Source organism: Watersipora subatra, chromosome 7 (genome assembly GCF_963576615.1).
Source record: "Watersipora subatra chromosome 7, tzWatSuba1.1, whole genome shotgun sequence".
NCBI lineage: Eukaryota > Metazoa > Bryozoa > Gymnolaemata > Cheilostomatida > Watersiporidae > Watersipora > Watersipora subatra.
The window spans coordinates 23,999,503-24,071,591 of NC_088714.1; the positions used below are offsets into that span (position 1 = coordinate 23,999,503).

The 72,089-nt window shown below is 35.9% G+C and overlaps 1 protein-coding gene across 1 annotated transcript; it reads right to left on the reverse strand.

Moving 5' to 3' along the window:
- Positions 1 to 10,893: 10,893 nt before the first annotated feature.
- On the reverse strand, positions 10,894 to 48,235 carry LOC137399426 (ral GTPase-activating protein subunit beta-like). The gene is made up of 24 exons (XM_068085529.1): positions 48,035 to 48,235; positions 46,801 to 47,002; positions 46,115 to 46,279; positions 43,278 to 43,511; positions 42,007 to 42,191; positions 40,654 to 40,750; positions 36,058 to 36,276; positions 35,222 to 35,427; positions 34,691 to 34,937; positions 33,476 to 33,592; positions 32,327 to 32,566; positions 31,296 to 31,521; positions 29,894 to 30,038; positions 27,487 to 27,594; positions 26,094 to 26,238; positions 25,140 to 25,347; positions 23,716 to 23,938; positions 20,841 to 21,008; positions 19,748 to 19,889; positions 18,255 to 18,398; positions 15,716 to 15,883; positions 13,525 to 13,648; positions 12,040 to 12,156; positions 10,894 to 11,443 (listed from the first exon to the last, which is right to left on the reverse strand). Exons 1-24 carry the CDS (start codon positions 48,233 to 48,235, stop codon positions 11,320 to 11,322), a joined length of 4,155 nt encoding a protein of 1,384 aa, XP_067941630.1. The 3' UTR covers positions 10,894 to 11,319.
- Positions 48,236 to 72,089: the final 23,854 nt, after the last annotated feature.

Genomic DNA, 72,089 nt, shown 5'->3' on the forward strand with positions numbered 1-72,089 from the left:
CTCAAAGAGTTGAATTACTTGAGAATCAAATTTACATCAATAGCTATGTAATGCGTGCACTTTGTGCTGGTTCAGTTTGACTACTACATTACAGCTAGCAGTCAGATGTTGTGACTTTGGTATAGGCCTACTACTGACCCAAGAAAGCTAACGTTAAATAAGAATCAACTCTCAAAAATATGGCATAGCATTTATGTTAATTTAGCCTATATAAAGCTTCAAGAAGAAACATTAACTCCTTATGCGTAAATAATAATTTGTAACATTTCAGATTAATGCACCTCAGCATAAAACTGTTTAGTACTTGTTAGGTAATGCCGCATCTCATTTTCTTGAAAGAAGAAGAAAGCTGCCCTCATTTTCTTGAAAGAAGAAGAAAGCTGTCAAGATTTACGAGTTAGTGTTCATTGCATGTGTTAGAAATAGGAAACTTGTTGATAGCAAATTGACGAAGGCTCTGGGGTGACATACATTGTGGCAAGTCTTGTTCCCCAAATTTCTCACTATTTCGGAGCCAGGCGATATCGCAGTTGCATGACCAGACGTTACCTGAGAATATATGAGATGCAAGACAAAACATAAACAGAGATGCTTCACTTGAATTTTAGTGTTAAATGGAATCATTACAATAAAGTAAACTACCAGAATAATTGCCTATTCTCATACGTAAAGCTGCAGCAAACAAGCTGAGATTTGCTCAGAGTCTGCTAAAAACATCTTTAAGGAAAAAATTAATTAATGGCTGATGAAAAGCTGACCAAATAGTAAATTAAAAATTGATTTATTTACTCTTTATATTTATTAAACTATTCTGTTATGGTAGCCAATATGAATGAGGTTAATTGTCAAACCCTTATGGCTTTATGTAACGTGGCTAATTAAATCCATAAATTAAAAATATGCAAAGCTGAAAAGTTGAAATTCGTGCTGTCATTGCAGTTTTATAGCTCTGTTAAAAGAGCCGCTTATTTTATTATTGTTAAGCATTGATTGATAGCAGTTTTATTTAAAAATGATCGCTTTATTCTGACGATAACACAAAGATAAGCTAAAATTTAATTAGATTATTAAATTTAAAAAAATATATTTATTGAGTTAATAAGTTTTCAAATTAGAGGAACAAGACATCTACCTTCCAGCCTGAGCACCAGAGGTAGTGGGGTGAGATCAAGAGAGTGATCCAAAGTGCTGAGAAGGTTATTGCTGAGGTCTAATAGTAGCAATCTTGATAACGATTCAAGTTGATCTTTTTTCAAGCGAGAGATAGAATTGTGAGAGAGGTTGATGATTTCCAATCTGGGACTCAGTCTTACTAGTTTTACCAACTAACAAACAAGACATTAAAATTATTATAAACTCTAGTAAGGGATTTGCTCTTGCAAACAGACGCTAGACTTATAGGAAGTTCTATAACGGCCATGTTTATAGACTGCACTTTTAAAGCTGTTTTTGAAAAATTCAAAAGTTTTAAAACTTGGCTAGAGATGAAATTTTCACACAGCAAAAGATTTTATTCAACTGCTCAAGTGAAGTCACTATCCATTGCACATAGCTTCTTACAACAATGGATGTTGAATGCACAATGAATGCAGGGAAAAGCTAACTTGTGATTTATGTTACAGCAGTAGTTGCCATAGCAACAGTTGGTATAGCAACAACTAATACAGTAAGCACTGCTTCAGTGACATCTGCTTTAAAAACACATGCTATGAAAACAGTCGCTATAGAAACGGTTGCTATACAAACAACACCTATTCTATTGAATCTCTTCTATTGACTGCTTCAATGATAGCTATTTAAAATGATACACGGTGACTAACCGTCTGCAGAGATGCAATGTTATTATAGGACAAATCCAAAGTCTTTAATTGACTTTCTTTATTATCCTTCATTGTCAAAGATGTTATGGAATTGTGGGACAGGTCAAGGCTCAGCATTTTTGGGGCCACCAACACAATGTTTTCAATATCTGCATAAAGATATGAAACAAGAAACTCAATAAAAAGTTACGGTATTTTCTGTTCTGCATACCACACAGAAAACCTAAACAATTTATGACAATCAATTTGCTACAAACACCTTATTAAATTTCAAACGAAATACACAAACTTACCGAATGCACCAAATATCTGGTTGTCAGTCATTGACAGTTTGAGCAAAGAAGTAGGCATTGCTGGAAGCTTAGCTGGCGTAAGCCTATTATTGGAAATATCAAGTTCCTTGAGAGAAGGCTGAGCTGCAAGGTTGAGGGACAGATCTGTCCACCCCAAACCAACTAGGGATAATTTGTACAGTTGTAGCATTTGTGGCAACTCAGGCATCTCTGCAATTTTTGTGAAGAGTGCATAATTTATGGTAGTCAGCTAGAGATGTGATTGGCTGAAAACTGTAGATTTGTATGAATTTCTCATTACTTCACTCAACATATTTCAAGTGTAATACTTGTACAAACTAAAAAAACTGACAGCTTTTGCTTACTAATAGGTTTTAATAACTGGATGAAAGTGTTTATCAACTTGACTACTCAGAGAACATGACACCTCATTTTGCATACAATGTCCTGTGCACATGAACATTTTGCACATGAACTGTTCTCAGTAATTCGCATTGCAAACTTACCATAACTTACAAAGAAAAATAGGATTTTCATTTTTTATTTTTTTTCAAAACATTTGTGAATTTTATTGTATCATTTTCATTTGCCATCTCTGTTTCTTCAGTGGTGAGATATTACCACTAAAGAAGACATCACCATCAGAAGACATCAAATCCAAGCTAAACTTAATCTAATAATAGGCCTTATATAGTAACTTACCCTAGGACACTTACGTATTCGCCTCATCTAACTTTTGCTTTTTCGCGGAGTCATCCTCTTGTGAAAATTTCATGAGCGAAACTAAACTATCATAACGAACGAGCGAAAACGCGAAATTAAATAGCTTTGTTCATTGATAGTCCAAGAAATAAATAGCAGCAAGCGATCAAATTGCATCATCGATATCGCCCACACAATTCTACCTGCGGTTCACAATTACAAATTCGTCTCAAATTGAAAAAAATTTTCTTACCAGTGAACTGGACCTGAGTAATCTAATTATGTTTGTTCCACTGCATTTATTTTCACATCACTATAGTTTCGCACTCATCAGAGCTGCGAAATTAAGTTGCAGCGAAATTTTACTCTGTATGCCACTCACGGAACTAAATACTAGTAAAATATAAGTGTCCTAGGGTAAGCTTTTTGTGGTAAGGTATTACTAAAGACAACTATGGACAATCAAATGATCATAATAAACTGGAAGAGCATAGTTGATATATACCTGATGAAGTAAATCTAATTGCATATACATTAAGCATATGTATGTAAGCATAATTGCACATACACACCTACTCCAAAGCAGTTATTCAGAGCAAAGCTTTGGATGGACCGTCTCAGAACAGCGAGACCGTCTGCTGAGATGGTAAGGCTACACTTGGTAAGGTCAAGGTGCTTCACATTCTGTAGTCACACAGAGAATCACTAAAGAGCAACTAAAGGAATGTTTTTACTAGGCTACAGATGCGAACACTATGATAATATTAAGTGTAGTTGAGATACTCAACATGCCTCCTAAGTCTTAATTTCAAAAATGTTTCTAGGACAAGTAAATAAAAGTAAGTGGAAAATTTTGTCAGAAGTTTGTGAAAACCTTTAAATTTTATCTAATGAAGTGAACTCAATATATTTTCTTCAATATTTTCAGTCAATAGTAGGTTAATGCTATCAAGTGTTTGATTTCATTACTTTGTGCCTTTAGATAATAACAGATTTGAGACTTTTAATATCATTTCAGTAATAAGTGTTAAAGGTTGACTTGCAACAAAATTCACATTACAGTTATTTGGTATCAAAAGATTCACCATGTCTTACTCTGTTGTGTTGAAGGTGCAAAATATGTGGAAATGTGATTACGAGCTCTTAAAAGCTCAAAAAGGAAAAGCCGCCATAGATTGGAATCCGTTTATTTCTCTGACGTATTCAATACATTTGGTTATTGTCTTGTCACGTGATGTTCTCACGTGAATTAAAAGGCCAATAAAAAGCTCGATATAAAACTTATCGTAGCACTAGTTTATGACAAACACTTCGGGTTTTACCGTAGACCCCGTATCAAATATAGATGCTCACTACTATACAGTTTTGTTTCGGCTTGATCTAATCGTCAAGTCGTGATCTGATCATGTGACCCAATACTTCACAAATAATTTTTGCAGCACTTTTTTGATTATCACAGATGACCAACAAGCTCGTCATGATTATCAGATAATGATATGTACTCCTTCAAGCTAAGGTTAAAAAACTAAATGAATTTTTACGGTAAGTTACAGCATATCAGTGCTAAAAGTGACAGAATTACACTGGCGATAAAACAGATGCGTAAAAACAATAGACATGGTTTTATTGAATGCGTGAAGTATATTTGTGAAAATATTTCGACGAATGAGTTTGCATGAAAGTATAAACAGAAACCATCTTGTAACAACTACGTCCCATTTGAGCAGTTTTGGAACGAGAATCCAAACTACGGCAGTCTCGTGTGGCTGTGATTAACTGTTCGTTTTTTAGCTTTTAAGAGCTTGTAATCACATTCCTACATATTTCACACCTACAACACAACAGAGTAAGACATGATGAATCCTTTGATACCAAATAACTGTAATGCGATTTTTGTTGCAAGTCAACCTTTAAGCTAATCAGCAAGTTTAGGAATTATATTAAGATATATTACGGACTGTAAGTGGGTGCAAAGGTTTTGAGTTTGTATGCAATTTAACCCATTCAGGACTAATTAGTTATTGGTTGACTGCTCCCCCAGCCCAATTAATTTTTCACTCGCCTTACAATTAAAATAGAGCTACACAAAATTGAGTATAACTAGTGTTCTTTTAAAAATAATCTTGATTTGTTTTTTGCAGCTTAACAAAGACATTCCAGGCTACAATGTGATATAATTTTTTGTGCTCCTTTACAAATTCTACTGACCACAATTTCTAATAATTCTGTGAACTTTTTTTTATCAAAATTGTTTTTCATGTTTCGTAGCAGCTCACAAGCAGTTTTTTGATACTGACATTGTTGGACTTATGTTAGATTGATAGCAAACTTTATCAGCAGCAAATAAAAAAAAAGATTTCTCAATTCCGAGCTATAGAACAGGTGTTACTAGCTTCTAACCAACACTACGTCACTGACAGTTTTATCAATTATATAAACAACAATTTGTTAATTTATATTGAAATGCATTGCAGAGGTTATTATGAATATATTATGCATAAAAAATACTCAAGTTACCAGCTAACAGACAATCAATTACCAGCAAAAAAATAGGTGTAAAAATAAAGTAAAATATATTGTAAAAAATACAGTAAAAATGAATATGAATGAAAACGAAACAATATATACATGTATAATAAGGGTGTGTTCATTAAAAAATTATGACACGGTGAGAGTTATTTGATGCCAACTACACATGCATATTTGCTGCCATTATAAGTTAGTTGATGCAGTATTCATCAGATATTGGTGTTGAAGCCCTAGGCTCATCATCAACGGCATCATCACTCACAAGCCCTTGACTGTCTTCACCTTCATGTAGCAAATATGATACAGCCTAAAAAAATTGTGCTTTAGTAGCTTTTCAGGGTAAATACCTGATAACAAATTGAAAATAAGTAGTCTACTGCAGCTAACAATTGGTAATACAAATTGCAAATATTTTTGATACTGTGAATATAAACACAAAAAGTCATGAAGATGATTACTGTGGTAAGTGTCCCCTATCGACCAATATTAGAGCCTAGTGGTTGGAGCTAGTTTATAGTAGATGTTGAGGTTGAGAACTATATGCTTGACTAATTGTGGGTTGAACAATTGGATATAAATGAAATAAGAAATTTTTATTATCTTGTAGTTCTACAAGGAAATCATAAAACTATTGTTTATTATTGGGTAATAGAGTGATGAGTTCATGCTGCAAAAAGATCTAAATTTTATTGGATTGAAAATGTTATAATCATGTGTATCATGAAAAAATCCATATCTTACACTGTTAGAATAAAGTTTGTTAGAAATTCACAAGAAAAATTTCGGCTTTTTATCGTTTTTTTTTCGGTAAAATTCTATAAATAGCCACATAAAACTTACCTTCTTCCATCAGAAAATTCTCATTTTCTTCTTGAACATTACTTTTGTTGCTATTTTCTTCCCTTGAGCTGATTACCGCATCTAATTCACTTAAAAATTTTGCCATCGTTCGGATAAACCTTTTCCAAAATGGCGATCATCAAATTTCCAAAACAGTTGATATCTATCACATAATTTGTTGGTTAAAACTTTCTTGTCCAATCACATATTTGGTATCAAAATGATGCCCAGACTCTTAAACTTCGTTTGGTGAATGAATAAAACCGATGTACCTAAACAGCTAAGCAATAGAGCAAATCAAAGTTTAACCCGAGTACTTCGGGAATGGGCCCTGGAGAGCACAACTCTTCCCGAGGTATTCGGGAACAGTCCTGAGTGGGTTAATACTCATAGTTCCAAAATAAAAATATTATAGGGGGTAACAGGCATGATTACGTTTCAGCTTACACAAAAGTTTCTCTTCAAAGGAGGAAGCAGTATCAGTGAGAGACCTAAAGATTTCATTTGGGCCTTAAAACATGCTGAATGACAAATATGCACAATATTTCTGCAATATTGAGTTTATGCTCTGCCATTAATTAAGCTGCCTAACACTTAACAGTATATGAAACTAAAAGGCACCTAGTAAATTTTAGACATTGATTGCTTTGAGAAAAGTGTTCCTGGTAACAAGAAAATCGCGGTTACTAGATGTGTTTTTCTTTTTCTCACCATATTTTGGATGACTTTCCATTGGCCTTTTTAAATATTGGAAACTTATCCAAAGTATATTTTATGTTTTGTCGGGTTTACGTAACCTTGTCATACATGTAAGTATACCTGTACATAATTGACTATATAGACTTGCACTACTCTATATTCACCAATGGTGGTTGTGGTTGTACGGTTACAGATTTAATGAATAACATGGTGTTTTAAATTAAGGCTTACATCATATTGCACTTGACTAGCCCAAATCTGAATAAAGATATACGTATTTTTTAATATCATTTTTCTGCAGCATTTTATTACGCTTGTAAATACTTTCTCAATTGATAAGGAAAAATAATTCTGAAAAGCACTTGTAGTAAATCACTTTACCAGTTGTGGAATACAGAGGAGCCGACAGCTAAATCTGTGTGAAAAGACAACTCTGATTTTGGTGGTTGTGTTGTTCTATTAATTTTATCACCCTTTTACCATGAGGCTATATAAATAAAATAGTTTGTTAAACACAAGTAAGCATATCTGTTACAACGTAAGTTTAAGCAACAAGGACGAGTCATATAGGAGTTCAATAGCAACATCAGCCAATAATAGTTATGAACTTGGTACCAAGTACGCAGAGGTTGTTAATAAAGCCGAGTAGATGCCCTCCAGTATTTCATCCTGGTAAGTTGATGATAAAATGCAGGGAGATCAATACAATCTTCTTAATAAAGTTTGACCTCTTAGCGCACAGGTGCTGAATAACTTGACAACTACTCCGATCAAACTCGAAGGCAAGTGGAGGTCGAGTGAACTCAGTTGCCAGACTTACATGCTTCTGTCTCTTCTCTGCCGAAACTTTGCAGGTTATAAAGCCTCTTACCATCCAGATTAAGAGGCATTAAAAGCTCTGAAACCTTTTAGTAGTTTAGTGATTTACAAAACGTATAGCTGTAAATAGCTTATTTTAGTCCAATTTACTCATCTTTATGACAGCACACGCCTCAATCAATAGGTCAGTTTCTTAATAGTTGCTTCAATTCTAGTTTAAGCATTGGTCACCATCCTTAAAGAGGATCAATACAACCTTTTTTTAATATAGTTGGTTTAAAGAAAGCTGAGAGCCATTTGATTACACCTTCTTGATACAAAATAGCTCTGGTACCCGTTATAAACATTTATAGTTGAGAGTTATCCGACCGCAGTGTCATTCAACAGAATTACTTTATATTTCAAAGACATTCATTAACTGAAAGCTGTTCAACCACCATTTTGTGTTAGAGCGATATTTAAGAAAATGAGTGTGTGGCAGTTGAATTTTAACAGCATTGTTGTCAGTTCCATCTGGTCATTTTGCTACCCCAGAATAATTTCCTACAGCCTATCAATGCAGCCAGCTGTAGTTTTCAAATTTGACGTCATGGCTACCACTTTATACTTTGGCCTCCCACTCGTATGCCATTGCCATATGCCATTAATATAAGTTGACCTTAGTAAGCTTAAACACATGAAATTAACATCACAATTCTAGCAGCTAGTTAGCTAATAGAAAATTGAACAAATCTATGACGCATTAAATAACTCTATGTGCCGTTTCTTCATCTAAAAGACAACGTGTACAGTTAAAACTAAAACTCTCTAAAAGACCCTGATATAGACTTACCATAGCGACTAAGTGGTAAGCTATTCTAATATTGATAGGAGGGTCTATGGTACAATTTCTTATGTGTAGACTTTCTACTCTGGCATGTAACTGCAGGAGGTTGATTGAGTGCTCTCTGCATATTAACAAAACATCATGTGATCCTTCAAGCTGCAAAAAGTGTTATTAATGAAGAAGTCTGCCAAATAAGTTTATGATTGGCATACTGTTTTTTAACGCAAAACCTCTAGCCACTACAGACTACTTTTCTCACCTGAGATTTCAGAAACATGCACAGGTAAGTATGAATAGTATTTGAAGACAAGTTAAATACTTCCTTTATCTTCTTTCTTTCCAGAAAACATATGCCACTCACTCAACACACTGATTGCAAAATATTTCAGTTTTAAGATAGCCAAGTGTAACCGAGGCACTAACATCTTTGAAGAACCAGGAAGGTTCTTCCACAATTGATAGCATATAACCAGCCACAAGCCTATAACAACGGCTTCACAGCTTCACAATTAACTTCCAAACTTCTTTAGAGTACTGATGAATGAGCATCAGTGTGCTGATTAAATGCAAAACACCACATCTAAACCCTTATTTTACAGCTATAGACATTGTAAACTGTAGTTTATAGTCACTGATCATTACTTTAACCTAACAGGCATTCAGTCGTAAAGAATTATCGAACAGCAATTCTTGAGAAGAAAACAAAATGTAACCATAGTATCATTGGTTACTGAGCTAAGTTACCTGCTAAGTGTGACCATGAATACCTACCATGACACTCAAAAATTAGCTGCTAGAGCGTGTACATAATTTATACGTAAGAACTGTTTGCCTAAAAACACCAAAGCTGCATATCAATTATATAAATATAGTCGATAACTGCTACTCATAAATTCTTTTAACGCATTCCTTCGAGTTACTTTCTGTGCCAAAAAAATTAATTTTTATAGCCCTGAGAATATTGCGCATTCCCACTGAACATACAATAACTTTTCTATAATGAATAACATATACGTGATACACCTGTTAAATAAGCAAACAGATAACACAATGCCGAACTCACATCAGATGTTGCAGAGGAATATAATGAAATCTGAGAGTCCTTGAAGTAGCCAGACTTATCTACAGTGTAGATAGTATCAGTGCTGACATTAATAATGTGAAGGGCAAAAATACAAACAGCCCAGAATGTTTCCATTTTGACTAAAGGTTCAACAATCAGTTGGAAATGTCAACAATAGCTGCCAAGGACTGATGTTCTAAACCAGAATCCACATTGCTTACATGTTTACATCTTACATTTGAACCACATCTAATAACACACTTAATAGACAAACATCTGACTTGTCAGATAATCCCTGCAGAATTAGGATTTAAAAAGAGTGTACTAAACTCACACTGTGACATTCAATATGTACTTGACAAACAAAGATGAACATAAGTATGCGAAACGATGATTGATAAGGATTTATTACTTCTCTCAATTTATTCTTATCTGATAATATGATAACCTTGATAATGAATAACAAGATGATCTGCAACTTTTCTCAACCAATGTTATCTTAACCGAATCTATCGCTTCACATCACATGTCTGCTAAAAGTTGGTTCACACTATATCGCACTATGTCACAACACATTGGTGAGCATATGTAACAACGATGTACACACTATCGCAAACCCATGTGCATTTACATCACCGATAATATGCAACATTTTGTTCTTATTACACAATGTGGTGTCTGAAATGATGAAATGTTAGTCCCACAGCAAGTACCGTGAAGGGAAGTATAAGTTAACCAACCTGTGGTAGCCAATCACATTGCTGAAGCACATTGCACAGACTGAAGTGAACGCTCAATGAAATATCAGAAAAGTTTAACAGCTGCCATATTTTCCGACATGCCCGCATAGCTGCAGCGATTTCCTCAGTTGACAGTGTATATAGTCGATGAATAATCGGCGAGAAGACGACTCCGACGTTCTGGTGATAGTGTGAACCAGCCTTAAGTGGCTTATAGTGTATAGCCATCAACTTATTGCAGCGATCACGCAATATGTTTACTGGCTTGATACCTCAATGGTAAAAAGAATCAGTCATTAATATACAAATTACATATTTCTCAAAAACATAGCCTTTTGTTTAGTAATTTATGATATCAAATTGTGATAACTCTATGGAAGGCTTCAAATGAGCTGCACTATTAATGCTATTAGATAAATGCTATCAGATGAATGATAACGATGATGCTAAATTAATGATAATGCTATTAGATCGGATAAACTCTTCACTAATAGATTGAATTGTTTATTAAAATGGATTTCAATGACTCACATTTTCTACATAAGCAGTGAATAAAAACTAGTTAATATGTGAACAATATATTATCAACAGTACATGACAAAAAATACAATAAAAATGTGAATATTTATAACAAAACAAATAAATATATACTTCCTCTTCCAAAATCACAAGTTTAACATTGTGGAGATTATAGACTAGAAAAACCTCTGACCAACATCAAACAACAAGCATTGCATATGCATATACACACTTCATTTCAACAAACCAGGTTTGAAACTGGAAGTAGATTTGGAGACTGTACTTCGTAAACAGTTTGCTCGAGTACAGTCACAAGTTAATCAAAGAAATCAATTCGTTGTTCAATTTCCAAGCAGTATGATGCGGTGTCAAAGATATAATACACGGTTATAACCAGAGAATCGGATAATTCGATGCAGAGAATGATAAGCTGTCTAGTCATGCCGATGCTCTAAACTGGAATGTAGAACTACTTTTGATCGTAAGACTCCCTGAAAAGACTTTCATAAAACTCGGATTCTGTACAGTTCACTCTGTATTTTCCTATGAGCTCTTGCATCTTCTGCGCTCTCTTGTTATGAGGAATCAAACTTCTGAAAAATGAAACGCAGTATAAAAGTCAGCAAACTATGACAATTTGGAATACTTTTATTACGACTTACTAAGTATAGTATATAGGTTTCTGTTGCAATATAACAGCCAGAATGGTTGACAACGTCAATTTTTCATGCTTAGCATCAAATATAAATGTTTAATAATGTTACACTTTTTACTATAATAAGAAACGAGTCTGTTTGTCCGTCAGCAGCCAAGAGCATTAGGAAAAAATTGCACCGCACGCGAATCAAATCTGCATATTCGAATGACCAGTCAAGCGCTCTGTTATCTGCACGCTCGACCAACTTTCCACATCTAAGAATAGTTGTGCACATAGTTATTACAGATGATGATCTCTCGCAGCGCATGAGACTGCCAGGGTACTAGCCTTTACTATAATAAGAGCCGTCTCCCTCCATCAGACACCACGGTTGGAAGTTGGAAGAAAGATTGCATTGAAAGGGATTTGAACTCGCGCTTTATAGAATCACATAAGACTGACATTTACTCAAAACCAAGCTGGGAACACAACTAATCAGAATCGCAGTGAGAACAGCAAGTCATGGATTGATATTATATGAGTCATACTAACAGCTCATTCAGCAGCCGTCTTCTCGCCGCCATATTTATGGCAGTTTGTCTGATCATAACTCCCAGAGTTCTTTTCACACATACAGCACCGTCGACTAGCGGGAGAGGAGTTCCACATCTAAACAGATCAAATAGATCAATGGCTGAAATAGTTTAATGAATTGTTTATACACAGAGCCACAAGTGTCGATAATAGGAATATGTAGCAGGAATGGTTAGGAATGAGTTGGTAGTTCTTGTAGTATTCTTGGAATATGTAAGAAGGTTCGAAAATAGGAATATGTAACAGGAATGCTATGAGCAGGATGTAGTTCCTGTAGCATTGTTATAATGTAGAACTATGTAAGGAAATGGGTGAACAACTGGATGGTCGTTATAGTAGTACCTTTAGAACTTACAGGAAGATAAGAGATACGGTGGTTGTTGCAGTAATAACTGGTGATCAAAGTGAAAGTGATTGTCTATAATATGATATAATTCTGTTAGAGCATAATTGAAGCTCCAATAATATGGTATTTAAGAACACAAATTATTCTACAAATTGAGCTGCTGAGATGACAAGTTCTTCAAATATTTTTTAAAGTGGAGTACTCATACACTAGAAGTAAAAATGGAAACATAAAGCAAATCCAAATAACTAGCAACTCGTTTCTTCCTGTAGAAGAGCGCACTGCAAGCCATAGACAGCTAGAATAAAAATGCAAGGGGTACCCCATTATTAAGGTATGGCCAGCCCCAAGTAATGATTTTTTCATTGGTTCTGACTGAAATGACGAGATGAATGGAAAACAAAGAATTATTCGGTCAAAATTCACAAAATTATTAGAGCTGTGCATGTGCACCGAAATCATCGACGAAATGCTTTTAATTGGCTAAACAAATTATTAGCGAGCGCGATTCTAGCAACTTTCGCAATTTATATAGTCCGAGGCACATAATGCGGCACGCAAGAAAAATAATAACGAAATTCGCCATTGTAAATATGATGCAATTGACTTGATTGCGCTAAATATGGCAACTCTTTCTACAACAGAAATTTTGCTGCTAAATAAAAATGGTTATTATTAAAAAAGAAATAATTTGTAGCCATAGTATCCGAGCGATAAAAACCAACAATAGTGTAATCTAAGCAATTGCATCGTATGTACTATGCTGAATTGGAACTTTCATTGCGCGTCGTAATATGTTTCTTGGACTATGCCAATTGCGAAAGCTGCTAGAATCGTGCTCGCTAATAATTTGTTTAGCCAATTAAAAGCATTTCGTTGACAATTTTTGTTGTGCATGCACAGCTCTGGCAATTCTGTGAATTTCGACCGAATAATTCTGTGTTTTTCGTTCACTTCGCGATTTCGGTAAGAACCAACAAAAAATTGTTAGGTGTGGCCGCACCTTTACTACATTAACTGTCTAGTTGTGTAGATGGTGACACAGGGGTGAATATCTAATGATGAAATTCCTGGCAAATGATAGGCTGTTCACCAACCTTTCTGTCTGAGAGTGTATATGCACCCTAAACAGCCCACTCTGGAGTGCTGTGATATAGACTATCATATATTCGGGTGGACATCTGAAGTCATTCGGACCATTGGTGGTGTTGAGTAGTGACTCTGAAACGAACAAACATTTGTCCAATGCTTTTCTGTTTCATGTACCCCACTTTGATTAATTTTAGAATATAACTACTTCGTAATGTGTGTTCTCGTCTAACACAAACTTTTGCAATAGTAAATAATTACATAGGAGTACAGGGACTCTGACAAGAGTCACGCGCAAAGCTAGAGAAATAAACAAGCAAATTTAAACAAGAAACTAACAGAAAAACCGCTATGAACACCAACTTTGCAAACTGTAGAATGGCCATGTAAAACAAGTGTGATTGGCGAGGTCGTTGTCGCCGATTGCATTTGTTTTACATTTTACAGGCTTTTTATGTGCAATAGAACAGGAGTTACGAGTGTGGACCAATTGTAAGCTGAATTCAGATTACCGTAATCATGCTATCAAATAATATTTTACAAATCTGCAAATTCATATGTTTAAAAAAATCTATCTAATGCTACACATATATAATAATAAGTAACACAAACAAACCATAATTACAATACATGCAGCAACAAAAATTAACATTTTAAAAACAAAAATATTAGCATCGTTTGCTCGGCCAGTTTGTTCTGATTGTTGCTTTTGTTTGGAACGATTTCATATTCTTCTGGCTATTCAATACCTTCCAACATGTCTTCTGGCCTCAATCCCCCCCCCCCCCCCGTCAGCTTATACTAGCCTATAGTACTATACTAATATAAGATAGTCGATATGAGTGTCCAAACAATTTTTTAGCAGAGCAAAACCTTTACGCTATGCCATTTTGAACAGAAATTTCTAATGCCAATAAAGAGAAACAGCGTATAATCAAAATAGCCTCAAAATGTTAGCCTCAAAATACATAGTAGCACATTTTCCAGCATAAATGCGGAAACTTTCCCCATATACATCTGTCATCATATGTTAAAAAGACTACTATTAGCCTGATACAGTTACTGATTATTTCTTTTGTGTTGCAATCAAAGTTTGTAAAGAAAAAACCTAAAGACTTTGAGCTGAAAAACGCACTTTGATACGAACAGAAACAACGAACCAATTAATTATTATTGATGTAACCGAGTCATTGTGAGTACAGTTTTATGGACACTTCTCTTCTGATCATTTGCTATTATGGGTTCATAAAGATTAAAAATGTCAAATAGTATCGGGCAAATAGAAGTGGCGTTCAAATAGAAGTGGCGTTCAATTGAAGAGTGACGCTCTATTTTTCAACCCTTCTTCCATAGTGGCGCTTAAATAAAGATGGCGCTTAAATAGAGGTGGCGCTTAAATAGAGGGGGGTGCTTAAATAGAGGTGGCATTCAAATACCGGTTTTACGGTATGCAAGAGGGCGCTTTGCAAAACGGCATCGCTTGATTTTCTCCTTGAATCAGTTTGAAAAAAAAGTTTATAACATGTTGGCTACAAGTTATAGTGAAAGCATATAACCAGAAACATACTAAAAAATATGATGACAAAATTAAAGTAAGTTTAGGAAAAGCTTAGCTTCGAGTGTGTGTTTAGTAAGCTAAATTCATTGAAGTTAAATCCAGTTTCTATACCGTAAGATCACAAAAGTTTAGTGTACTGAATGTGTTGCTCTCAAGTCTCTTTTAGACTGCTGTTATCAACAACATCTGTTGCGAAGGTAAAAACTCTATTCAATAGTGTACATAGTAATGTTACATTTTATTGCAATCCATAACAGCTAAATGGCACTTGTTACTTGGTCAGTGTAGGCCCTGAATTATAACAATTAAAACACTTTTTCTACCGTAATATCCTCTTTAAGTGGTTGTTCATAATATGGCAATAGATTAATTTTTACTTAGTTCTTTTATATAGGAAATAATGCCTTGAGATGCGAGTAAATTGACATTCGAGCTCAGTCCCAGAATGTATTAAGCTCGTATGTCGAGGTGTGACTGTACCTCAAACTTTCAAAGGAACGTCATACTCAATAATTATTTGGCAGAAAAACCATAGTACATCATCATGATATTTTACAATTAGCTTGTTTTAGCAAAACATAGGTTGATACTCTGGCCTAATTCGCAAGAAGCCATCAACCCGGTTGTATGTTGTTACTTACCCCATGGAATGATATCCTTATCCTCCACCCTCTCACACCAGACCACTATCATCCTCACCTCCGCTGTTTTCTGATTCCTACCAGACTCCCTAGCGGAGTCACTTGAGCTCCGAAATGAACCACTAGCGGTAAACACACAGTCAGAACCGGTAGAAGTCTGCTTGACAACTATAATGTGAACAAATAATATTTCCCGAGACCAAGTTTACTTCAGCTCACTTCAAAAACTGCTAGTTGAACTGGTGCGCTACCTAAATTTCTGAATAAAAAAAACATAATACCACACACAGAAATATTATATATTGCCAAGTTGAATGTGGCTTTAACACATACAACCATAGACAAAAAGAATTCATTAATGACGACACATGCGGTAGAGTGTTATAATCACAGCAGAGTGGAGTTTTTGCAAAACATGCTAGTGGTAAAGATAAAGTTGTGCAATATAGAGCAATGAGTCAGAAACACACAGAGTCAAACGTGAATAGCGAAAGTGGCAGCAAAACGTGTTCGTAAATCATTGTAGTCCTCTAACCATAGACTTGTACAATACACCAATCATGGCTCAATTGATAGTTAATCCAGAGAGAATCGAAAGAAAGAACATCTTTAAATCATTGTGTAACGGAAGCTCCTGACTATTAACTAGCCAGGTTGACATCTTCAGAGCTGGCAATTACCATCAAGTCGTTTAGAAGTATCGCTAACGCTACGCCGGCGATGATAGGGTGGACGATCATCGATGACTTTATTCAGAAGTTTCTTCTTGAGGCCTTTTCCAAACCCCTTGGGTTTCTTAGCTGGTGCTAGCTGACCTTCATCAGAAGGTAACGATGCATTGGCTCTGCTGGAGTCCGATGAGTGCGGATCATAATAATCTGAAAAGAAAAGCGAGTAACTTACTGTATGTACTTTTACACTCTGAAGAAACTCAAGCAAATATAATATTTGTAGATGTCAATGGCCAATTAGATACATGTATTATTTTATTTTTTCTCATTTATGATATAATTTCATCTATATGACTATTATGAATTCAGAACAGTTTGTGGAATTAGCGATAAGGATAAAAAAGCAGACTTTTTATAAAGAAAACGAAAAAGAGAGAAGAGAAAACACTTACCAAATTTCGACCTGGTTTTCCTCCGCTTGGGCGATTTCAGCTTCCTTAGCTCGTTATTAGAAATGATGCTGGCATGATGCTCAGCAGATATAACACCCATTGCCATGTCATATGTAATTCGCCGATGTTTTTCTGCGCTGTTAGGTGATGTAGGAACAAAATGAGGCAATGCTACAGTAGTATCGCTAACAGGGCCATCTGACAGCATCCTGCGCGGACTATGTCTGAAACCTCCAGAACGACGCAATGGTGTGGCTTCAGAAATATTAGCGCCATAGGTACTTGCTTCTGATTTAGAATGATTCTCCAAATTGCCTGATTTGGGTGTAGACAAGCTTGATAACAACTCTGTTACTTGGATGGTGCCATTTCCTGATGCCATGTTATTCACCGTTGAATCTCCTTCAGCCTTTTCAGTAGAATCCATAAAAGACAAACCATTTTCCTCATTATGTTTGGGGAACTCTCCTGGAGCGTGATTGGAATTGTCGTTGTGTATGATATCCACTGCTGCCTCATCAAATCCATCTTCATGTATCGTTTGTTCGACAGACACAATCTTTCTCTGCTGATGAATGAAGAAAACCACCCTCTCGGTTCCCACATCCAAACTAGCTCTACGATGATTGATTCTCACAAATTCTTTCGTCTTGCTTCTTGAGTTGTCTTCACTTAGCTTCCTCTGCAGCACTACCGGTCGCTCACTCACCTTGTCTACTGGTGCAGTTAACAAGAAATATAGCCACAGAGAAATCATTCTGATACGAAAAACCACAATAAAAGACACAAACAGTAAACGGAGAACATGAGGTATTGACACAGCATAAAACCTCTGAACAGCGTACCTGACATACCAAGCATGATGATTAGGGAGTTTGTTTATACACCTTCACATAACACCCCTAATAATAGACTTCATGCTACAGTTCAGACCAAGCCTAGCCTTTCAGGTGTTTCATGCAAGAAAACTTATTGTAGAACATAAAATGGCTCATCACTAAGACAGTGATAAAACTTTAAAACAGCAAGGAAAACTTTCCAGAAGAAACGATTGATTTAATGCCAAAAAACCAACATAATCTTAATGCTTTTGATGAATCAAACTACACTTTTTCAGTTCCTCAGAATACTGTCATAGAAAAATTATGTGCAAGCAAAATACATTCAATTATATTATCTCTTGAGCAAGTGCTTCAACGATTCATAAAGATACTCGAATACGACTAAAACGTTGTTGTATCTAACGACAATATGAGAAATCATGTGAAAAGTTGCCATTATTTCAGCTCTATGTTCTAAGAAATAAGCTTTGCATTTATTACACGAAAGATTGTAACCAATTAATATTTAGTGTAGACAACATTACACTACTAGGAATTAATATATCTAAAGACAGTGATGATAAATGCAACCTACGTTGTTTTTTCCTTATAATCATTGCCAGCCTTTGCTCTGTCGGTACAATAAAGGCCACCTCTGTCCGACTGTCGCCCCAGTATAAAAGCCACTTGGTGCCATCATAAGCTGCAGGGCCACAAGCTAATGGTATCTGATCTACACCTGCAAATAGAGATGTGCATCATTTGACGGGAGTGTGGAAGTAGCGAGCTACAAACCATCTCATTCCTCTCAAGCACTGCAACAAGCTATATATATATTTAAAGCTACTTTCACACCAGGGTGAAAAATGCTCTAAATTTGACATGCCAGCACTATTGGAAATTCGGGTGTCATAAAACATCAGTGTAAACAGCAAACATCTTAGTATTAGCAGCCAAAGTGGAAGCCTAAAGCCTGGTTCCCATATACGTAGCAAAGCACCGGCATATCGCGCAGCAAAACACTTGCGGTGCTCGGCGCAGTTTAATGTTCACATAAAAGCCACATCGTTAATAATATCGTAAACATAACATGCCTTTCCTATAACGATGACCTTTACCCGTAAAGTGCATTGCAGGAAGGTTTTTCCTGCGGCCGTTTGCGAAATTTGAACATGTGCAAACTCTTGCGTTGACCGCCGGCATCCACCGGCGGTGCACTGCGATCCGCGGCGTGTAGGTTCCCATTTTACCACAATAGCCTGCGGTGCTGTCGCCGGTGCTGTCGCCGGTGCTGTCACCGGTGCTTTGCGGTGAATATGGGAACCAGGCTTTACGCAAGCAATGACACAGTGCCTCAGCATGAGGGTGTAAACGGAGCTTGGTGACCAATCAGAGCTCGTGTTGTCAATATATTGATAACGAATTGACAAGTATTGATATTGCTCCATTTCTCAATTGTTGTAGCTCACCTGTATATTTTAGTTCAAATATTACATTCTACAGTACAGTATTTGAGCGAGAGAACTCGTAACACTATTTATAGGGAAGTTGCTCAAAGGATAGTCATTATATTTGAGGAGAATCACATACTTAACAACCTTTGCTAAATTTATGGTAACAACTAAGTCTATCGACACCAAGTACACCTTCACAAATTCATCTTCTGAAGATTCCTAGTAGGCTAAAGCTTGAGCAACTGATTAACTATAGTGTATGAATGCTGCATACAGCAACATCTTGACTGCCGTAACAACTTTAACTGAAGCAGTACCAGACTGAATATCAACCCTCAGCTATTGGCTAATTTGCAAGCGATTAACTAAACGCTGATGCTAAGCGCTGATGCTAAACGCTTGTGTAAACTGGAACACCGAGCATCTACACTAGGCATGGATAACCACTCAGTGTCTTACCACAAAAACAGAAAATCTACCCCACCCGAGTGTACACGTATACATATCTTAAGGTTAGCTTGATACCAGGCCCTTGCGCTAGTTTACCAAGCAGATATATCAAATCCCCCTTCTCTTACCACAGTAATATTGTCCTGCGACAAAAAGTTTCTATTTGCGAGGTGTGAACACTCACTTGGCTGGTGAGGCCGCGGGTGACCAGGGTGACTTTCCTCCGTTATCAAGCCAGTCCAACCGGGGTGATGGTTGATATTGACCGGCCAACCGAGTGATAGTAGAATGTCCTTAAAATCTCCATTGAGGCTCCTGTAGCTTGTCTGCACCAGACAAGGAAGAATTAGAAATATATATATAGTCGGTATTAAAAACATCGTTTTCTCTTTTGCATCATTTTCTCTTGTGCTTGGGAGAGAGAACGATTTATTGGGTATCTCCATAATATATATGTACTAGTACCCTAAAAATCTAGTTCACCGGTAAAGATCGTCAGGTTTCCTGATAAAGCACAGAGACTAAGTAACTGAACGACTATTCAGAAATACTTATATGCAGATGTTAGAGTGCCGGTCTGCCAAGCTAAATGTCATTAGTTGAAATTTTGTTGAAAACAATCTTTCATCCTAACCTATAACACTTGCTTAGGACAAATGGACAGACAGACACCATCTGTCTGTCACCGAATATATTTTTTGTTTTACTTCACTTTAGACATGCACTTCTTTCTTTGCAGTATAGACCTTCCTTTGTAGAAAAAAATGAAACAAATTGATTTAAATAGACATGAAGGTCAATTTACACCCCTTAAGTTGCCGTAAAATTGCCACCATCTTAGACCAACTCTAAACCAAACGAAAAGGATAAAAATAAAAAAGTTGTCGATACAAACCAATAATACCACAGTCACTGTACAGTATCAAAATTAAATACTTAAATTGTTTTTCCTTTTTAAAGGGCCAAAGGGGTGAGTTTGGGATAATCTTGTAACAGATTAAGCAATTTACATGTAACTTTGCTACTGTTCATATAACATAAAATCCCTATAACGTAAACGTTCTGGGAATGATTTATTCATGTTGCAGGGGGTCTACTGATTATATATTATGCTACACTGTCTCATCACATGTGTCTATGGCCTCATCATACCATCTAGTGTGTCCCGATCTTGCCTCAATGCTGCTATTTAGTATGTCCATGGCTTACCTGACCATGTTATTTACTACACCCAAGACCAGACATAAGTTATCCGGTGTGTAAATGATCCCACTTACCATGTTATCGAGTATGTCAGACACCTTGCTCTGCCCAGCCTTGACATAGAACACATAGACTGAGTGTCTTGCACGATTAGAAGTATTGTCTAAGCTGTCTAGAGCAGTAAAAAACTCGTTGTCTTTTGTTTGAAGTCGAGAAAGTGATGGAGGCATACCTTGAAAGTCCTAAAAATCAATGAACAAGCTTAAAGGTTGACTTGCAACAAAATTCAAATTACAGTTATTTGGCATCATAAGATTCACCATGTCTTACTCTGTTGTGTTGGAGGTGCAAAATATGTGGAAATGTGATTACAAGCTCTTAAAAGCTCAAAAACGAACAGTTAATCGCAGCCACACGAGACCGCCGTAGTTTGGATTCTCTTTCCAAAATGGCTCAAATATGACGTAGCTGTGGTAAATGGTTTCTGTTTACACTTTCATGCAACCTTATTTGTCGAAATATTTTCACAAATATACTTCACGCATTCAATAAAACCATGTCTATTGTTCTTACGCGTCTGTTTTATCGTCTCATTGTAATTCTGTCACTTTTGGCAGTGATATCTTATAACTTACCGAAAAAATTCATTTAATGTTTTAGCCTTAGCTTGAAGGAGTACATATCATTGTCTGATAATCATGACGAGTCTGTTGGTCATTTGTGATAATTGAAAAGTGCTGCAGAAATTATTTGCGAAGTATTGGGTCACATGATCAGATTACGACTAGCCGATTAGAGCAAACCGAAACAAAACTGTAAAGTAGCGAGCATCTATATTTGATACGGGGTCTTCGGTAAAACCCGAAGTGTTTGTCATAAACTAGTACTACGATAAGTTTTATATTGAGCTTTTTATTGGCCTTTCAATTCACGGGAGAACATCACGTGACAAGACAATAAATAAATTTCATGACTACGTCAGAGAAATAAAGAGATTCCAATCTACGGCGGCTTTTCGTTTTTGAGCTTTTATGAGCTTGTAATCACATTTCCACATATGTGGCACCTACAACACAACAGAGTAAGACATGGTGAATCTTTTGATACCAAATAACTGTAATGTGAATTTTGTTGCAAGTCAACCTTTAAAGGAATTATAAATTTGTTGTATGAATTTCAATCTTTAGGGTGATAAACTTGCATGCTATTTGTATTCCGTCAGTTAATGGAAAACAAGATGAAAGTGTGTGCAAAGGTTTATCGCGGATGAAGTAAATCGAATGAGGCCGATGAACTAATTTACTGAATAAAAACTTTAATTGTTTGAAAGACAGTCAACTGAATAGACTTTAAACATGACTATGTGCTGTTTGGTGACCTTTGGTGACCTTTTTAGATATGCTTTCTGGTGCCATAGCAATTTACCTCTAGAAAACCTGAACTTAATAATCTTTGTGATTAGCAACGACTATATTATATCTGATACACACTACTCTCATTGATACACTAAAGGTTATTAAGTACGGATGTAAGACTTCCAGTGTTGAGTCAGTAAGCTACAGATGAGACCTTTTCAAGGAGTTCTCAAACTATTTAATAAAGTTAACAAATTATCTGAAATAATTTGATTATGAAACTATATTTCTATCACTAGGTTTAAATTTCAAATTGAAATCTGAGTGATGCAAAAAGCCTTCAGGCTACAAAAATAGATAATCTAATGTCCAGGGAAGCAGTATATACAACTTCTACACTGGCAAACATACTGAACATCCAGGGAAGATTCGGATACAATTTCAACGATGCCATACACACTGAACATCCAGGGTAGCATTGGATACAACTTCAACACTGCGATCCACACAGAACATCCAGGGTAGCATTGGATACAATTTCAACGATGCCACCCACACAGAACATCCAGAGTAGCATTGGATACAACTTCAACACTGCGATCCACACAGAACATCCAGGGTAGCATTGGATACAATTTCAACACTGCGATCCACACAGAACATCCAGAGTAGCATTGGATACAATTTCAACGATGCCACCCACACAGAACATCCAGAGTAGCATTGGATACAACTTCAACACTGCGATCCACACAGAACATCCAGGGTAGCATTGGATACAATTTCAACGATGCCACCCACACAGAACATCCAGAGTAGCATTGGATACAACTTCAACACTGCGATCCACACAGAACATCCAGGGTAGCATTGGATACAATTTCAACGATGCCACCCACACAGAACATCCAGAGTAGCATTGGATACAATTTCAACGATGCCACCCACACAGAACATCCAGAGTAGCATTGGATACAACTTCAACACTGCGATCCACACAGAACATCCAGGGTAGCATTGGATACAATTTCAACGATGCCACCCACACAGAACATCCAGAGTAGCATTGGATACAACTTCAACACTGCGATCCACACAGAACATCCAGGGTAGCATTGGATACAATTTCAACGATGCCATCCACACAGAACATCCAGGGTAGCATTGGATACAGCTTGAACACTGCGATACATACTGAACATGCAGGGTAGCATTGGATACAACTTCAACACTGCCATCCACACAGAACATCCAGGGTAATATTAGATGCAACTTGAACACTTGGACACATACTGAACATCCAGGGTAGCATTTTATACAACTTTAACACTGGCTCACATACATAAAAAATTAAAAAATTCACTAGATGTAGCGGATAGACACTAATATCCTGATAGACCACACTGTACGCTAAAGTGGTTTTCAGTAGAGCCACTGTTAATAATTAAATACGGCAAATGTTTTAAAAGCTTAGCATTAGCCGCTGATGTAACGTGGTGACTCCCATAGTTCCTACAACCAACACTTGTTAAAGAATTGTTATTGATATGCTACAAGATTTATTGTTGCTATGCATGGCCACAAAGAAACCCACCTGCAAAGACTGAGCACCAAGGAGGCCTAGTTGAGATAGAAGCGCTCGAGCAGCTTGTCTGTAGTCAGAACTCTTAGGCGGCTGAGCTTCATCCGGAGGTCCAGGACGACCTGGGGCAAGAGAAGGACCATTTTTTAATTCCTTCTCAATTTGCTCATTAATGACACCAGCGAGGACAGAGTCAAGGTCTTCAAGATCATCCAATTTTGGGAGAGAGTTGTCCCTAAAACAAAAGGTTTCCATGAAAAAATCCACAAAATGTATCAAATTTAAAAATCATACAAATCCAAGGTTAGAGAAACTCTAACCTGGAATTCACCAGCAGTATCCAGACTGTATACATCACAGAGACTATTCAATGCTTCACTTCAATTTATATCAGTTTTCACCTATATTTTATAACAAAAACTGCAATTTCATATTCTTATGCAAGTTTTTAGTATGTGACATTTATTGACATAATACGTTTCTAGTTTGATAGCAAGAATCAATTGTGAAGGCATTCTGGTACTTTACTGACCTTTAAAGGGTTTACTGAAAAAACAATATTTGACAATTTGGCAACAAACCTTCCACACTAAATCGACTGAACTTGACATTTGTCAGTTTGGAAATCGAAAAAGACCACAAACAGCTATTGGGTGCATGACTGTAATTAGCTATTGAGTGCATGACTGTAGTTAGCTATTGGGTGCATGACTGTAGTAAGCTATTGAGTGCATGACTGTAGTTAGCTATTGAGTGCATGACTGTAGTTAGCTATTGAGTGCATGACTGTAGTTAGCTATTGAGTGCATGATTGTAGTTAGCTATTGAGTGCATGACTGTAGTTAGCTATTGAGTGCATGACTGTAGTTAGCTAGTGGGTGCATGACTGTAGTTAGCTATTGAGTGCATGACTGTAGTTAGCTATTGGGTGCATGACTGTAGTTAGCTATTGCGTGCATGACTGTAGTTAGCTATTGGGTGCATGACTGTAGTTAGCTATTGGGTGCATGACTGTAGTTAGCTATTGGGTGCATGACTGTAGTTAGCTATTGGGTGCATGACTGTAGTTAGCTATTGAGTGCATGACTGTAGTTAGCTATTGGGTGCATGACTGTAGTTAGCTATTGAGTGCATGACTGTAGTTGGCTATTGAGTGCATGACTGTAGTTATCGCTAGCCAAACAGAGGCTGAGGGCTAAAAGCCCTATTGAGAAACAGCAAATATGTTAGCTTCTAAATATTTTGAGTCATTGACCTTTTTGATCGATATTTCAGGTCAACAAAATGACCTAAAGAGGCTTCGTAGATTTTACCGTTTACAAATGCAGAATTTAAGTCAACATTAAAACTAAATGAAATTGCTTATGAACTTACTCCTTCAGATGAATGTTGTTTATAAGGTTACTGCTTCAGATGAATGTTGTCTATGAACTTACGCCTTGACCAGTGGAATGTTTTCAACGCCAGATGGCCACCACCTTTGAGTAATTTTTGGCTTCTCCAGAGGCACATCAGAAGACTTGGGTCTGGGTACATGAAGTGGTTTGAGACTTCCCGCTGGTTCACTCTTTGGCTCAATCAACCAAATCTGCCTCCCGAATGGTCCACGGATGACTAGCTTTATCGCAGACGTTCCTCCACCAACTGGAAATCAATGAACAGAAACATAAACCATAGCTTATAATTAGTAAGGCACATGACCGAGCTCTTGATTGAACTGCTAGAATACTGAGGTTTCTTAGACTATGGACCAATCAACCTTCACACAAAGAAAGTCATTGTAACACAAAACTACTGGCAAAAATTAAAGCTTTCAACACAGTTGTAAACTCATGAATATATCTACTTGTATGTATGTACGTATACAGTGTACAATAAAAGGAGCCTTCATAGCATTACATTTATACACAGGATTCCTCCTACAGAAATCTATACAAAGACATGTGTACCATTGATCACAGTAGTACGCAAGTCTTAGAAAAGACTTGTTGAAGCATATTCCAACTTACCACACTTCCACCCATCAAATCACAAAATCTTTAGATATATTGCAATGCCCCAAACTTTCTCATTTCTGCACTTGTGTTATGGGTTTCAGAACCCTGCATAAACTATGCCCAGAGTATTTGTATTTATCCTTTCACACGTATGATAAACATCATTTTCTATTTTGTGACAGCAACATACTGCATCTACTATCGTATGTTTCAGTTTATGAACTTTCTCTTACTACAACCTTCAATTCACTATCCCGACTTCTCGTAGTACTATCAAATTATCAACTTTTAAAACAATTTTGTTCAACTCATTTATTAATTCCTGGTATATGTTTGTACAGTTTATTCTTTTTCGTTTTGTCATTAGAAGTTATACATTAATATGAGGCATACCTGGTTTTGAGTTGTCTTCCAGTATAGCGAGTAATGTATTGTTGTTGAGTGCAAAATATTTGAAGTTACTTGGATCCTCTGTAAGGTCACGCTCTGATAGGGTTGAATAGAGGCTCTCTGGACCACAAGGGGCTGGGAAGGAATCCTACACATGAACGTAATATACCGGCTATCGTAGACTGAGATAAACATATAGAGCATCATAAAATTAGGCTGTGAATAAAGAATGAGTTATCATCAATTTAGGGCTATGCATAGAGACAGTCACCATAAAATGAAGACTAGGTGTAAACATCATAAATCAAGAGCCATGTATTCCCATGAACTCACAATAACCCTGTGCCTAGAAGCACATAAATTATTGCAGTGACTGAGCTTTGCAGAGGGTATGTAGGCATATGTATCGTACATACATGTATGTATGTATGTCTGTATGTACGATACATGCACATCATACATACATACATGTATGTATCGTACATACATGTATGTATGATGTGCATGTATCATACATACGTACATGTATGTACGATACATACATGTATGTATCGTACATAGATGGGTGTATGTATGATGTAACGTAAGTATGACCAATACTGCTATTTGGATTATGTACATATGCAAACAGCTGCACTAAACATGCCAACAAAGATACATTACGCCCACCGGTATTTAGGAAGACACTAAGAAGAGAAGTTTAGACATGACACTAGGTGTCATAGATAAAAAATCATAACTGCAAATATACGAGACGATGTATAGAAGAATCTATAAAATTTCTACCAAATCTAAACACTTTTTATGGCAGTTTTAGATAGGCTACCTAACCACTCTTGGAGTTTGTGCTGAGAAACCATTGGGCCAACATATACCCACAAACTAGGAGTTGTCTTCCATCCACTGCTTTTCATGAGCTCTTATTACTATTTTAGTTGTCTTTAGAGCAAAGACAATTCTAATGATAAATCCACTAACAACAGTTTAGCATTCAATGAACAAGCCAGTTTTATGAGGAACTCAGGCTATGTTTTCAATGATGCTCCGTAGAGGCATACGCATATCAACCCGAACTCTATTATCTCTACAACTCAATACTAGCATGTCATTGAAAACAGCAAGCCTTCCACAACTTGAAAGGTACTCAATAGAATCCAAACATCCAAACATGCATCCCTCATGCTCACAGAGATCTGACAGAATTTTAACTAACCATAAACCTCTAAAGCACTGATCTCATACAATTAGTGATGTCACAGAACTGCTTTTAAAAGCAACCGAGTATAAATAATGCTTTTCGAAATTATATACAATGAGTATATGTTTGATAGGCTTCTGCAGCAATGTGACTTTTCACCTGAGAATAGTTTCAATAATTAAGGGAAGATCTACTAACCACATGGTCAATGATACACATTAGCAGAGCTTCAGCTGCATCCTTCACTCTGAGTGACATGGGCAGGTGCTCTTTGTCTCCTTTCATCAGGACTGTTGATGAGTTGGGCTACAAGGTTACAATACATGGGAGCACAAGACTTCATGACTATTTGAAGATGTTTGTCAGTTGCACCAAGACTCTGTGGTTCTACTGCCACTAAAAATCATGTTTTTATCTAGTTTCACCCCATGTTACTAACGTTTAACTCACCAACCGCCCAACTACATCAATGTTAGATGAGCTGCCCATTCTACTCCCACTATCTTACGCATAAATCATGTGATAAAATACATCTAAACGTCTGTAGAGCCTCCAACATCTCAATATTATGTGTCAAGTACAGAGGTGGCGAAACAACTAAATTCTTATGTTAGGCTAGTCCTCTACATTAGGCTTTAGACAAAAAGGGTTTGATACTGTCTAAGGATTATTTTAATCCATCTGGAAGCACACAGATCGTTACACCTTTGGCTACACTTACACTAGAACCTCAGTTCATATGGCTCTGTGAGTCAGCGATTTGTTTAAAAGAAAATAAATTACTGCTTTAAAATACCCAACCTCTATATTAACATATTTAAACATCTTTTAATTGAATCATAAAATAATACTTCTATAACTGCGGTTCATGAAATCTTTCATGATTCGCCATTATAGAAGTAAAACAGTACACCGATGGTCTGACAGAAAGTAATTTTACTTTTGCAAATAATTTATAAAAAAGGCTTTCTTTAGCACAGAAGGCTTCTTATTTGTAATGCTATCCAAAATGCAATTGAAATTCATTATACCGCCTTACCTTGACATACAAGTGTCCCTACGTACAAGAAAATCGAGATACCAGCAAATTTTGGGCGAGCGTCTGCCTTGATATACGAGAAACCTTTGAGATACAAGCATACGAGCCGCTTCTCGATGGACGCTAAATGGTCAAGTATGCGAGAGGCCGCTTTCAAGAACAGCATTGCTCGATCTTTCTAGTTAAATCATTTTGAAAAAGCTTTAAAAAAGGCCAACTAAGAATTATAGCGAAAGCGAGGCAAAAAGCACCAAGCTAGAGAAAGATAAAAAAACAAAGATGAAGACAAAATTAAAGTCAAGTTTGGTAAACAATTAATACTTAGCTTTTAGTGAAGGTTTGGTGAGCTAAATTCATTAAAGTTTAATTCAAAGTTTACGTTGTGTTACGTAGCATCGGAAAAGTCTAGTGTACGTAACACATTGACATCAAGTCTTTCTCACATCGTCGTTAGCCACTACATCTGTTTCTAAGATAATAACTACATCCAGTACTGTACAGAGTGATGTTACATCTTATTTCAGATCATTACCACTAAACAGGTATTTGTTACTTTGTGTTCAGAAGTAGTGAATTCCGACAATTAAAAACACGTTTTTCCATCGTAATATCCAGTTTGTAGGTAGTTGTTTCCTAATATAAGACTGAATTAATTTGCATTTAGTTATGTTATATAGGAAATATTACTTTGAGATACGAGAAAATTGACACACAAACTCAGTCTCAGAATGCCGTGTGTCGAGGTATGACTGTCATCAATCAACTGTTACACACATTTGTTATAATTGTGATTATAGTAATGATGACCAATTTTCTTGTCCAAAAGGAAAACTGTAACAATAATTAATTGCTGTCTGGTAGAAGGCAACTTCTCTTGTAGCATTAATAGTTGCTAAAACTGCAAGGAAATTGGCTCGATCAAACCCCCAGAATTTTACTCCATGTAATAATATAACAGTTGTGCTGCTTTCTGTTTTCATATGAATAAACATAACAAAAACTGCATCATTAACCTAAGAATAGAAACTTTTTGCCTTAGCGAATACAAGTAAAATGATTATTTACCCCTAAAACCTGATTTTATATGAACAAATCATAAACAAAAACTTGATGAAATTCGTTTGAGAAGGTTCTTGGGTTGTCTCAACAATAACACTCGCTCCCGGAGTCATCGCTCTCTACGCTGACAGTAGGCAGTAAAATCTAAATGTAACTAAATATCGTTAGAATTGTGTACTAACAATGTACATGTTTTAAAATGGACTTTCAGGATGTTTACTAACATTTACCAAAGGTTTGTAACTACTTTTGATGCAAATGCTTAAAAGCAGAAGCTGAAAAGTTAATGTGATATCTTTCTGCACACTGTTGCCGAATGTGACTGATGGTGCACATAGTTTTTGATCGGGAATCAACGGTCTGAGAATCTGATGGAAAAAGAATCAACCCGCTAAAATCAATGCTAAAACTGCATCTTGTACCCGTTATAGAAGCACCATCATGAACTGAGCGGTATCAGCACAGATCTAATAACTATGGGTGCCTATCGCATGGTTGTAAACTCACCTGTTGAGATCGTTTGCCAGAAATGCCAAGTTCAACGACTTCTAAAACGGTGTAAAGACACTCTTTGTCTTGCAGAAGGTAGGAATGCTCAAGAATCCACTGAGAGAGACAATATAAGGCGGAAAGAATTGTGGAGTGCAGATCCCTAGAAAATGAAGCACCAGTTTTTAAATTATATAAGGTGAGCGAAAAACCACACGATGTCTTACAATCTGATTGGCAAAAACTAAACCAACGCATTATGACATGGAATCTTCGTCGAAGGCGAAGATTTGCTTAACAAACAAATACATCAATTTTCAGCAACATAGTGGTGTACATAGACAACAGAGTAGAATTTAGTCTGAGAAAAGGAGAAAAAAATAAAATTCAGATGATGGAAGGGGTAGGTTGAAGGAGAGTAAAGAAAAGGCGAAAAAGGAAATTAAAGTAATCCTTTACTACTTCGGAGCTCAGATTTTGTGGATTCAGTATTTCGCAGAGTAGAAATATTCATTAACGTTAAAAATAATAACTACCGTATATACTCAATTATAGGACGCACTTTTTTGACCTGAAAGTCAGCCTACATTTCACCTGCGTCTTATAATCGCAACATACCACGAGGGGCCATGTGTTTCTATGAAGCAGCACATTATCGGCTTTTTCCGTTAGTAAGGCTTGCTGGCTTAGTAACACTTGGGTATAATGAATTATGTAATCCATAATAGCTAGCTGTGGTAATCAATTTAAACAGAGTTATTAAATTTTCACTGCTACTATCAACGCTGATGGCAGTTTCTAACAAGGCGATAGCGGAAACAGACTAAGGACCTATGTGTTATCGGTGATAGCGAACACGCGCCGTATTAAAAAAGGCATAAATTTGTTTACGAAGCCCTAAAAGTGAGAAAACAATCGATTGATCGTGCGAAAATTTCACTTGTGAAGAGATCAATTGAAGTGCGTCCTATACTTGAATTACCCTTTATTCTCAATAATTGCCTGAAATTTACGCTGCGTCTTATACTAGGGTGCGTCCTATAATTGAGTATATACGGTATAAAAATAAAAATAAATTAATTCCATAAATCTCTCATATTCTGACCCAGTGAGGAGCATTGTGATAGCAGCTGTCACAGTTCGCCATTTTCCTACTTTGTTTTGTAAAGTGTAAAAGTGCAAAATCCTTGCAGCACCATTATGTCTCATAAATGCTCTTAACCCTCACAACTGTCTATTGAACTTGAGAAGAGAAAAATGCTTAAGAGTAATGAAAAAGTGATTTTATTAGATACAAGTTTATTACTTTCTCTTTTCATGAATTTTCATTTTCCGTGCGGAGGGAGGCTCCTAGTTCTGATTAATCTCAAAAAAATGAGGGGGATTGCTGTGATCAGAGAATATAAGTCTCGAGACAAACCTTGTCTGATTCTGTGGCGGTCGACAACAGAGAAAACTTATGAGTCTACAGATATGGCTAACAGTATCCTTGCACATGGCAGTACTTATAATCTGCAGCTTCACTTTGGCGAGAGTTGTCAGCACCTCAAGAGCTCCAACAGCCAGATGATAGTCTGTCCACCAATCTGTGATGAGGCCTGTACAAATCTGCTTAACCGCCCCAACCAGCAGACCAGCAGCCGAGGCTAAAAGCGCAAGAATGACTGATTTAAATTGCACAGATAAATGAAAAATGAACGCAGGTCAGAGATATAGTTATCCTAGGAATGTAAACTACAGTATTGAGTTTCCACCAGTGTACCACGGGACACCAGTGTACCACGGGACACCAGTGTACCACGGGACACCAGTGTACCATAGGACACCAGTGTGCTACGAGAGATGGTCAGGTGTGCCTTAGGAAATTATCAATAAAAGGCCTCTTTTCAAAATTCATCTTTAGTATTATCGGCCATTGTTTATCCATGTTTACTTTTTATAAAGAAGAGAGAATAAGTATTCGTACAATCATTCTTCAGCTCAGAAAGGTGGGTGATTAGGTCAGGGTATCAGCATGCTAGGCAGATGCCACGAGTTAGAACCCCACATAAATAATCTTTTTCAAGCTGGCACAATTATTCTGAGGCATCAGAAGGTGGTCAAAGGCTTTGCGAGTTTTTACCACTCTCACAAAGATATCCATGTTGTATTCATGAAAACAGGCCCAGGTTTCATAGTGATGGTATAAATACATTAAAAAAAACTTTGTAACTATATGCATTACTACATTAGTGTCATTTTGCGTCATTTTGTTTGGTGGTGTGCCCGAGGATTTCATAAATATAGAAAATGTACTATGGCTCAAAAAGGATGAAAATTACTGACCCACAATATTGATTTGGATTGACTTTATATATGACATTCAACACAAAATGTGAAGGCTGTACAAGACAACGATTTTATGGTCTACTCACACTCACAAGCACACAGAAGTGCAGAGCATAGACTTACAAAAGTCATCATGATTTTGTTTTGTTGATGGCCTCCTCAAAACAACTTCAATAGTTGATTTTTCATTAGACGAACTAGAGAGCTCAGAATGGCCATCTCCAGATTGACTAGTCGTCTCAGAAGCTCCAGCCCCTGGGAAGTTATACTGATCCTGGCTAAGGTTGGAGGTCGTAGAACTGAATTTTTCCATTTCTCTGTTCTCATGAGTGGCCATATCCTGCACGAGCAGTGCCAGACAACCTGAAGTAAACAGCTTATCTTAAAAGCCCAGCTTATCACTCAGTCACAAACATTTCAAGTATTCCCACATATACCATATTTTTTGTACCACAGGGCTCACTTTATCATAGGGCACAGCCTTAATTCTCTGGTCTATTTCTGTACTCCCCCAATATATAATGCGTGCTTTAAAACATATAAAAACACCAAGAAAGGCAAAACAGTGAGCTTAGTCAAGTTTATTGGATAAAATATTCACTTTTCTTTCTCAAAACCATCAATTATTTCATCCTCAGTAATAAGATTAAACTGTTGAGCTATTTCACTGTCCAGCAGGTTGCAGTTCAACATCGAAAGCGATAACAATAGAGGCTGGCTTTACGTTAGCCCATGCGTCCACAATCCACGGTATATGGCGGCGTAACTTGTCGCCGCTGCCTCTCAGTTTAAATTAAGCCAATAAGTATGTGGCTCTGCTGACGATGCTATTTTAGGGGTTTTCTTAAACAAGTGAATAGCAATTAGCAGCAAACCCTTGCTGTAGACTTAGCAAGAGTTTTTATTGTTTCAGTGGAAAATGGTCCACGGAGCAGTGCCCGTAGTGCACTTGCCAACAGCACACAAATTACTTTAGAACTCAGTCCACACACAGGAGGCACTGTATTAAAGGGCACAATCAATAATTTAAAAAAATTTTTAGACTTTCAAGTACACCTTATGGTGCGAAAAACATGGTACTTAACCAGTTGATTAGGACAACGAATCTCTTATAAGCATGTCAAAAAGAATGTCAAGGAAAATTATCTGCTCTTAACACATAGAGTTGTCATAGAGTTATCCTACCCAAATACTAATGATCCACATCACTCTCTAATGCTCCCATCTACAGAGCTCCTACAACAAGTACATGCATTAAGTTCTGAAACTCACCTAGAAGCATATTTGAGTTGCCACTTGACTTCTCCACAGTCAGAGCATTAAGTATAATCTTGGCTACTCTAGATGTCAATGACAAGTAAGTAAGCATGAGCTCTCCGGAGTATAGATCTGTGACAAAACTTTTAGTAGTCAGTGATAGCCATGAATAAAATCTAGGACTATGAGCTTAGCCATTCAAGGAAAGATATACATCGGTGAGAAAAGCAGATTTGGTACATCCAGCAACAAACATAGTCTTTGTTAGCGTTAAAAATGAAATCAGACCAAATTTTAGTAGATTTTATCAGAAAGTATCGGTACTTTTTTATGATTTAAGATTGTGTTTTATGCTTGAGGTGATCTGATTGCCAGAATGCTTCAAGATTAAACTCGGCAAAACTCGGTTAAAACACTTAGAAGAAAAATACCTGCAAAAATGATGCCACTAGTTTCGCGGTTGCCTGTCTTTCTTGTTATTGATATCGGCTTTCTCATTCACATTGCAGTGTTACGTGTCTCTATTCTGTCGGCTTTTTGCCGAAGTGAAACTATAGACATAATAATCACACATTTCTTTGAATCTGAGCGTTTTAACCCCGATCAAGTTTTGTTGATTTTAATTTTGAAACATCCTGGCAATCAGATCATCTCAAACATTGAATAATTTCTGATAAAATTTTCTAAAACTTGGTGTAGGTTCATCACTTAGACGTAATCGGAAACACAATAGACAAATTCATAGAAGTAATACTATTAACTTATCAACTACATTCAAATTCATAGAAGTAATACTATTAACCTATCAACTTCATGTAAATTCATAGAAGTAATACTATTAACCTATCAACTACATACAAATTCAAAGAAGTAATACTATTAACCTATCAACTACACACAAATTCAAAGAAGTAATACTATTAACCTATCAACTACATACAAATTCAAAGAAGCAATACTATTAACCTATCAACTACATGTAAATTCATAGAAGTAATACTATTAACCTATCAACTACATGTACATGTAAATTCATAGAAGTAATACTATTAACCTATCAACTACATGTACATGTAAATTCATAGAAGTAATACTATTAACCTATCAGCTACATGTAAATTCATAGAAGTAATACTATTAACCTATCAGCTACATGTAAAATTAATATATTATTACATTAAAAGTTAAAAGGATGCTTATCCTTTAAGCCATGGGGCACAGGCAACCCACCCTTAATATCCATCTTATGGAAATGCAAAGGCAAGCAGACAAGAGACATAAGAAGATGGATGCAGGCCTTCCTTAGTTCCACCTCCGTCAGCTGCTCATGAATCTTAAAGTTGTGCTGGTCGGTAGTTAGGACAGCCTCAATAGCACCGAGAACTTTGGGAATCAGCCCATTCACCCCGGGCAAATCAACTCTCAGAATATCAGCCATGTGGAAGAGGGTGAAGGTGAGAACATCTCCTTTGATTGGCTAAAATGAACAAGTTATCAGCCTGTAGAATATTGAATTGGGAGAGATTTATCAAAATCCAACCTTTTGTAGACTAACGATCTCCACCTGAATGAAGTGGCTATAGAGATTTCGTAACAATTATAAAAACCTTTCATTAAGAGAACTTATAACTGGAAGACATAACCTGCTAGGACACTAAAACTTATATAGTACTACTATGCTAGGATATTAAAACTTATATAGTACCATTATGCTAGGATACTAACAGACACTATGATGATGTGAGGGAAGCAAATACATACATAGGTTAAACTGAGAGCGTGGTAGAGTGCCATGTAGGAGCGGGCTATGTAGACGGGCTGTATAACCTCCCCAGACTTTTTGGAGCATAGAAGTCTGGCTATAGCACCACACGCCTCTGCTCTGCCAATGTCAAAGTTGAGCTCTCTGTTCGTCAAGGGATCTGTACTTGGACTTGACATAGAAGCAGTTCGTTGTGACTGACTTCCTGCAGAATACCATTCAACTAAAACTTCATGATTTCCAAAAATCACCAGACGATGTGATATTGCAAATTTACAATATCGAATCGCGTTATTGTAAAGACTAAACCGTTCTTATCATATTTAGCTTATCTACGATATCCTTATCGTAGATAAGCTAAATATGTAAGTTTTAATACGAGTTAATATTACTTTTTCCGTTTGTTTTTCTTTTTAACTTTTTTTGAAGCCATATTTGCTATGAAATTTAATTCATTATATGTATATAACTACATATATAACTTTAATTTGTTAACAATGGGTCCTAAGATTCATAACATCGTTAAAGGAAAAAGTAAGAACCATAATCATAAGCAGATCATAACCATTAAATACACCAAAGTTACTGTGGGTAGTTATAGTTACTAAGGTCATCATACTATTTTATTACTAACTTTTAATACGTACAGTACATATATAAAAGTTTCATTTTTATTCCCAGGGGGTGTTAGCATTAGGTAATTACTATGAGTTCCTATATCCCTCTATACGACATTTTCGCCTTACGATCTCCACACCAGAACGAATTGATGTCGCATGGTTGGGTCCACGGTAACTATGGAACTCCCTGCAAAACCAGTCTTGACACAACTTACCTGGCCGCGATCTTCGATTGTCAAATGACATGGCAGCCTCAAAAAGCCATGGACCGAGCAGATTCAGTATACTGTTAATACTTGACCTATCGGAAGATAGAGAGGGACGGGCAGAGTATTGAAGGTAGCCACCCGATACTTGGCTCGTTACTGACGACTGGGAAGGTGCTAATGAGTGTGAAGAGAACTTATTCGGTGACATTGGCTTGGCTCCAGAACCTGTGCCAGACATCACCCAAAATGCATATTTAGCAAAATAAAATCCAACAACAAAACGAAATTTTAATGTTAAAATGTTTTCTATGAAAGCTTTATGACCTTGCGCAAGGTCAGAGTAATATAAACCAAGTGTGCAAATATTTAGACAACTACACCAGATCACAGTGCCTACCAATTTTAAATACAACATTATTATATTTAGAATATCTTTCAGTTTCCAGATTACGCATGTTCTTTGTGCTTAAACAATTATAAAAAGTGACATGCTAACACATATATAAATTTCAAAGTAAGGTGGTAGACCGATATAAAAATTAAACTACCTACGCAGCCAATGCATCAATGTAACATACAATACCATCAATGTAACCTACAATACCATCAATGTAACGTACAATACCATCAATGTAGCCTACAATACCATCAATGTAACCTACAATACCATCAATGTAGCCTACAATACCATCAATGTAACCTACAATGTCATCAATGTAACCTACAATACCATCAATGTAGCCTACAATACCATCAATGTAACCTACAATACCATCAATGTAACCTACAATACCATCAATGTAACCTACAATACCATCAATGTAACCTACAATACCATCAATGTAGCCTACAATACCATCAATGTAGCCTACGATACCATCAATATAACCTACAATACCATCAATGTAACCTACAATACCATCAATATAACCTACAATACCATCAATGTAACCTACAATACCATCAATATAACATACAATACCATCAATGTAACCTACAATACCATCAATGTAACGTACAATACCATCAATGTAACGTACAATACCATCAATGTAGCCTACAATACCATCAATGTAACCTACAATACGATCAATGTAACCTACAATACCATCAATGTAACTTACAATATTGTTGCTCATGACGAGAGTTAATTGATCAACAAGCACTGAGCATGAAAACATTATGACCCTTTATATGTTACTAGCTGTACACGATCCTACCTAGCCTTTCTCATTCACAGCCCCTACACACAGTTTAGCCTAAGCATCAGTTTAATATTACAATATACTCATATAAACATGCTCGCACCAAAACAGGAAACACAAGCTTACACAGTTGTTACGCGTGATGACTACATGACCAGGCCACACCGAGAGCAGAAAAAACATCCCTAACCCTATACAGATTAAACAATTGAAAAGATGTAACAAAAAGAAATAAAATGGTTATATATAGTTAGATCAGATGTGTGAAATGTCAACCGTCTATCCGCTATGTCAGGTGTCAAGCTATGTCAGGTGTCAAGCTATATCAGGTGTCAAGCTATGTCAGGCGTCAAGCTTTGTCAGGTGTCAAATCATGCAGCAGCTCATAAATTGTTACCCGCTCTTAAGAAAGAACAAAATCAGCATAGTCAAAATATATCTTGAGACATTCAGTAAGCCTACCACTACCTTGGCACACGTAGGTCTAGCGCTACCTTAAAATAAATAGGTCGAAGATTGCCAAAGCGCAGATATGTCTAAAATTATCTTAGTATGTGTAGGTCAAAAGCTGTCTCATACAGTTAGATACCGATTGTCTAGGCTCATTTGCGCTGAAGTTTACCTCAAGACTATCAGGTCCATAATCAAACTGGCACTAGCAGGTCTAAAGTGACCTTGATACAAGAAAGCAAGTGTGATGCATACAGCGGTGATTACATGCGGGTAAATGTGAATGCAATAAGAAACAAAGTTAGTGGGTTTCAAGAGAACATGCAATAGCAGGCAATTACATATCTACCGGGTGGTAATTGTTCCACAGCAATAGGAACCATAATCAGATCTGGTAAGCAGACAAGCATTGCAGTTGCATTATACTAATCGGTTCTGGCGGGTTAACATGTAATCACAGGCGATAAGATTCCTCTACAGCCATGAAGCTAGATAATCATTTAAAAGCTGATTGACAACTACTGAAATAACTCAGTTATCAAGAGCAAATCCAAGTAAACTATAACAAATTGGCCCACAAGGAAAAACAACTCCGGTAAAAGAGCTAAAGCAGCACTTCTCATGAGCAAACAAGCTAGGTTAGCATGCTCGCTTGCTAAAACAATTAGAGGCGCTGATTATATGCCCATAAAGCAATTAATCGTACACCAAACTTCAATGCAATGTAATGTCTAAGTTCATGGAATAAAAGAGAGTAAGAGGTTTGACCTTGAACTTTAACTTAGTAAACCATGGGATTTACTTCCTTTAAATTACATTAAAAAAACTTTTGATTGATAATTTGTAAATCTATGATAATGGAAACCATAAGAATTATTCATTACTTGACCCAGTTGAATAATTCATAAAACTCAGCAGAGAGGATGTATAAAAGCAGCAGGATGGCTGGGAAACGGTGAAGAGAGGACAAGGGATCATGAGGCGAGGGTGTGTAGAGGTAAAAAAAAGACTGGTGGTAGGAGATAAAGAGGATAGGGCATGTAGAGGTGACAAAAAGACTGGTGGTAGGAGATGAAAAGGAGAGGGTGTGTAGAGGTAACAAGACTAGTGGCACAGATGAAGATGTATGAAGACAGGAGGAAGGATGGTGGCAGAAAATAAAGAGTGTGTGTTATGGCAGCAGGAAAGCTGGCGGTAAAAGGTGGAAAGGATGGGCAAAGGTCATTGAGAAAGAAGATACCTACTCATCACAACAGCTGAGGGCCTGCCAGATGATCTAGAAGAGGGTGGAGTTTGGGCTGTTGAGGAAGGCAGACTTGCAGTCGAGGTTTTAGCAGTGATCGATATGATACTAGTATTTGAGTCTTCTTGTCTTTGAGGTTGAGAAATGCCTGAAAAGCAGCATGCATTGCTTGACCAGCTTAATCATGGCCTCTCTCCTTGGGCACTATTTCTGATGGAGCTAAACATCTGCACTATTACTGAATGCAAAGTTGACTGAACATAATCTCTCATATTCCGTCTCACAAAAACAATTCTGCATAACTAAATAGTTGGGTAATTGGCTGCAGAAAGCACTTCCTCCATCAATGATGGTCTCAGTTGTCACGCCATAGTTCTATTCGAACAAACACATAGAAATCATAACAAGACAAAATCGTAAGATCTATTCGTAAGTGAAAGATTGCATAAACGAGGGAAGTCATAGCAAGGTCAAAGGATGAATGGATCAAATCATAGCAAGGTCATAGGGTGAATGGATCAAATCATATCAAGGTCATAGCGTGAATGGATCAACTCATAGCAAGGTCATAGGGTGAATGGATCAAATCATAGCAAGGTCATAGGTAGCCTGTCTTGACAAACTGTTGTTTTTGCGGAGTTGTCCCCCCGTCGAGCAGGCGAACAACACAACAGCTTGTCACAAGACGTACTGCACCCGATGCATCAGCTGCACTTATAAAGAGTTGTTCTCTTCCGTCTATGCAGCTTGGTTGCGATGTTATGTCGTTCGTGCCATTGGTAATCATAACGAATTTCGCGCAAAAATTTATGTAGAAAAAAATAAGATTACAACGTTTAACCAGCGACCAGACTCTGCTGTAAACTTTAGTAGAACTTGAGAACTTAGGCAACAACAGCGACTAAACATGTCGTTATTTGTGCGCTCAGTCAGTTTTATGTCTGTTTATGTATCAGTTAGTTTTATTTGTTCTTGTGGGTTTTATTTTCAATTTATTTTATTCTCAAGTTCTACTAAAGTTTACAACAGAGACTGGTCTCTGGTTAAATGTTGTAATCTTATTTTTTTCTACATAAATTTTTGCGTGAAATCCGTTATGATTACCAAGGGAGCGACCGCCATAATATCGCAGCTAAGCCGCATAGACGGAAGAGAACAACTCCCTTTCAGTGAAACTGATGCATCAGGTGCAGTAGGTGCATTTTGTGACAAGCTGTTGTGTTGCTCGCCTGCTCGACGGGGGGACAACTCCGAAAAAACAACAGTTTGTCAAGACAGGCTAGGTCATAGGGTGATTGGATCAAATCATAGCATGGTCATAGGGTGAATGGATCAAACCATATCAGGGTCATAGCGTGAATGGATCAAATCAAAGCATGGGCAATAGGTAGAATAATCAACTATAGCAGGGTCAATCTATAGCGAGTCAAATAGTGTAGGGGATCATGCCATAGCCAGTTATGTAATGGGAAGGTGTACCCTACCTAACAGTTACATGAACTCCAACTACTCTGAACAAAAGCAATATTAATGTCAACAGTCAAGAAAACGTCTGCTAGCATTAAGTAGGGGCATGGAGTTAATCAACATGTCAAGGAATGCTAACTAAGCATGGTGACTAAGCATACACCACAGTTGTTTTTGTAAAAAGAGCTTCCAAGCTCTGATAGGATACGGCGTATATTAAAATGGCGTGTAACAAACCCAGGAAGGAGTCCATAAGGTTGGCTATTCCTTTCATAGCCTTGTAAAATATGACGGGTAGCTGTTGCAGACACTCGTGCTGACTAGGCTCAACTACCTGCAACCAACACAATCAGACTATGAATAATGCTGATGATCGAGAACATTTATAGTGAGTGCATATTCTTAGCAACTATTGCAAAGTGCTAGCTAATTACATAAATATGCAGGCCAATGTTCGTAAAGAATTTTAGTGTGAAATCTTTCAGTACTGACAAAAAAGAGGACCATTTTTCTCAAAATACTTTCAGATTCTCACACGCTGACACACAAGTGGTAAAGCAAACTAGTCATAAGCGATGGGCTGATAATCAGTGATGTAATCTAGAATAGCAAACTCGTCATGAGCAATGGGTGCACAACTACTGAAGTGTACTATAACAGCTCTCCCATATACTGGAAGTGTACTAGAACTACAAACCAGTCACATGGAAAGTGCTGACAACTACTCATGTATAATAAAACCTCTTACACGATGCATCAATTCTGAGAAGAAAAGCTGTCACTTAGCATATACAGTGTAGCCTACATTGTACACAAGTCCTGTATCACTTGCAACTGTTTGCATATTTTGCACATTACTTACACAGCACTGCATCACCCTCTCCCCTACACACATCTTATAAAATGCAGTGTGGAACCAGAAAGAACTTCACTCAATTTTCTCAACAGTAGAGGAATACTTTAAAACAAGCAGGCTGGTTGAGAGCAAATGAAGAGAGAACTGGTCCAGCAGTACAAATGCGGTACTTTGGCAAAGATAAAAAAAATTAGAATTGGTGTGATTACCAAGCCTGGAGATGATTTCAGTTTTTACAGAAGGAAGATGGTGAATTATAACATCGGAATGAGACTTCTATGTTCAGTGAACCAAGATACGGCCCACTATAAACTTTATACTGAAGAATTTCAACAAAACAATTGCAACAAGGATTTTTTAAATTACCATGTTTTAATAATTAGTACATTTATACATACTAAAAACGGATCTTCCAGTCATGCAACAACAACTCACCGCTATATTCAATTATTTTGGAACAAGTTGAGTAAAAAGACATGAACCAGCACGAAATAGCGTTATAAGTCACAATGAGGCAACGACTCCAACAGAATCTTGACAGCTATTTCATGTGGTCTAGATTATTACCAGTATTAAAAACTGCATAACTATTCAAGTAGCAGATGGTTTCATTACATTAATAGATGAATGCATTATTGCATCAAGTTCACTAACATATACAACTGGAGTTATCTCATCCTGCTATGAGCAATAACATAATTTATCAGATACCCAGCCTTGCTGGACCTCCTCACCTTAGCATTAGCAATAGCATGATGTAGAAACATAGGAGTCTCGCTGATGACCCCAATCTTGCAGAGGTCAACTGGGTTGCTAAGGATGTGCAAAAACCTAAACCAACATTGAAGGAGGCAGTCTGGAGATAATTTTTCTACACATTCCTTAGTGAGGGCGGTGACGAGAGCCTTTTCACTCGCCCCTGAAACACACACAAAAACATCTTAGAGGTTGGCTATGTCTACCACACAACAGTTTTAACTAGACTAACGGTGTGTGCAGATTATAACGGTAGATAACAAAACGAGCGATATGCTTACTAAATCACCGCTAAGTCAATGCCAAAAGCATACTACTAACACAGATCAGGGTCCAGCAGTCTTCGTAGCGATTATTTATCCTTATGAATATACCATTTTCTAAGCGTAAGTACTGCTGGATGACTGCTACAAGCAAGATTATATTCTATCACTTCACATACAGTGAGAAGACTAAGCAACTGATATAAGCTATGTTAGCAACTTAGGAATTGCTTTCCCTTGACTCGTGCTAAATAGCAACAGGTCAGCGAGCAGAAATTAGGCTGCCTTAATAAACTCGTACTTCTAGACATCACATCACAAATGTCGTAAAGCAAAATGTCTCGACAGCTATGTTGGCATTTTGGAAAGCTTTATTTATAAAAATCTTTCAAAAAAAGCTAGCAAATTCACCCTATAGTACGGCCAACTAATATTTAGGATCTTCAATGTACGGTTACTTGCAGTTGTACTTTTCTTGAATGACAAAAATGTTTCTGAGAACACAAATGCATGTCAGAATTTAAAGTGAAGTCAAGATTAAAAGGTAAATATATGAGGTGCTCACAAGATTCCATGCCAGCTAAAGTCTTTAACAATGAAAGCGCAAACTTGTTTATCAAGTCGATAGCCTCAGTCAATATCCTTCAGAGCCAGAAATTAATTAGCTGCCATAATTCTAGTAATGACCTTTAAACTAGCTGACCCTTACTGTCAGTGAACCCTAGACTTGCACACCATATTAGCAATGACATCTAGACTAGCACAGCATACTAGCAATGAACTCTATAATACTACCACGCCATACTAGCAATGACCTCTAGACTAGCCCATCATTCTAGCAATGCCCTCCAGACTTGCACACCATATTAGCAATGACCTCTAGACTAGCACACCATAATTGCAATGACGTCTAGACTAGCACACCATACTAGCAACGGTCTCTGGACTATCGCACCATACTGGCAATGACCTCTAGAATAATTTACCTATCACAATCTCGGGATGATCAGGTCCATAGAGCTTGAGAAGCAAGGGTGCAGTTAGCGCATAGTTGACACGATTCCACTGAAGTATAACTGGCTCGTGATGCCGCCAGTTGGCGCACATGTCACGGAATGTTCTCCAAAGAGAAGGTACAGGAAAGTAAGTGGAGCAAGACAAAAGCCACATCTCAAATAGGACTGACACCATCCTCGCTGCTAGCTCATCGCTTATTCCATCTACAGAGACATCAGAGCCAAAAGTGTAACATAACATGGCTACCATGAAGTTTGTGACAAGCATCAAAACTTTCAGCAGGAGACACTAACATATAATACAACTTTTTTGGTGTAGCCTTTATTATTCATAGTAGAATTACGCTGCATCCCAGGACAATTCTCAAAATATGAAAATTCTTGAAAATACAAGCATGTCATTGTTTCTTCTGCATTAATATGATTTCCACCCAAATTTTAACGGCTTTTCATTTAAAACTGTACAGTAAATCTCAATGCAAGAAGCTAATTCATTCTGATATTTGCTTTATATGTCGGCATGTCACAAGTTGGAGCAAATATTATCACAAGAAATTTTTTATTTTTGTCTTATTTGGCTCAGAGCCCAAAAAACAATGATGAATATTTTAAGTAATACTGTATAATATTAAAATAAAGGCAGTCCATGTAAAAAACTGAATATAAAAATAAAATTGTAATGAACAACCGAATAACGAAAAAATTGTAAAAAAGGTTTTGTTGTTACGCTACCACGGAGACGGATAACCAGTAGCGAAGACTTGACAATATATCTATCCAGTAGAGAGATTGATAAAAACACATGGAGTAGCCTACTTTATCTTACACTGGCATAAATTGCATTTATTCACATATTTTAGTAGCTTTAAATGTTTTTCAATTTTTACAGTACTTTCACTAACAGAACTGTTGCACGAAATTTCAGATGTCAAACAATTGGTATTTAGAGATTATTAGTTTAACGTCAAAATGATTGATTGTAAGTCCAAATTATTGATTAGAAGTCGAAGTTTGACTGTATATCTACTGTCAGTACCCAAAGGTGACAACTAGCCCTACGCGCAGGAAACGAAGCGTGCAGCTGCAACAATGTTTCTTACAATCAGGTTGCGATAGCTAGAAGAGAAATAAGCAAGGTACCAGCTGGTGGCTTGTAGGCAGTCATAGTTTTCTATAACGCTAGACTGGCATAGGAAGATAGAAAAGATGCAGCAAATTTGGTAGGCATGAGCGCAGCTGCCAGAGCTCTTGCTTGAACAAAGAAAAAAGTATTTTGGTAATTATCCAAGGAACACAACCAATGCTACTATAGTTACTCTAAAACAAGAAATAAGGCAATAACATGCTGTAGATGTTGATGCAAAATTTAGCCATACATTTGAGGAAAGGGAAACCCAGTGCTAAGAAAATGGGTAAATGTGATGATATACTAAGCATTATAAAAATAGAGTACTGAAATACATTGTAAGACATAGTGTGGTAGTTGCTTCTGTCATCTGAGCGGAAAGCAAGAGATGATGAGGTAAGCATAATATGCGTCATGAAACTGTAAAGTTGGGAAGGAAAGCGATGCGAGACATTATACGGAATAAGACACTTGCACAAGTATGAAACTTGCACAAGAGAATAGCTGTTCTAGCGTAGCCCGTGGTCATAACATTCAGATGGAACAAAAGGATTAACCCAGTTATGATCAAAATTAAGATATATATCTAAGAAAACTGGCAACATGTAGCAATAGTAATATGCTGACACTTCAATATACACTGTTTGTCAGAAGAGTCACACATTATTACTTGTGATGCATCACTGGAAACCAGAAAGAATAGCAAAAAGATGCAATTCATACTGAACTGAAGTTACAACATTTTACATCACAGAACAACAAAAAGCACATGTTGCCAGCTGTCATGCACACCACTTAGATAAACAAAAGTGCCACTAACCAGCATGCAATAACTCTGCATGGCAGAGCCAGTTAAAAAGCAGACATTTCCAATTATACATGTCATCACATGTCACATAGGTTTGAAATTAGATGTCACTTTCATGTCACCCATCATGGTTATAGCACATTTCGATGTCATGGTATTTTACTGTCATAAAATGTTACCATCAGGGCACATAGCACTGTCATGGCACATGTCACATTGATAGCACATGTTACTATCATGGTACATGTCACTGTCAAGACACATGTCACTACCATGACATATATCACTATCATATCACTAACACAACATATGCCATCATGATACACAATGTCATGTGGTGTATATTGTCACAATCGATTCGTTTCTGCCATGCAAACGGCATTAGCTGATGCAATAATAGAAGCCACAACAATGCGCGGCACCATACAACACGTATGGCAAGAAACATGAAGGAAAGGTTATTGAGTAACTACGTACCGTCATCCACTGTAAAATAGAATATGTACTAGAATTTATTTTCACATTAGTATCATGTCTTCCTGTAATAAACTTATTACACTAATACTAAGTACCATGATATTTCATGTGAATGGTAAGTTTGAATAGGTTTTCTTAAACAGAGCAATATATATGTCCTGAATAAGATCAAGATGAGTGCTCGACCTCCGACAGGTTAAAATACAACCTTATGGTAAGGCTACTGAATTACCACCAGGTTTTGATGAAACCCTTGTAATAACATTTCGAATGCAGCTTGTGATCATTTGTACCCCTACTACAATTAATTTGGATGTAATATAACAAAATTGACAATAGAAGACAAGCTAACTTGAAATACAAAATGTAAACAAAAAGTAGCCATGACTATCCTACCTTTCTCCTTCGGGGGTGCTAGGAGAGTGTCTGTAGTGGCTAAAAGAAACTTTAATATCGCCTCCCATAACTCTCTGGTGAGGCACTGGGACTCCTTAGTTACATTCTCTAGTGTTCGGAGTGCTCGGTGACAGAGCAATGCTTGTTTGTTCACCAAGTCCTGAGCTGCCATCAGAAGCACAACACACTAGTTATCCAAGAGCATAATAATCTGCCTTGATTAGCTTAAACTGTTTCTAATTACCACAGAATGGCAAAGCGAAAGCTCATAGCAACATATCAGTTGCACGCAAAATATTGGAACGGCAGAGTAATCATGGCGTTTGGTGTAACACATTTTTCTGTTTCTTGTGTGGCTGCTTCCACATTACCTTCTCAACTTTAAATTTCATGCAGCGCACAAAAGGAAATTAGAACTAAAGCATGAATTGATATGGGAACAAAGTCAAGATGGCCAGCTTGTATGCAAGTGTTATTTTTGTCCTTCCAAACAAAAACATAACAGCTTAACAAGAACTTTTCAGCTAAAAATTTAGTTTAGGTAGTCAATTACTAGCACCAAGTCAATTTTTGGTGCAAGAACGTTCTAGAATATCTAAAGATCAAAGTAATAAAACACTTTATCAGAATCCAGTAACAAGCGAGAGCAAACACTTTCATACACAATGGAGCTGTATTCTACTCACAAGCCTTCTCCCTGGGCACGAAGAGATTATAGAGGTGAGAAAGTACAGTAATAGAGTAAGTAACGGGTGATTCCATGACAGGCTTGGGAATGCAGAGTTTCTTTTTCAGCAGGCAGCCCGTCAGCCACTCGCAGTAGATGTTCACACACTCCTTAATGATCTCTAGCTCCGAGAATGGTAAAGTGAGCCCATGGCAGATCACCTGGTGGTAGACAAAAACACGTGATCCCACAGCTTAGGACATGCTTTAGTATGCGACACACGATATGAGGCCTTTCTTTAGTATTGTACTAGTTAACAATGACAGTATGATCATTTTATATGTACCCGTATTATGCTTCTTAGATGACTAGTGGACACATTAATTCATATTGAAAGTAACAGATTTTCCCGGTGTTTGGTAAGTACTTGCCATACCATTTCGCCTGTTAGTTGGATTGTTTTTACAAATATCAATTTTTTGAGTCTGAAACAATTTTATATATCCAATCTTAATTAAGAAGTCTGAAGTTCATTGAGTAAAGGGCATGTATCAGTTTTGTTTTAGCGTGTTTAGCTTTAAATGAAATTAAATGCCAAATATGAACTTCACGTGCGGCAACCAATCACTGGGTAGAACAGGACTAGCTTGCTAAGCAGACGCAGCAACTATTTCTGACTTCAGGACAAATGATCACCTTAGTTTAAAAAGAGTCAGCAGAGTAAGTTGGAGTGCATGATGTAAAGAGCTTAGTTTAAGAATATTGGAAATGAAAGGAAACTAAGGTACAAGGCCGGAGACTGTTTTACTTTTTTTCATAAAAATGTAGTCCTGGATCCAGGTGACTATTCAAACTAATTTACATTGTTGACTAGGTAGAGAGCAAATCAAGCTTAGATGCACTTATTGGAAATCAAACGCCAACCTATTGTTTAGGAGCTCTAGCCCACCAAGTTTTAGCTTTTTAATTTGTTATAAAATGTGATTCGTAACAAATTTTTAAAAATTTTTGAACAGTTTGAAAAACATGTGAGTCATCAAGGCTTTGGCTTTCACTATACGAAAATAAGACTACGAAATGACATTAATTTTGCCCAACACAGCAAAGAATTGCTAAACAAAGACGATTCTACAGAGACGCTACGTATTGGATATTTAGGCGATACCTTAATGAAGCATTTTATGACTAAGAATTTTTAGCTTAATTGATTGCAAGAACTAAAACATTAGCAAGTAGATGGGAAAAATGACAACCTCCATCGTCCAGTTGACCTCTTCTGAAGAATGCAACTTGCTTGGTTGATCATTGCCATTGATGCTTAGACCCTGCGCTAGATTCCTGACAATAGGCACAACGATCTCCTTGCCAACAGTTGCCGGAAATCTCTTGAGGACGCTTGTGTGGGTTGTGTCACTCTGTATACATGTCTGGAGGGAGACCCACTCCGAGTACATGCTGACGAAAAGTTACCTGCAAAAGGCATAATAGAAACAACTGTCAGAGCCTGACATCACAGTGCATCTGAACAACAATAGCTAGACTTCGAAGGTTCAATGTAAACTACACCAGACTTATAGCAAAAGATCTGAAGAAAGATAAAAATGTGAATCTTATTTGCAAAGCAGTGTAACGGCAAGTGTAGCTAGTGATCTTTAGTCACCCAGTGACACTTGATGGCAAGTGTCGCCAGTAATCTTTAGTCACTCAGTGACACTTGATGGAAAGTGTCACTAATCTGTTAACTGTTATATTATTGCATAATCGAAACTGTCCTACCTACATGTACAAATGCCCTATGGATGTGTTACAGATTGATTATGAAAGCGAGAAAAGTATGTTTGTAGGCATCAATTCCTTACACCTAGACAGGCGACTGATGCTAGTGATAGACAGCATTTAAAAAGGCTGAAAGTTTAGGCAAATATGCTCCTCTTGGAAATGACAGTGATAGAGTTAAGGTTGTTTTGACTGCGGCAGTTAATGGCTTAAGAGATATAGAAGTAAGCAAAAGCAGATAGAAAATGAAAATGTATTGTTGGACATGCTAAAGGAGACGTTGAGGGCCCGAAGAATGGGTATCAGTTCGGATAGAATTTCAAGTCCAGGATGTAATGAAAATGTATTTACACTAGTGCTAGGCATGGGTAATAAAATTCGTTGAACTCGTGGGTTTATCTTCTCTCAAGTCTTGTGTAATAGAAATTTTGAGCATTTCGGTCTTGCGGGCTCAGGTTTTGACTTGTCAGTTCAGGTTTTGGTACATGAATCTGTAGAGTGGACAAAAACTCGGTCTGTTGAGCCATGCGCTCTAAGCACCGTTTAACAACCCGCCTGTTAACGCTGTGAGCACAAACATTGTTCGATAGAAAATAGTAAAAATAATAAATTGAGTAGAATTATAACTGCATTGTAAATTTTAAGATATGTCTGATGTTTAAACATTTTAAACATAAAACCTGTATCAACAAACCCGATACCCAAAAAACCCGTTGGCCAATAAGTACTCGTGCCAAGCACTACCATCTACCCAATACTCAAAAAACTAGAACGGAAGGGGGTGAGTCTAAATTTGTTGGCCAAGAAGTACTTGTATCCAGCACTAATTTACAGTGAAAGGTGATTAGACTGAAGTAGCCAGGGTGAAAAAAAGAGAGAAGTGATGTGAGTATAGTAAAAAAGAGCAGTGTAGAGAATGTACGTGCAATTCTAAAATGTTAGGGTTCTTAAAGAGTAGTCTAAAAGTCAAAAGAAGGAATTATAGAGGAGATAGTGATGACAGAAATAATTCTATATATATATTGCAAAGAAGAGACAATATAGTAGCGAAAGAGTGTGCTACAATTGTAAACATAGTGGTCACGAAATCTACAATTGTAAAGATAGTGGTCATGAGATCAATTGTACCGCTATTAAATGATTTTCATGAAAGAAGCGAGGTCAGGTATCTAGACATTGTTAAAATAGGTATGTCGATGTGAGACTTGAAGCACATCAATTACATAATTTTTCTATCATATATTTCAATACATCAGTCTTGGCTTTCGAATGAGCCATTGTTTGACATGGTGAGACAGATGTTGGTTGGTGTTTACTGTATAGGATTTCCCCAGAGCTCTACCGCAGAAATGTTCAATGGTATAGACTCGAAAATTGTGGCGTCACAATTTTCATATTCGTTGTTGTGTACTCTTACTGCTTACTTTATTGCTTACCGCTTATATTTATCAACTACGATAATGACGCTAGTGTCAGGCAAAGGTAGGACAACTCCAGAGAACTAATGACGATGACAAAGGAATCAGTGTCATTAGTTCTCCATGTACAGATTATTTGTATGATAAATAACTCAGATTCCAAGCACCATACTATGTTTTCCCGATGATATTATGGACTAGCCCTCTCATTTTATTGTGATATTGAGGGTCGCAACTGAGACAAATTAATTTCAAGCATTGCGTGATCTCGCGAAAGTGCAATTGACATATAGTCTGAGGGCCACGCAACCGCAGGTCACAATTTAATCGATGTGATTTCATTACCTTTATCAACGACAGTATATTTATTGAAGCATAATTAATTAACCCTGAACATGTGTTTGTATTGGTAGGGCGTTAGCACGATCCCCGGGCATTGTTGATTATCTAGAATCCTAGTTTATTATTAGCGCTCTCTGGGTTTAACAGCACCGATTGACACAGAAAAGCGCAGCCTCAATGGCAGCGAAAGGGATCAACTACCTAAGGCTAAATACCGCAACCAAATGTATTTTTCATTGCAGGACATACTTTTGACACCCTGTTTTTCATAGTTCTATTATTCTTTGTGTATTGAACATAGGCTCATTCGCAAGCCAAGACTCTGATGTATTGAACTATATAATAAAAAAATATGTAATTTATGTGCTTTAATAATGGAATGGAAATAGTCATGATAAGCAAAGTAGGTGTAGATGTAGCAAAATTAGTCACTGACAGAAGGCTTGCAAAGTACCATTGCGTCATGGTCAAGTCTGACATTGAGTTTTCAGTTTCTAAAAAACTCAATGAAACCTAGTAAATGAAAAGTTTATCAAAAGCGAGGTTGCGAAATCCAATCAACAGAAAAGTGTTAGGCCTATGTACACTTGATATTGATGTGAGTTGCACTGAAGGAAGTGGTCCAACGGAAATTGGGTCTATTTCTTTAATAGAAAAGTTCAGTTATTTTAGGCAGGTGTTTCCAGTGATAGGGTGTTAAGCAAGAATAGTTTTGTAGAAATAATTCATGAATTTAAAAATTGATGCGAGGAGAAAGTTTACATTGGGTGATACATAGCTAGGCTAAGAGCCAGGAAGAAAGGAGCAATCACTCAACTAGAGAATGGCAAGTCATCCAGGCAGCTATGAGCAGTTGGAGGAGTTGAGAGATACTTTAGGGAGTAAATTTGTACTGTCTCAAGTCACCATCTCCAACCATTTTATCTCTATGTTAATTTACAAACAGGTATGAGTAGGTCTGGGTCTATACCAACAACCAGATCAATGACACACTTTTATGCAGTCTATTATAATCTGAGAGGTGTCCGCAGGAGGCTTTTCACATCCACATCTCTTACACAGAGATAAAACCGCAGGCACGGGCAGAAGCAATTGAGGAGTCATCATTTACCCAACCTTTTGCATTTGAACTAGGCAGTTGTGTTGGTGATGGCAGAGCCAGTGACTGTAGTCATGGTAGTGCTTGTGGTGATGGCAGTAATAGTGGTCACAGTGGCAGTGAAAAAAACGGTGCAGAAATCAATAATTTGCAGCCGAGTCTAGGCTTAAATAATGAGAGTAGCTTAAACCATAACTGCCACGAACAACTTTTATCGTATTTACTAGGTAAATCAGACATGCTGATTCCGATTTTGTAATCAAAATAAAGATTAGGCCACTAACTTTCAGAGTAATGAAGGATTTTTTATAGCGTTTTAATATCGGTCTCGAAAACAACACGATCGGCATAACAAGCTCCGCCCATAAATACTTGACGTAACCTAGCTTTTTAGGAACAGAAGTTACGTAGAGATGTTTAGACCGATTTAGAATAATAGAGATAGCAGTTTTAAAATTTATTAATATCTAAATCCAGCTTTAAAAATAATATCAGTCTTTTCTGAAAGGTAGATAAGCTATTTAGCATTGCATATTTAAAAAGCGCGATAACAACGCTAGCTCGTGATAAAACCGCGCTTTTTGAGCTCATTTTTCTCGGCGTCCAGCCCATTTAAACGTCATGTAACAAGCTGCAAGCAATTTTAAATAGTTTATATCCCTTTCATAAAAAACTGAAATTATTTTACAGGCTGGATTTAGATAATAATGGGTTTTAAGACACCCATCTCTATTATTCTAAATCGGACTAAGCTTTCCTAACTTCCGTTTCTGAAAAAGCTAGGTTTCGTCACATATTTATAGGCGGAGCTTGTAATGCCGATTGTGTTGTTTTTGAAACGGATATTGAAACGCTTTAAAAAAGCCTAAATGACTTTGAAGGTTAGTGGACTAATCTTTATTTTGTGTACAAAATCAGAATCAGCGTGTCTGATTTACCTAGTACATACAATAAAAGTTGTTCGTGACAGTTATGGTTTAAGTAGAAGATGAGTTGGAAAAGTTGACCACAAAGACAAGTCAAGGAGTAGTTAATAGCAAAAAGCTCAGATAAGCAACCCAAATGAATAAGGTAGATGAAAAGAGGCAAGTATTTGGGTAACTTATTGTGCAGTAACCACATATAGTAAACCTGGAGTCCCGCTAACAATAAAAAAGGGTATGTTATATGATTGGAGTTGGTGAAGATTTGGCTATCTTGACGTCTGGAGACCCTAATAGCTGCAGAAAGTTGCAAAAGCTACAGGAGGTTGTAGAGATTAGTACACAGGCGATATATATGTGCAGAAAAGCCTATGGAGCTTTTCTCATCGACTCTTCTATTACTGTATATTCAACAGGTTATTCAAATAGCATTTTACAACACTATAGTATTTAGTTAAAAGTCGCATTACTGATTATTACGTGGCTGACATAAATCTATCATATCAGAATGATTATATGTATCTCTTCAGCAAAATTTGAAAAAAAACACACATGTAATTTTCTGCAAAAAATTTAAAAAGAAGCAGAAAATTTAACCAGCTTTCGTTGCATACAGTTTAAGAAATTCCGCTTTGAAAAGTTTCCCATTAGCAGTTTACTGTTTTTTCCAGCTGAAGACAAAGTACGAGACAGTGTTTTACAAATGCTAAAAATAAAACTAAAGTTACTTCGGTTATTATTATCATCTTTAGAAAGAATTTTCGCAAGAAGCTGTCCTGCGTGTGATATTACTCATACTGACTGATACCCTACCCATCCCAACAACCCAATAGACAATGTATTGAAGTGTTTTCACCTGTTTACATTCTTCATGTTTCATAGTAGCTTCACTCTACCATCTCGAGTTACTTATTCAATGAACAGTGATTAACAAGTTAACTCTCTTACACACCCATCGATGACAATCCAACACTAAACATCATAACATTACATTATGATAGACCTAGATAATTTTAAGTAAGATATCCTATTTAAAAAAGTGTCACCAAAACGCAACAATCCCATGCAAACCGAAATATTCTATAAGCCTTGAAGTTGTTCCCTTTGCACCTTTACCGCAAAACACAGACAAATGCCTCTAGATCAGATTAAAAATGAACGCTAAATAAAAAACTACGACACAAATTTTTGATATAATACTGACCAGAAATTTTATGACCTTGATCTTCAATTCGGTTTGACAAGTGCAGCGATGGTGATAGCTGTTTCATGCACCAACTAATTTATAAACCTTAAAGAGTAAATGAATTATTAAGTGTATTATTAAATTATTTACTTCATAGCTAACATCACGCACAGCTAAGATAAAAAAGATAAACTGCAGGGAGATGCTGCAAAACACCCAATAACCCTTTCTTTTAGGAAATTAGAAGTAGCGAAGACTTGAATCGCTGTGCTTTGGCTGCGCTTTTCAAGAACAATTAGATATAAGTCTATGCTTAGTAGTAAAAACGCTCGAACTAATAGACTGCTACGGCGTCAGCAGAAAATATGGAATTGGGTAGTTGTCTTTTCTGTGCATATAGAATCTATATGCGCATATGCGCTATATTCCATATTATAGAACCAGATCATTTTCATATATTTTTTAGGTAGACGACTTATCTTCTTTAATTTTAAGATTATATGAAAACAGTTCTGACTTTTGCAAGTGAATATGCGTGTAAACTGGTTCCAAAACACTAATAGGTAGTTTAAAAGTTGAATTTTGATCTCAATTATTAGTTTTGTATCATGTCAAACAGCATATTCTCACTCCTCAACGTCAAACCAGCTGATTGTCTATCATGCAAGGGCTGTTTATTAAAAACTTTTCACTTGAAGAGACTAGGCTATGATGTTGATATTATTAACATTCCTTGCCGAGTCTACGCGTTGCTTCTAGGAGAGGTTAGGCAATGTGGGTAAAAAAATGAGGCACTATAATGAATCTCCTCAAATGAACAAAGAGGACCATCAAATAAGTGTGTGTGCGTGTGTTGATGAGGACTGTGTGATGTGGGTGTCCAGAAATATCGCGAAATATCCAAATGTTATACCAACATGATATGATTAACTAACAGTTAGTTGTACTTAGGTTTTATTACAGGTATCGCTAAAGAGTATTACATGGAGCTTGCGATCAATAATGGTATTTTGATGATTATGAAACCTGTAATTGTGCTTGAATATAGATACTTTTTGTAAGATATATATATATGTAAAATATATTAAGAACTGAAAACTTTTAAAACTGTTTACTACTTAAAGTTTCATGGTTGTTATCATTCATCAGGTAAAATTAAAATGATCTGAAGCTCATATGACTGTACGCAAAAACACATTGAGTAGCTTACATATAATACAACAATTTAATTTGTTCATGTCACAGCATTGCAAATCAAGTGCTTATTAGAATGCCTGCACTTTGACACAAACTCGTTTCATGAGTTTAAACTTGCAAGCTCAGGTTTGTATAGAGTGAAGTACTTCACCCAAATGCACAAATTACAGCATTTACTCGTTTTATTGTAACTACTCGCTTTCTTCAATATTCTTCACTTGATGTTGTACTGGATGGACCGACCTTTAAGCTACCATATACATGTTTATAACTACTTAGCTCTGTTGATGTTCGTTTTGATGGATTGTTGAAGCTGCTTCTCTAAAACATGTTGCCACCAATATAGGAAAGCTTTACTTCAGAGCTCTGAGTAAAGAATTTCCCAAAGATCACAAGCTTTATTCGATATTTAATAGAAACAATGTCAAACTTAGCTATAGCTGCATAAAGAATATTGGACAGATTATTGCGAATAACAACAAAGCGCAGCTATCAAACAAAAAGCCAACAGCAACATGCAACTGTCGAGACAAAGATACATGTCCACTGTCTAATGCATGCACGTCCAGTTCTGTCATCTATCAGGCTACAGTTATGACCAACGAACCTGATGCTGCCAAACAAACATATGTTGGCCTGACAGAGGGCCCATTCAAGAAAAAATACTACAACCATAGTAGCAGTCATGTACTGTACATGTACAGTCATGTACGTAGCAATCACTATGTACTGTCATGACAGTACATATATATATTCTCATGCTAATATTCTCATCTACTATATATATATACTCATGCAACAGACAGTACTCATGTACTGTTTATTGCTTGAGTATATATATATATAATATATATATATATACTCATGCTACAGACAGTACTCATGTACTGTCTGTTGCATGAGTATATATATAATATATATAAGTTATTATTTTTCTTTTAAATAAAAACTTCTTGCTAGTTCATCTTGAGTTTTGCAAGAGAAGCATTTGCATTTTGATTCTCACTCCATCAACTCGTGACTGTTGAGCATAGTTTACATTTAGGATCTAATATGAAGAATTCTTGCACATACAATACCCTATACTTTCCCTTTACTTTGGAGCTTGACTCAGAGGATTCTTATTAAAGTTTGGTAAACTAAAAAAATTTTTGAGGAGCTCACTAGTTCTACATCTTCTTATTTTTCTGTACTAACAAATGGATGTTAATGAACTCAAGCTATTATATAAAAGATCTTGTCATATATGTTAGAAAATTTTAGAATCTGTTTGTAGTTAACCAATGACTCAAGTGAATTATTTTGCTTGAAACTTCTATTTTTACATGTTTGTGAAAACTAAATTTGAAAACATTAGACTTACTAGCTATCAGCTACACGACCAAAAGTACTTACATATACATACAATAACTTTATGTACAGACAGCCAGCTTTACCAATGCTAGTAGCTCAAGGTAAGCATGCTTGCTTCAATGACTGTCATAATCAGATGCTCTTACAATGAGAGAAAGAAGCTCTCAATTTAATATAATGCTCATTCACAAATTTCCAAAAATATGTTTAACTTTTGATTTTATAAAAAGCCGTTTATTTGGGTTTTTATGCAACTCAAATATTCAATGCAATTCAAATGTTTTTGTAAAATCAGTCTTTTAAACTAAATAATAGAAAAATAAATAATAAGTCATAAATCAAGGAATAAATTAAGAATGACAATTTTTATAATCTTTCTCATAATCTTTACTATATCTTTGCTATAATAAGAGCTAGTGTTAGTCCATCCGTCTAAAGCCATCGTTGAGGTTGGTTAAAAATAATGCATCGCGCGGAATTCCACTCTGCTTAGTCACATGCTCCAATTATTCACCTTCCATGGTTTTATAATTATGGTGCATGTACTTATTTCTGTGTTTTATCGGCACACCTGATGATCTATCAAGACATTTGAGACAGCGAGGGTTTTAGTTTAATATAACAGAATGATAAACAGATAAAAATAAGAAAGCAAGCCACTGTATGAAGACTACAAGTTGACTTGACTAATGTTCAGCCTGTTTACACTTGAACATGTGAATTCTAGCCTGGTTCATTCTGTTATGACAGATTCGTACTGCTTATAGCCTCTGAATTAATCTAATTTTTTATTGCTTGCAGTACAGTTTAATAAATTTAAAAGCTCAAAGTCATCGATTAAAAAAGGAAATTGGTCAAATTTAAAATGAATTAGCCTACTGTTTGTTTTCAAGCAAAGGAAAGGATATCAATGATTAGTTTATTAAAAGGAAGTGTTTAGCCTTAAACGATTGAAAATGCTTAATTAATGACTGAGAAAAGGTTTCATGTATTTTATTATGCAGATTGTTAAAAGAACAACAAAGAAAGATTGTTGTTTCAATTATTTTTACGCAATTGCCTCTTTTTCAAAACTTCAAGGAACTTAGTTATTTATTTGGAGTGGTGTAGCACATAAATTATTGGAGTGATTATAATTTTGTAAATTTTTGTATATGGCAGAAAGGGTTGCACTAGCTGGTATCAATCACGAGCTGTACCACTCTACCAGTGGTACCTTCAATAATGATATAGTCAACAGGAAATGAAAATCTTGCATTCCTTAAGCTATTCATCATAGTGTCAAAGCTACAAATATTTTAATGGCGTTATGAAACAGCCTTCACTGAATTTACTTTGTTTAGATATAAATATTATCCTGTTGCAAAACGTTAAAAAAATCGAGAAGAACCTAAAATCTTTACTCTAATAAAAGGCATTTCTATCCATCAATCTGAAGTCACAGTTGGAAGTTAAGAAAAAAATGACAATGTAAGGGATTTGAACTTCTAACATGCTGCTTTCTAGCTCGAGACCCTGACACCTGGGCCAATCAACCGCAATGATTGTGCAGATAACTATTATTTGTGCTTATTTGGCACACCTGCTGATTCCTCAAAGCATACTAAACTACCAGGGTACTAGTACATAAAATATATTGATACCTCAAAGTCTTCAGACTAATTTTAGAAACATAAAAAATACATTTAACACAAACTGTAGATCCTACTGAAATATCTCTGTTAAGTTTTCCAGTTACTGGGAATGCAATAAGCAGTAATGCAAAGGAAACCGCTCTGTCCCTTTGCTACTGCACAAGTAACCAAACCACTTGAGTAAAACAAACAAAATATATATTTTCAAATATATAATAATACAGTCCAGAGTATGCAAGAAGTAACAATTTACTTCCCTGGATGAGACTGCCAGGGCTCATCAGCGCTTCTTTTATACATCTCTGGGGTGATAGGCTCTATCCCTCGGTCGCAGATGCCGGCTCGGCGGCCCTACCAAAGGCTATACTTCTGGCCGAGTCGATGGCTGACTCTTCACTGTTCTTCACTTTTCACAGCTCTGCACCTTCTTAGAGGTCTTCTGTGCATTTTCTTTGACAACAACAACAACACTATTTATATGCTATATCTGGTGTTTTAAGAAATTCTTACATATTTGATGAAGTTGTCAACAAAATAACAACTCTTAGAATATCCTCCTTGAATGATTGACGGTGGAAGATGCTGGCATAGTTTAGGGTTTCAAAAGAAAGGTGACTAATTTGAATACATTCTATTTTTTTATTTCAATATTATTTACATAGATTGTTCTATGTAAATAATATTGAACCTAAATTTATTTATAATATTGAATAAATCTATGTAATACCCACATAAAATTGATGTAGGTATTTACATAGATTTTTCTATTTGCATACCCACACAATATGAGCTAACATATGTGATTGTAACTAAGAATTTATGTGGTGCTTTTCGCAAACTTGAAGTATGGTAAGTTAGTTTGAACAGCATTTATTAAGAACAACGGGCTTCTATGTACCGTAAAGGATTTCTGTTGCCACCTCAACATGCAAGAAATAACTCAGCGTGCATTGAGTTTAATGCATGTACATGTATTTGCCACGCTTATGATTCTAGAATAAAGCATTCAACAGCTCATAAGCAAGCGCGAATGGGTTCTGATTCATCTCACCTTGCTTGTGCCTTTTGTATGAATCTTTGCTAGGAAACCCCGCCTCCGTATGTATGACCAGGGCCGAGCTTTCCTGAGTTGTGCTAAGCCGGTCCGAGCCAGGCTGTCCTAAGCTGTCTAAACTGAGTCGAGGTGCCATCCTTCACAATGCTTATGGAGAAAACAAAAAAATCTTCAAAAACTCAAAAGTTCAGACACTGAAAATAGAAGTAACTTATACCTAAGGTTAGACCTAGTCACAAGTTATATAAGGAGTTGAGTTCCTAGTTTTGTTTACCAAATCTGTTAGTGTTGGCAAATAAGGAGAGACAACTCTACATTATTTATTTATAGAAATTTATTACATCGGCGACTTTTTGGGGCTTTAGCCTATCTGGAATGTTCAATCATTAAATTCATATCATTAGTATTATCAAATGTACCAATGATCTTTTTATCTTTCATCAAAACAATGTTTCTCGTGAAGTTAAATGTTTGTCAATAATAGATCATATTAATTTTACTCAGCTAAATTCTTACTCTACATATACCCTAGCAACAATAGACTTTGAATTAATGGTACTTAACCTTAGATCAATCAAACTCTACAAATTTTTTGAATCAGTCTCAGGGGTTCAGTGACGATCTCTCAAAGGCAACCACAGGGGTTACACTGATTTGTAAGGTCACGTCTTTGTAAAAACATAATATCTTTTTTATAAAGACATGACCTTGCAAATCAGTGTGACTTCTAAATTATACATTATATGATTTCTTGTGAGTTCGTGCATTTTTGTTAATTTACACACAGTGATGTTAAAGCACAGTTCATTTTTTGCACAAGTAAAGCATATTTCTGTCTTAAATGTGAAAATTCTTTTTAATTTTCAATAAGAAAGAGTTTGGTAAAAGCGCGTGTGAAACTGATAGGGTTTGGTACATTCAACAAGATTAAGAACCACTGCTCTAAATGTACCATATATTTTTGCATATAAACCAATCCTAGAAAAACATCCCAAAAATGGTGAATTTGTAAAATTTAGCCTATAATCTGACACTACAAATCATAAAACGCTTCCCGCCCCTATCAGAGCAAAAGGTTGCAGAAGAGAATTAAAGAAAAAATAACCACTATTGTTAAGTTTTACTTTTATCAATAATGGTAAAAAATTTTCAACTGTTCTTGCAGTACTATTAATGCAAATAAACTACAAGTAAAACTGTATGCAACAAGTATACATGCGAAATAGGTCATGTGGTTGATCAACAAATCACTGACTGTTATTGCTATCTTAGCGTAATATTATCAATCAAGCACTGGTTCACAAGTTGATGTGCTCTTATTGTTGGAACAAAAGCTGGATAGTAAAGAAAGTGAAATGTGGTGCTTTCGATTTTTTTTAAGCACCCTTCACGCAGCTTTTCTTCAAGCGCAAGCTATAGCTACTGTATAAAACAAACTGTAGGTAGCAGACTACCTGCCACATTAGTATGACCAGAGTTATGTTCATATAAGCTGACCTCTTACTTTAGTAACTTTTTTAGTTTGAAACTCAGCTTATCTGCAGGGATATACGGTAGTTCTCTTGAAGTTGTTATAAGAGCACATTTGTAGAAGATTCTTCATGACAATCTTTAGAAACTGAAAGATTTATAGAAGATCATAACAAATTCAACACGTTACAACTTTTACTGATAATATCAGTAAAAGTTTACCCAAGATTTATCTTGGGTGCTAAACATATTATGTTTAGCACCCAAGATAAATCTGGCAACTGTTCATTTGAAGCTGTAAATCTCAGTGTTGCATTCCTTAGCATCGTGAGTGTAAAAACACAGCAGCTTTATCCATTAGAACATCACCACTAATGCCTAAATGTTTCTGCATTGCGCTTTTAATTTTGAGTTGTGTTTGCTGAGGTATTGTCAAACAGAGGCATTTGAAGTCTTGCTAAATATGTTCTTCTATTTAGTTAAATGTGTCATGATAGTCCATTTCAATTTGTGATGTTTTATGCTTTTCCTATGTGTAAAACGTGCTTTGCTAAAATGTGCTTTTACAAAACAATGTGCTTCGGAGTAGTCTTGTGGAAAGCTTAATGTATACTATATCTTGTGGGAAGCTTAATATGCTGCACGTATCATTTCATAGCGTTGTGCTTCAAATTTTTAATGTCTGTAACTGCAATATTAATGGAATTGAATGCTCCTACGTTATTAGTACTCTGACGTTAGTACTATGTTTCTGTCTGAATACTTTTGGTATTTTTTATTCCAGATTTAATTACAGCTTTCAATGATAAAGTGTCAGTGGTAGCCTCACTATTGTGAGTATTTAGCATTGCATATGTTATTATGGTAGCATACTTCATTCACCCAACGTCTTTTCACATTTATTTTTTTGCCTATAAAATGCATGTGCTAAATAAGAAAAAAATGCTATTTTAAAATATACTTGCAATATCTGTGTCACAATTCTCACTGCTAAAATTTTTGGAGTGTAAATATGTTGGCTGGTCTTAGTATAATTAAAAACATTTGGTTTTGGGGTTTAATTTAAAAAAGCGGACAAATTGAAAGGAGCTTCTTATATATATTTCTTTACCATGAAAAAAACTTAGAATGCTTGTTATATCTAAAAATTTCATCAGTTATTCTTAGAAGTGAACTGAATCAGTAAATATCTATCTCTAGTTATTAGCATTACACTAGCTCTGCAAAAAACAACCGGCATAGACCCCCAAAAAGTATTCTTAGAATACTGTCAACATTTTTGGCATAATAAAATGTAACTTGTTAAATATTACTTTCATCGAGAGCTTTTAATAAAAATATCTTTCCAGTTAACAAACCGCAATGCCAAAATCATACAATCAATATTGAAAGTAATATTGATCACTTGACTAGCAAAAAATAAATATTACACTTACGGTCCTGTGTTTAAGGCTTCAAGATAATTTCTTAATTCGTTCACATGAATAGCAGTCGTCTTCCCCTCTAATATGCAATACTACCGATAAAAGAATCTAAAAATAAGTTTGTAAAAAGCTAATTAGAATGAGATCAACTGCTCTAAAATGTTAGCAGACAAAATAGATTCAAAGTTTGCTATATCTGTTTTAGAAATTCTCAAGTGATAACATTTCTTTGCAAACACAGCATAGTTTAATGCTAGTATGAGATATGATACCTGATCCCGAGGTTCGCTGTAGCAGCAACTCTGTAACAAATGTTACAAAAGAAACACAGCAAAATGCATAACATAAACTTATATTTCACAACATAATATATGATTGATGGAAAATTATGCAACACTGTGACCTTCATATGACCTTTCTCAACTAAATTACATAAAGATACTTAAACTTAGCAATAAATTAATGTCAACTTTGGTATGAGAATAACATTCAACAACAAGGTGTTCTTTTACTGAGTTTAAGCATGAATGAAATCATATATTTAATCTCATTTAAATATTTTTAAGTTGATCGATAGTTAACTAGTATTAAAAAATTTTGCTTGTTGATTAGTTTCAAATTTTAAACTTTGTGTATCGGGTAAACAACCTATCTTAAACAACAGTAAATCATTAAGCAAAGAGGTAACTTAACAGTAATATCAGGCTAAGAACTAGCAACAGTGTAACAGCCAAACTGCAATTATATTTTATTCACAGAAATTTAAGTTTCACCAAACAAGCACCGAACATTTAAAGTTTGGCCCAAATCATTTGAGGAATTGTTTTCCCACCTTATCCTTTTCTTGTACACATAGAAACTCGGTTCCTAAGTTTTACTTGGTTTTTTTTGTACTTTCAGCTTGTACTTTCATAATGTACTTACGTTGCATTATGAAATTTTGATCACCTAATGCTTAGCATGTTTTTATTGCAATTCCAAAATTTTGAATCAATGGGCCATTATTTCTTAGGATATCGTAGAAATACCGAAAACATTTCTAATGAAAATGAATAAAACAAAATAATGAAACATGAAAAATTTTCTAAATAAAAAATGGCTGCTTACAGAAGATTTGTTTCTAATGACACACTGATTGAAATTCTTGCGAATGAATAATAAAAAGTAAGTTACAGTTAAAACTAATTGCTTAATTATTCATAACGAATATGCACAATCTATCAGACTTTGTGTACTGCAGCCATTATGTTTCTTCAGTTACCTCTAAAACATCGTTTTTAGACAGAATGCCAAAGAAAATCATGTACTCTATTTGATTTTTGCTTATTTAATTGAATTCTACCTCCTTGGAGCTTCGAACTGATATTCAGTTTAAAAGAAATTGGCTATTTTAAGTGCTGTCACAGTTGATGGATAGTTGCCAATACAGTTTAGGACCAGGAGTTCGACTTGTATATACATCCAAGATTAGGTTTCAAGTTGTTAAAATCCGGAAGGGGTTTTACTAATTTGATGGAATTATAATTACTAGTGACACACTACTAAGATGTACTCAGAAGGCTGTTTGTTTTTATTTATTATATTTATCAACCAACAGTTCAACAGGCTACTTGTAACTTTGCAAAATTTACAGAGATAAGTGCATTGTCAAACAAACTAACTACTATCCTTTTCTATTACACAAAATATGTGTGAAATTTGATTAATCCCATAAATTAATAGGCATTTGATTTGCATAATTTGGAAATTGCCTTTCGCAGTAATCAGAACGTATATACAAAATCAATCATGAGCCGTACCAGGCTGCTCAGCGACGCCTGTCAATTTTTTCCTTAGTTACAGAAAAATCTAAATGCTCAGTAAAAAATTTATCATATGTCATGACAAAATAGCAAAGACATTTATAATACTTCTATGAAATGTTAAGTTTAAATGGGTGAGGGGTTAAATACTAGGACAAAGATGAGAAATGTTTATATTCGTGACGCAGAAACAAATTGGCTAGTTACGAAAGGCCAGGTTTAAACTCAAAGATCTGTGCCAGTCACATTGACCTACTTAAGTGACTCAGCAAATTTGCTTACATAATTATCAGCTAACTGTAACAAATTTACTTCTACTGTGACCAGCCACTGCAGAAGGTATTTGCTATGAAAGTTGTGCTATTTTGAATGATGTGGTAACAGTTTGCAGCTTTAGAAGCTATTTACCTATTTGTAAAAAACACTTCGTAACAAACAACCAGTGTATTCAACATTATCACCTTCATATACACTCCACTCCTTTGCCCTTTGCTTTTTTATTATTCCCACAGTTTTTCAGAAATAACATATCAGTTAAAAAGGTTTTACTATAGTTTAGTTAATATAATTTTTACAAATACCTTATGTATATTTTTGTACCTACATACAGGCTTATCAATAACAATTATTCACATGGTTTTCATATCTTTAAAATTTTCTACAATGCTAAACAAGACTTTATTTTATGTAACACTAGTGCCCTGGTCGTCAGGTCGTCAGAGATTGTCAGGTGCCGGTAAAGCACAGAAGATAAGCAGTCGATTGGTGTGGTTGTTAGATTGTTGCTCTATTTTATTCTAAAAGTCGTGGGTTTGAATCTTGTACCATGCAATTGTTTTTCTAACCTCCAATCGTGGCTTCCAATTGATGGTCACAGCTCTACTTAAAGTAAGGAAGATAGAGTGAAGATTTTTCACGATTATATTCGAAAGTATTGTTAGAGTATTGAGTTCTTGAAATTCTACTTTTATCAGTTGCTAGAGCTGTCATCATATTAGTTATTTGTTGCATAAAATATTTCACAAACAGGATTTTAAGCTGATATCATTTAGCTGACATTCTCTGTAGAGAAGCAAACCAGCCAAAAGTTTTTTTCTAATAATTTAAAAAATGATTCTATCAACTTTTAGGTAATCTAATAAAAGTGATAATCAAGAACTATGCGTCAAAGATTTAAAATTTTACATGAAGCTTGTTCCACTATGGTAAATCTTTAAACTCTAATTTTCTAGACTAATTCAGGTTTCTCAAGGACACTTTCTTATGTCAAATAAGTCGGCGGGTGTTTTGTTGTTTTTTAGAGCTCTTCAGATGTTATTAAATGAATCTGTTAAACTCAGCATTACAGCTGCTATCAGACGTCATTAGTTCCTACTTTTATAGGGCATAAACTATGCTGAAATACTCAGTTTGTAATTACTAAAAAAGCACTCCTTCCCTTGGTGATCCCTTCATTCTCCCTCCACTTAACAATTTTGTGAAAAAAGTTCATCAGACTGATGCTTGAAGTTTTATTTTTAGCGCAGACATCAAGAAGGTAAAAAATGGTAAAGCTTAATAATTCACATTTCATTAATAGTAATTCATAATTGCAAATCATTGTCTCGACGTCATAAGGTCATGTCGAAAATGCACTTTTTCTTAAAAAAAGAATTTGCGCTGGTTAAGTAACTCACATCTTGATCCTGGTTATCAAAACTTATAAGATGAAGGTTTGAAAAATAAAGTTTTGATGCAATTTTTGGTCTGATGTGAAGATCTTCTGTACCAACCAATCTCTTTATTACATACATATTCAAAGTTGAAAGTTGGTAATCCTACATCTTATAGGAGCTGTCTTATCTATAGGAGTTATCTACTCTATAGTAGTTGGCTATAATTCTATGTAGGCTGGCTATTATACCCTCTATAGGAGTTGTTTATCATACTTGTATAAGAACTCGCTATTGTTACTCAGTTACAAAGAAGGGAATTATATAACAAGGACAGAATACACATCACAAATTAGAACTTCATCTCTTACATAATTATGCATAACCAATTGGTACTCAGACTACATTACCTATTACATAATAAGACAATATCAACACAAAGGCTGCAAATGCTCTATAGCATAGTTATCATATCCCTATAGGAACTCGCTATCACACCCTCTATACAAGTTGGCTATTGTACCCTTTATAGAGATCGGCCATTATACTCTCTAACGAATTTAGCTATCACAATTTATACTCCGTAAAAGTTGGCTACCACTCTCCATATGTTGTAGCTGCCATTAAGTGGTGTACGAAATAAATTGGAGGCTTTTGCTGGAAAACTAAAATTCTCATTTACAGCTTTGTTCTCATCGGTATTTAGTCAATAGTCATAAATTATATATCAAAATAATCTTCCTTTTGTCCTGATTTCAAATATGTAAACCAAAGGGCTGTAAAATAATGTTTTTGAATGATACATACGTATAGGACTTGAAATAAGCAAATAAAAATGTATGCGGTTTCTTCAACCATTAAAAAATGAAATTTTTTGAACTTAGCCTATCTAATCATTCAAAAACATAGTCTTACAGCGGTTTGGTTTACATATTTGAAATCAGGACAAAATATGAATTTATTTATAAAGGAAAAATGATAATTTATGGCTAGTGACTAAATTCATAATGTGTAACAATGTTGTAAATGGTAATTTTAGTTTTTCCAGCAAAGGGGTCCAGTTTATTCTGTGCACCGGTGTGCTGTCTATAGCAGCTGGCTGCCACACCCTTTTTAGAAGTTGTCTGCCCTACTCTTTATACGGAGTTGGCCATCCTACTACATGGAGTCAGAGTGGAGTGAGAGAGTGGAGTGAGAGAGTGGAGTGAGAGAATGAGAGTGGAGTGAGAGTGGAGTGAGAGGTGAGTGAGAGTGGAGTGAGAGTGGAGTGAGAGTGGAGTGAGAGTGGAGTGAGAGTGGAGTGAGAGTGGAGTGAGAGTGGAGTGAGAGTGGAGTGAGAGTGGAGTGAGAGTGGAGTGAGAGTGGAGTGAGAGTGGAGTGAGAGTGGAGTGAGAGTGGAGTGAGAGTGGAGTGAGAGTGGAGTGAGAGTGGAGTGAGAGTGGAGTGAGAGTGGAGTGAGAGTGGAGTGAGAGTGGAGTGAGAGTGGAGTGAGAGTGGAGTGAGAGTGGAGTGAGAGATTCATATCACCTCAAACATCAAAAGCTATTGCAAATGATAAAAAGATACCAATACTTTCTGATAAACCTACTAAATTTGTGTAAGTTCATATGAGCCCTAGCTACTATATCTTCAGTAGAGTTAGTCTATCACACCCTTCATGTGAACTAGCGGCCGAACTCTGAATACCGTTAATGAACTACTCCAAAATTTGGAGTTAATCTACATATTTAATGTGTACATTAAGATACATAGCTTAGTCAACACGCTAATGCAAAGCACTGCAATACACTAGCTTTTACAAACAATTATACAAGTAGTTCATGATTTTTCTTATAAACACGCTTTTATATTCTGTTTTAAATGTTTCATAGACATAGAGTATCGGAATATTGTTTCAATGTTTTAAATAGGTAATGCACTGACAATCTTATGAAGGTTTACCATGCCAGCTATCTGCCAACAGCACAAAGACAATATGGGGCGCTTCATTGCTTGCTATTCACTAGATGGATTTAAAAACCCATCAGCAGAAAACTTCAGTAAATTGGCTAATTACTTTTAATATAACCTTGAGCGCACTAAGAACACTCTAAGAGTACTATGGAAACACCCAAAGACACCCTAGCATCAGACAAAGAGCTGAAAAGCTGTAATGCACAAAGCATCACAAAAAATCTGTGATAGCCATTGAAAATCTCTTTTTAATCTAACTTGTGCTATGAATACAGCAAAAAAAGTGCAGCACTGTGTTCTTCAGATAGCAGATGAAACCTGAACTCACCTTAAATATGACTTGATGGAATGTTTAAAGCAGGGAAAAACTAGAATGTACTGAAATTTCAAAATAGATTTAGATAGGAAAGGTTTTAAAATAATTTTAGTCATTGTATTGGTTATTGAAGCCTTAAAAACTAATAAATCAGTGAAGCAGGATAACAGCAGGGTATTTAGTCTTTTGTGAAATGCCTTTAATACCAAAGTACGCGCTCATGGCTCCTGGGATATAGTAAGAAACCTTTTACACTAGTTTTTTATTTATACAAGCTTAATTTGGTTTCATTATTAGCCGTCAGTATAACTCTCCTTTAGTACAACTATACATATAAATCTCGGTGTTTGTCTTTTTGCCTTTCCATACAGTCAAAAGGCGTGGTGGGTTAAATCCATGTAACGTGTTCTGAATGAATCGGTTTTTTGAGTTCAATCCAAGTGAATCTTTTATCGCTAGATTTCAATTGCTATAACTGGACACAGAGATCACAAAAACAAAAAAATAAATAAAAGCGCCTTCATTTAAAATTTAGAATGATGATTGTGGTATGTTAAACAAAAACTAATTTTTTGTGCAAAAAGCTTTTTTATTACTCATGCAGCGCCCAGTATTCGTCTAGTCTGCTTATATTGCTCTCTTCAACTCTATTGTCTAATTCGCTTTACATGACTTTCAGCAAATCTTTGTGTGTTATATGCAATTATAGGCAGTGGTGGGGCCACTGCAGAAATTACAATTAACTTAAACTAATAGTTAATTGATATTTTAAATTTGCATTAATAATTTAATTGATTAGTTTCAGGTTTGTAAACATGTGTTACTAATTGAATTAGCAAATTATTTTCTGTTTAAATTCAATTAAACGTTAAATTAGCAAATAAATTTGGATATTAGTTGCATTAAAAGTTAAATTAACAAATTAACTTTGGGATAATCTAAATTAAGCAATGAAATAATTGAATTAATATAAATTAAATTTAAAAAAAAAATTGAATTATTCATTAAATTTTGAATTAACATACCTGAATATTTGCATTAAATTAGATTGCAAATTAATAATTTATTTAATGCAGCTATTAACGCGTGTTATTACTTGACCACAACTCTGAGGCAACAGGACAACAGGGCTCACCAGGATAACCTGTGTAAGCACAACTAGTAGTTTGTTAGGACCACAACTCTGAATACAGGGCTCACCAGGATAACCTGTGTAAGCACAACTAGTAGTTTGTTAGGCAACAGCCCTTAAGTAAACCTACCACTTCATCGCTCACCTTATCACAGCGACCTCTCTGTTTCTTTTTCCTATTATTACTCAGCTAAGAGGAAACAGATTAAGAACTCAATGGCTGCAGTTATTTTTTCTATTTCCCTCTTTATTCACCTCGTTGCTCCTTGCATGTCTCCAAGGGCTATTTCAGGCCATCGGCTCGTCTAAAAACTAATTTTCTGCTTGGACCATTTTATGGCGCGTAGCAGCTTAATTTGTGCTCGAATTTTTTCCTGACAATTGGTTTGCATGGTGATACATTCTCACAATCTACTAAATGCTAATATGAAAAATATACTACTTACACTGAACCCAATGCAAAAGGTAAGATAGTTGATTTTAACACAATGTATTTATTCTCAAATAATGAACACTGAAATATATCATATCAAATAAACAATATATTAATACTTTACAATTGCAAGTACTCTGGCTATGCGGGTGCTGTGTGAGATTGTTTTGTGTGCTGATAAATTGGAGAGAATAAGTATGTGCACAGTAATTCTAAAGCTTTGAAGGCAAATGATAGGTGCAGGTAGCAGTGTGCCAGAGCGTGAAGCCAGATGTAGGGAGTTTGAATATTGTATGATGCAGCCCTTTTTCTCTATCTCCAACTGCGACAGACGGAAATGGTTATTATTAGAGTAAAATTTTACTTGATTACGATGTTTTATCACTGTCATATACCACTACAACTAACAAGGATCTGGGCTTAATAGAAAAATATAATTGCAATAAAAATATCAACAGTTCAATTGTTGCAATCACATATCAATATTTGTCCAAATAAAACCTTAAGTAAGATTTTCAAGAAAAAATCATCTTATAGTCAATGTGTCTTTCTGATATTTTGAATGTTGTGCATAGCAACATAAATGCGTTTTAAAATGTTTATCGTAACATAGAATCCTTCTCATCTGCAATTCTTCTTCAACAATTTAATAAAACTTGGGCAATACTACTTGGTGTTTTGTAAGAGTAAAATATAGAGCCTGAACCAACAAAGCTTGCTTTTTTGTGTTTAGCTTATAAAACTGTTGGTTATACGTCAATGCCAGTGCTGAGTCACTTCACATCACTTTTGGTTAATCTCGTGTAGCAGCCAGCTGTCCGCCATCTATAGAACATACGTAAATGAACTTGTAAGCTAATGCTGATTACTTGGTTATGTAACTATTGATATATATTGTATAGAAATTGTTACATAAACTTGGTAAGACCAAAATTACTAACAGTAATTATAGAGAGAATCTGTCATAAGCTTGTTGAAAGATAGATTTTACCATTTGATAATTTTTCTTTTAATGTCACTTATAAGCCGCAAACTTGAGTGGCTTTTTATAGCAAAGATTTTATAAGTCTGAATCATAGCTGTTATTACAAAAGTCTGAAAGTTGCTTGATGCATCAAGTACCTGCTGCAATGTGCCACATAATGACATCTAAGTTGAACTTTAAAATTGGGTTCAATTGTTATATTGCATAACACGCTATAAATTCTTTGTGGCTTAAGGCTGGTTCACACTATATCGCCGTATGACCGTGTTTTCCTTTCGGCGTTCATCGTCGATTATGTGAACCATAAACCGATGGCAACGATGAAGCAACGCAGATACACCGGGAAGGTTTGTAGCTGTCAAACTTTCCTAATATTTCGCTGAGCATCGACAACTATCATTTTAATGTAAACCATTTCGGCGATAGTAATTTGCGATCGTGAATAGCTTGATCTATTTCTTTCCGTTTATGGTAGTTACTGCAAGACTGGTATTTGATTCAAGCATGCGAAAATAAAGGGGTTTCTTTGCGAAATTTTTTTTTCAAATGAGAACGTTACGTCACAGAGTATTTGCTGATGCAAACGCGGAGGGTTTGTGATAGTGGGCACATTGTTATCGACAATCACCGATGTATTGTGGCATCAACGCCGAGATATGGCGATATAGTGTGAACCAACCTTTAGTGATACCATGTAAGGTATCAAATTACATCGCATACACTAGATAGTTCTTAGTTTAAACGAACATTGTAGAAAAATATAAAACAATATAAAACAATATAAAACAATATAGAACAATATAGAACAATATAGAATGTTGTAATAAAAATGAACTAAGCAGAGTCAAACTAAAATACTGCAGTCTTCTAAGGCTGAAGTTAGTTAGCAGTTATCACAATACATTGTTAATGCAAAACTACAGCATTTGAAGTAATGCAAAGGCACGAGCTTAAAAAGGCAAAGTATAAAATCGTTATTTTTAAGTTTAGCCAATTTCTCAAATTAGTATTTAACAATACAAATTTTTTGGAGTTTTCACCTTCTTTGTAGTCCTAAATCATTGGTTGAGTATGATAGATTATTGGTGGCTCCGATGTCATTGACCTAAGAAAACCTTTAATTATAAATTAGTCCGGAAAGATTACTAAGAGGCTCCAGGCCAGACTACTAAACTTCAATTAAGCAGTTATTTTTAGAGTAAAATATAGATTAAAAGTTGGCCTCACATTTCTAAGTGAGATTTATTGGAAGACTTGACTGTTTGCCAGGTTGTTGAGCAAGTCTGTAAACTACAAAAATAAGCTGTTTTGTTTGCTATCCTAACTCGAAAGCTATTAAAAACAACTAAGAGTTTGATAATCTTTACTACAATATAAGACTGTGTCTGCCCGTTCGTCGATGCCATGGCTAGAGGTTGGAAAAAAAGATTACCTCATACAGGATTTGAACCCACTCTGCCAGTCATTCACTCGAGTGCATACACAGTAGACAGTCATATATTGTAACACACTTTTTGCATAAATTCCACTTAACGTAAATAATTTATGTAAAGTTTTTGCGCATTATGTAAAAACTCCATATAAGGCTAAGTGTCAAGTCGGTGTAAGTTCTGGAACTTAAGCTGAATAACAAGAATTCCATAGTTAACCTTAAAAATATCGTTTTTCGATTTTGCCACACATGAGAAAGAAAACGACCTATAGGGATATCTCTATTATACATTCGAATAGAAGTACTCTTGTTAGCTAGGATTTTATGAGCATCTTTGTTAGAAATTTATTTTATTTTACTGATTTTAGCCTAAATATGTATCAGTATATAACATTTGAATTAAAGTTTATAAATAGCTCACAGATAGTGTAACGTTAATTCAGATGTATACAGAATCCATGTCACCATAGGGTCATTTACAGAAATTTTAAACTGTATTGAGTCTTAACGGGCATAGCAACTTGCTTATAGTTTTACATGGGCATTGAGTGACCACAAAAGGATGTCACGCAATTAGTACAATTCATTCTCAAGCTTCCACCTTATTTGTTGGTATATGAAGTTGGATGAGCAATGTACATGTATTATGTGTTTTGGACATTGTTACTAGTTCTCATACAACTAATAACAAATTATTTGTTGCTTAGCTACAAATGCTAGATTAAAG

Excerpts from the sequence above, each read along its gene's own strand:
- LOC137399426 (XM_068085529.1), bottom strand. The coding sequence starts at position 48,235 with ATGTACTCGGAGTGGGTCTCCCTCCAGACATGTATACAGAGTGACACA. Across the intron at positions 43,512-46,114 it reads AGCACCCCCGAAGGAGAAAG|ATGGAATAAGCGATGAGCTA; the intron begins GTAGGATAGTCA and ends ATGTCTCTGTAG. Across the intron at positions 36,277-40,653 it reads CCTTATGGACTCCTTCCTGG|GTTCTGGAGCCAAGCCAATG; the intron begins GTTTGTTACACG and ends TGTCTGGCACAG.